At 40.8% G+C, this 72,089-nt stretch overlaps 4 protein-coding genes, 1 long non-coding RNA gene and 2 pseudogenes across 5 annotated transcripts; 1 reads left to right on the top strand and 6 right to left on the bottom strand.

The window, feature by feature from the left end:
- Nucleotides 1-17,780: 17,780 nt before the first annotated feature.
- On the bottom strand, nt 17,781-17,960 carry LOC133849686 (5.8S ribosomal RNA; annotated as a pseudogene).
- A 3,717-nt stretch (nt 17,961-21,677) lies between these two features.
- On the bottom strand, nt 21,678-22,619 carry LOC133849683 (uncharacterized). Its single transcript, XM_062285803.1, has 3 exons — nt 22,550-22,619; nt 21,882-22,480; nt 21,678-21,818 (listed from the first exon to the last, which is right to left on the bottom strand). The coding sequence occupies exons 1-3, from the start codon at nt 22,617-22,619 to the stop codon at nt 21,678-21,680; spliced, it is 810 nt and encodes a 269-aa protein (XP_062141787.1).
- Nucleotides 22,620-22,930: 311 nt separating this feature from the next.
- Nucleotides 22,931-23,833, bottom strand: LOC133849682 (uncharacterized). Its single transcript, XM_062285802.1, has one exon. The coding sequence runs from the start codon at nt 23,831-23,833 to the stop codon at nt 22,931-22,933; it is 903 nt and encodes a 300-aa protein (XP_062141786.1).
- Nucleotides 23,834-31,681: 7,848 nt separating this feature from the next.
- LOC133849680 (uncharacterized) lies at nt 31,682-35,896 on the bottom strand. Its single transcript, XM_062285801.1, has 5 exons — nt 35,393-35,896; nt 33,365-35,055; nt 33,070-33,223; nt 32,263-32,946; nt 31,682-32,179 (listed from the first exon to the last, which is right to left on the bottom strand). The coding sequence occupies exons 1-5, from the start codon at nt 35,894-35,896 to the stop codon at nt 31,682-31,684; spliced, it is 3,531 nt and encodes a 1,176-aa protein (XP_062141785.1).
- Nucleotides 35,897-38,237: 2,341 nt separating this feature from the next.
- On the bottom strand, nt 38,238-68,774 carry LOC133849677 (uncharacterized). The gene is made up of 2 exons (XR_009895422.1): nt 68,725-68,774; nt 38,238-38,341 (listed from the first exon to the last, which is right to left on the bottom strand). It is a non-coding gene; the product is annotated as an uncharacterized LOC133849677 (long non-coding RNA).
- LOC133849675 (uncharacterized) lies at nt 40,959-48,666 on the top strand. Its single transcript, XM_062285797.1, has 4 exons — nt 40,959-41,198; nt 41,822-41,952; nt 42,017-43,195; nt 48,483-48,666. The coding sequence occupies exons 1-4, from the start codon at nt 40,959-40,961 to the stop codon at nt 48,664-48,666; spliced, it is 1,734 nt and encodes a 577-aa protein (XP_062141781.1).
- On the bottom strand, nt 64,174-64,352 carry LOC133849688 (5.8S ribosomal RNA; annotated as a pseudogene).
- Nucleotides 68,775-72,089: the final 3,315 nt, after the last annotated feature.

Genomic DNA, 72,089 nt, shown 5'->3' with positions numbered 1-72,089 from the left:
AACCTCCCTGCATTGAGAAAGGCGGCATATCCCAGGATGATCAAGAGGAGCACGAGACTGCAAGCCTACAAAGCCTGGCTAACGGAAAATGTCAGCCCAGTGCGAGATCTTACCACCACAGAGCAAGTGGACAACGCCATCAACACATGCTTCCCCCAGAACCCCAATTTCTCCCAGACTACCAACGAGGGTCCTACACCTCTGGTCTCTAGAGATTGCCTCGCTAGTAGCTGAGAAGAGACGGTTGCGACGAGTCTGGTTCCTATCCAGAAATCCAAGAGACAAAAGGGTATTTAACAGAGCCACAAAGCAGTTTAAGGATAAGCTCCTAAAGCTCAGGCAGAGCTCGTTCGAGGAGTTCCTGGCCAATGTTGACCCTGGAGACCCACAGCACAACTTTTGGCAGGTCACTCGTCATATAAAACGACCTACAAAGAGAGTTGCTCTAGTCCAGCGTGCTAGTGGCCTGGTGCCGCACAGAGCAAGATCGAGCTGAAGCTTTTGCGGAGCACCTCAGCGAAGCCTTCAAGCCGATAATAAGATGCACCGACCTCATTTTACTAAGGTCTACCACCTAATGTATCTTTATGTTGCACTAATTTAATAATACAACATTAAAACTTCATTATTTTTAACTTTTTTAATCATATTGCCTTCTAAATGATTATATTCATATATTATTTATATATTATATGACTTATGCCGGCAAGACTCACTTCATATACATAGTCGTATATATTTCACTTGTGAAATATTTGTCATATGACATGCCTGCTCGACATCACCACCCCTATATAGGTTTTGTGACACGTTTTCTACAACCAGCTCATTTTACTAAGGTCTACCACCTAATGTATCTTTATGTGGCACTAATTTAATAATACAACAGAAAAACTTCATTATTTTATTATCAATAATTTGTATTAAATACAAGTACAATCGTAAATTGTTTAACATTGTTTAAAATGCATTGATTAAAATTTTTGTCAAAGTTGAAATCATATCTCAGTTCAATAAAAAAATTCACCAAGTCCAAAAAAATGTTTTCTCAAGTTCAACTCGAATTCTTATCTCATTATATTAATAAACTGTATCAAATGCTATTAAAAAAGTTTTTCATTCAATTTTCACATGTTATAATTTTTTGTCAATGTTGAACTCATATCTCGGTAGAACCTCATATCATATAGCTGGTTCAATAAAAAATTCACCAAGTCCAAAAAAATGTTTTCTCAAGTTTAACTCGAATTTCACACTTTATTATATTAATAAAGTGTATAAAATGCTATTAAAAATGTTTTTCATTCAATTTTCACATGTTGAAATTTTTTGTCAATGTTGAACTCATATCTCTGTTCAATAAAAAATTCACCAAGTCCAAAAAAAATTTTTCTCAAGTTAAATTCAAAATCTTGTCTCATTATATTAATTAACTGTATAAAATGCTATTTGAAAAGTTTTTCATTCAATTTTCACATGTTGAAATTTTTTGTCAAAGTTGAACTCATATCTCATGTCTTAATTTGCGCAACTAATATGATGCCGTCCTTTTGGCTACCAAATAAATATATATAACTAACGCATACTAAATAAATGCATATTTAAAATACACAAGTATATTTTGTACATATTAATATATTATTTATTTATATATACATATAATATATTCATATATTATATAAATTTTCTTCTTATATGCGTAATTGTATAAAATAATTAATAATAATTATGCATACAATTTTGCATATTTATATATATAAACATATATACGTTTCCATATATACATCATACATATAATATTTTTTTATATATGCCTTAAACATATATATTTTATCGAATCGTCAAGCAAATGATAAGCTTCAGTGGATCGCAGTATGGCAGCTGCTCAACCACTTACAACACCTTGCCTGTTATAAAAGTCGTTTACAATTGATTCAAGGCTTTGTCATTGTATTAAATAATGTTTTAATATATAACTAGCGCGGCACCAGGTGATCGAAGATCCTCTCAATTTACTATGTTATATGTAACATTGGCATCACATCCATCGTCGTCTATTAAATGAATAATAAACTTTTAATGGTTTAGAAGTCATACAATGCAAATTGCCCCTTATTTATCATTGCAGTCCAGCACTGATTCGACCTTAAAGGCGTTCAGGCATAATCCAACGGACGTAGCGTCCTACCACTGTTCGCTCGAACAAGTATTGTGCCATTGGTCCGTACCGAATGCTGACGCAACAACGTTTTGTCATTAGTAGGGTAAAACTAACCTGTCTCACGACGGTCTAAACCCAGCTCACGTTCCCTTGCATGGGTGAACAATCCAACGCTTGGTGAATTTTGCTTCACAATGATAGGAAGAGCCGACATCAAAGGATCAAAAAGCGACGTTGCTATGAACGCTTGGCCGCCACAAGCCAGTTATCCCTATGGTAACTTTTCTGACACCTCTTGTTAAAAACTCTTTAAACCAAAAGGATCGATAGGCCGAGCTTTTGCTGTCCCTGTGTGTACTGAACACCGAGATCAAGTCAGCATTTGCCTTTTTGCTCTATGTGTGGTTTCTGTCCGCACTGAGCTGGCCTTGGGACACCTCTGTTATTATTTGAGAGATGTACCGCCCCAGTCAAACTCCCTACCTGGCAATGTCCTTGAATTGGATCATACCTGAGTAATTGGAGTTATACCAAATTTTTAATTTAAGAATACATAAATGCACTCTCTCATTAATGAATTTGTTTGCGATTATATAACAAGCTAGTGATACTTTGATCAAGAAGCTTGCATCAAAACCCAATACCATAAGATATAATAAATATATCCGTATAATGGCTAGAAAATGATACACGTTCCATTTAATCAAGTAAGTAGGGAAACAATAAGAGTAGTGGTATTTCATTGTCGATACTAAACCGAAATTTAATATCTCCCACTTATTCTACACCTCTTATGTCTCCTTACACTGCCAGATTAGAGTCAAGGTCAAAAGGGTCTTCTTTCCCGCTAATTATTCCAAGCCCGTTCCCTTGGCTGTGGTTTCGCTAGATAGTAGATAGGGACATGGAATTAGTAGATTAACGTGAGCACCTGCCATGTTGGCTCTATCTCACGGTGCGCAGCACAGAGGACTCAATTTAAGCGTCGATCAGCGCCCCCGCGAAGCAATTCACGGGTACACATTGAAGAGCCAACTGTTTGGGTTGGCTCAACCTCCTGTGTGGGGAGCGAGGCCCATATAAAACCTCTTCCGATCTATGGTATCACGGCAACCGGATGTATTACGCAACTCCACGTCGAGCACTCCACTCTATCCGCATTTGGATGGTAAACCACAGACACCACGATACTCCCGAAAGGGCCGCAACCAAATACCAGGACGGACATATGTCCGCGGGCACCTGGATCCCGTGGTACCAGAAAAACCTCCAGTCAGGTTTCGTACCACAAAGGTACTACCAATTTTAACTCCAAACAGTTACGGGTTGGTGGCCCAGGTGGAAACATCAAGCATACAACATACATACGCTCCGATTCATTGCAACCCCACATTCATACATCTCGATTCACGCCTGCCTACCTAGCATTCCCATTCCCCTCACCTATACACACGCATACACTATTCACACAATCATTCATTCCTGCCTCCAGGAACGCTCATCCGCCGTCTCGCAAATACAATGCGGGCAAACTCATTCAATTTACCTACACTAGTACTAGTGGAGAGTGATTGACTTACGTCAAACCCACCACCAGTCTGCCTAATCCCTAGCTTATCCATCACACGTATGTATATCGCTATACAGTGGACATTCACACAACACATGCATGCCAGTCTTCGCTGCCAAACCGCAGCGGCACTTCGGACTATCGCACAGGCTTTTCAAATGCAAGAATGCATTGAGGGAAGCATGGCCAGCCAACAGGAATCCGAGACTCAGATTAAATCTGAAGTCTGGACGGTCTGCAGCAAAATTGACATCACGAATAAATTCGCGAGTCACCCGCCCATTCACACTTACATCCCATCTGACCTGCCAGTCAGACAGAACACACTCTTTCAACAGCTTCTTACACCTATCCACTGCTAAGCTATTTACGTCCCTTTTAAATAACCACTCATTCTGCAGCAATGGCAGCCGCCTCTTAATCTTGAACATCAAGGCTCTACGCCTGACTTCCAAGTCAAGAGGGGCTGCACCAAGCAATACCTGCAAAGCTTTCGCAGAAACAGTGCGGCACACAGGCAAACAACCTAAAAGAATCATACGCTGGCAAGCCAGCATTTTCTTTCTGCCCACCACAGTCTTTGCTGCCTCATACCACACAGACGACCCATATGCTGCACATGCAAGAAATAGGCCGCTGTATATGGTACGTACAGCTCGTCTGCTGAGGCCCCAATCACTCCGCAAAATGCGAGGCACTTGTCCAACCACACTAAACAACCGCGCCCTGAGACCGGTGAGATGAGGCATAAAGCACATCCTCTCACCGAAAGTAATGCCAAGGTATCGAACCTCAGTCACAAACTTTAAGCTAACGTCATTTAGTCTGACAACTGGAGGCTGACTGGCAGACAATTTACCCTTGAGTAACATTGCCACCGTCTTATCAGCCAAACCGACGCCGACACTGTCGCCCCAATCGCAAACAATGCGCAAGCACTCCCTAGCACCTGCCTCAATCTCGGAGCGCGATTGCCCCTCAATCAATATGAGCAGATCATTCGCATACGCACAACACTTGCAGCGCAATTCGAGTTGCCGCAATAAGGAGTCAATCATTAGGTTCCATATAAATGGACCACAGATGGATCCTTGCGGACAGCCACGAACCACATCCACAGTGAAACTCTCACATTTCCCTATTGCTTTCGCACGCCTGCCAGAAAAGTAGCTCTTCCATAGAGCCACCTCTCGGCAGCCACACTCGCTCAATTTTCTCAACACACTTGCCCAGCTAAGGTGGTCAAATGCACCCCTAAAATCAACAAAATGCCTAAGACGTATCTGCAGTTGCTGGACCCCACTGAGTCCTTGACATAGTGCCATACATCCTCCGTACATCTACCTCTAGTGAAGCCATATTGTCTATCAGACATCTGGTCTTCAACTAACTCGAGCAGCCTTTCTACCATGCCTCTTTCTAGCACTTTTCCAAGCACAGGAAGGAGACTGATGCCCCGATAAGATCGAGTATTGCTCCTGATCTTATCTGGCGACTTCAAGAGCACTACCATCTTTGCACATTTCCATTTACTGGGAAAGTATCCCTCATTCACACACCTTTCATACAATGCATACATATACTCTGGAATCGAATTCCAAACACATTTACACATTTCCCCAGTGAAACCATCCATGGCGAGCGAATTTCTCGACTTTAACCTCTTAAAAGCCGCCCCCAATTCAGCTTCCCCGAGCGGTTCAACTAGTTGCTCCACATGTAGTGGAACCTCCTGTCTCTCCTCTCGCGGGAAGAACACATTCAACAAAGCATTCATACAATCCTTCCATGCCGTTAGCTGAAGGCCTCCGACACGACGCCAGGGATCATGCTTATTGCGATTCACAATTCACGCCATTCCGCCTCTTTCACACGTACAAGCATTTCCTTGTACTCATTCATACACCTACCATACTCGCCTTAGCTGAGCAGCGGCATTGGATATTCTCGCTCTTTGGAAACGTTTCCGCAGAGTTCGAAGTATCCTAAGCTTAGCACTCAACTCACTCGTCCACCACTTAACACGCTTAAGATTCACCTTGCGGTGTCTCCGAAGCATGCTATCATTCACCCTCGTCATCCGTCTATTCACACACATGAGCTGCTCGTCTGCACTCATAGCACTGAAGGTGCTAAGCGGAACTTGCGTTGCCGCCTCACATATAAACAGCCCATATTGGGCCCAATTCACACCACAAGTGCTCCACGAATTACCCCCAACACTTTCATTCGTTGTGGGAGTATATGCAAACACAATCTCGATTGGATTGTGATCACTTATACCTACCCCACCTAAAACACTCCTCTCAAAATGAAACACACGCATCGCTGCTTCATTCACAAGGGTGACGTCAATGTCAATTTTCCCGTTCGGACCATCAAAGGTATACCACATGCTGGGTTGATTAACGACCCGAACATCTTGGGACACGGCCCACTCGGCTAGCGTTTCACACCGACTGTGGTTCTGATACCCAGACGAGTGTCTCGGCATCTTACTGAACCATACGGGGGACGACGCATTCGCATCAATACCAAGGATGATCGGATCGCTACTCGCCAGTAGTAGTACCTCATCCATGTACGCGATATACGGCTCGAGGGGTTCCCCGAACGCGCAATACACACTCACAACTAAAACCCTGCCAAAATTGCCATTAAGGCACACACACACCCCAGTCGGTAGAACACATCAGAGTGCATTCAATTCCAACATCATTCACCACCACCGCAGCCTTGGACCTGCTGTCAGTGAACACGCTCATGTGCGCGGGTATGCCACGTACGCAACCATCAGTTGCATACGGCTCCTGCAGCAGGGCCACTACACTGCCTCTCACACATCATATGGCCCACATCGCACATAACTGCATATGACCGCTGGCAGTTCAACTGAAGGACTTTGCTAGCCATATTAATGTCTAGCACAATCGCACTATATATCGGGCTTGCCAGAGACATCATAAGATGATCCGAAGGCTGCTCTTTAAATGCGCAATTCCGGCAGCTTAGTGCATTGGTGCACTTAGCCACCCGATGGCCCATTTGACCACAGCGCCGACAGACATCGTGCTTGGCTCTGCAGTCCGCTACCTTATGGTCAAAGCCCAGGCAACGGAAGCAGCTCAAAACCGGGTCGAAGTTCCTCAAGCGGAAAGAAAACCACTTTGCATTGTTTTGCATGGCCATGCCATCGCCCTCTAACACAACATTGACCGATGCTGACCCACCAGTCACCATACGGACGCCCTTCTTGAAGGCCTCAAGAGACATACTGTCCTTGAGGTTCATCTCGTAATGATCACTCATGAGTAATCTGCGAGTGAACGTTCGTCACCACAATTTTAGGCCCCAGTTTAACATTCACACTCACTTCAAGCCCCACCTCTTTGAATTACGCGTTTCCTGCGATCACTTTCAGCTCTGCAAAGGATGGAGTGCGAATAATAGCACCACCATCCCGAAGAGGACGAACCTTGTGCACCCGTACACCCAGGGTTGGCCCTACCTCCTTCACCACCTGATCAACCACTTCTTTTGAGGTCTTCGCAGTCTTGCTGCGGACAACGAAGGACCATGTCTCTACTGGCTTGGGTTTCGGAGTCTCCGGGGTAGACGGCGTTGCCGACTTTGGACCGCCTTTGGGAACTGGTGCACGCAGCGGAGCACCCCCACTAACCGGCGCTGGCGCTCGGAAAGGGTCATTAGAGTGGCCGCTACTCGAATGAGTGTGAGCCTCCTCCAACCGTCCTCGGAGACGCTCATTTTTCGCCATCTGCGAAAACAGCAGCGTCTCCATTTCCACTAGGTAGTCAACTACACTAACCAGCGCATTGCCTTGCATTCCGCAATCAGCAAATACGAGCGTGAGCACGTCCTTCCTGATCGCCTTCATTTTGTCTACTGGGCTTCCCTTGCGCATCTTTGGTCCTGGCTTGCTCAATGGAGCAACCAACGCCTCTGCTGCCTTTTCAGCCGCCCTAAACTCTTCAAGCATACTCCCCAATAAGCACATCGGGGTCGAATCTGCCGACACCAGATTCTCCTCAGCCACGCTAAGCACGTTAGTAGCGGCGCTGACACGTTAGTAGCGGCGCTTACACCACCACTAGCGGCTCCTAGACACTCTTTACCTAACCCAGCATCATCTAAAGAAGCAGCCTTCTTCAGCTTCTTCGAGGAAGACTGAGTACAATGTGCCAAAGTCAATCTGCCCAGCCCACTTGGCGACCTTACAGTCGCCGCGACATTTTGATCTGCTGCTGAGCAGTCTGGGAAACAACTTTCTAATTGGGGGCGATTTCAACGCAAAGCACCGATGGTGGGGATGCCGAGTCAGCAACCCTGAAGGAAGCGCACTACTTAGGTGCATCCAGCACAGAAGCATCGTACGCCACACCACAGGAGAGCCCACTTACTGGCCAACAGATCCAACCAAACTTCCCGACACCCTGGACATGGCCCTCTCTAAAGGATTTGATAGTGCCAAAGTCTTGTGCTCTTCTAACGCGGACCTTTTCTCCGACCATAGCGCAGTGGAACTGCGGTTGAACCTCCCTGCATTGAGAAAGGCTGCACATCCCAGGATGATCAAGAGGAGCACGAGACTGCAAGCCTACAAAGCCTGGCTAACGGAAAATGTCAGCCCAGTGCGAGATCTTACCACCACAGAGCAAGTGGACAACGCCATCAACACATGCTTCCCCCAGAACCCCAATTTCTCCCAGACTACCAACGAGGGTCCTACACCTCTGGTCTCTAGAGATTGCCTCGCTAGTAGCTGAGAAGAGACGGTTGCGACGAGTCTGGTTCCTATCCAGAAATCCAAGAGACAAAAGGGTATTTAACAGAGCCACAAAGCAGCTTAAGGATAAGCTCCTAAAGCTCAGGCAGAGCTCGTTCGAGGAGTTCCTGGCCAATGTTGACCCTGGAGACCCACAGCACAACTTTTGGCAGGTCACTCGTCATATAAAACGACCTACCAAGAGAGTTGCTCTAGTCCAGCGTGCTAGTGGCCTGGTGCCGCACAGAGCAAGATCGAGCTGAAGCTTTTGCGGAGCACCTCAGCGAAGCCTTCAAGCCGATAATAAGATGCACCGACCTCATTTTACTAAGGTCTACCACCTAATGTATCTTTATGTTGCACTAATTTAATAATACAACATTAAAACTTCATTATTTTTAACTTTTTTAATCATATTGCCTTCTAAATGATTATATTCATATATTATTTATATATGACTTATGCCGGCAAGACTCACTTCATATACATAGTCGTATATATTTCACATGCCTCTATATTTCACAAGGTCTACCACCTAATGTATCTTTATGTGGCACTAATTTAATAATACAACAGAAAAACTTCATTATTTTATTATCAATAATTTGTATTAAATACAAGTACAATCGTAAATTGTTTAACATTGTTTAAAATGCATTGATTAAAATTTTTGTCAAAGTTGAAATCATATCTCAGTTCAATAAAAAATTCACCAAGTCCAAAAAAATGTTTTCTCAAGTTCAACTCGAATTCTTATCTCATTATATTAATAAACTGTATCAAATGCTATTAAAAAAGTTTTTCATTCAATTTTCACATGTTAAAATTTTTTGTCAATGTTGAACTCATATCTCGGTAGAACCTCATATCATATAAAAAACTTTCACCAAGTCCAAAAAAAATTTTTTGTCAATTTTCTCAAGTTAAATTCAAAATCTTGTCTCATTATATTAATAAACTGTATAAAATGCTATTTGAAAAGTTTTTCATTCAATTTTCACATGTTGAAATTTTTTGTCAAAGTTGAACTCATATCTCATGTCTTAATTTGCGCAACTAATATGATGCCGTCCTTTTGGCTACCAAATAAATATATATAACTAACGCATACTAAATAAATGCATATTTAAAATACACAAGTATATTTTGTACATATTAATATATTATTTATTTATATATACATATAATATATTCATATATTATATAAATTTTCTTCTTATATGCGTAATTGTATAACATAATTAATAATAATTATGCATACAATTTTGCATATTTATATATATAAACATATATACGTTTCCATATATACATCATACATATAATATTTTTTATATATGCCTTAAACATATATATTTTATCGAATCGTCAAGCAAATGATAAGCTTCAGTGGATCGCAGTATGGCAGCTGCTCAACCACTTACAACACCTTGCCTGTTATAAAAGTCGTTTACAATTGATTCAAGGCTTTGTCATTGTATTAAATAATGTTTTAATATATAACTAGCGCGGCACCAGGTGATCGAAGATCCTCTCAATTTACTATGTTATATGTAACATTGGCATCACATCCATCGTCGTCTATTAAATGAATAATAAACTTTTAATGGTTTAGAAGTCATACAATGCAAATTGCCCCTTATTTATCATTGCAGTCCAGCACTGATTCGACCTTAAAGGCGTTCAGGCATAATCCAACGGACGTAGCGTCCTACCACTGTTCGCTCGAACAAGTATTGTGCCATTGGTCCGTACCTGCGGTTCCTCTCATACTACACAGGAATGCTGACGCAACAACGTTTTGTCATTAGTAGGGTAAAACTAACCTGTCTCACGACGGTCTAAACCCAGCTCACGTTCCCTTGCATGGGTGAACAATCCAACGCTTGGTGAATTTTGCTTCACAATGATAGGAAGAGCCGACATCAAAGGATCAAAAAGCGACGTTGCTATGAACGCTTGGCCGCCACAAGCCAGTTATCCCTATGGTAACTTTTCTGACACCTCTTGTTAAAAACTCTTTAAACCAAAAGGATCGATAGGCCGAGCTTTTGCTGTCCCTGTGTGTACTGAACACCGAGATCAAGTCAGCATTTGCCTTTTTGCTCTATGTGTGGTTTCTGTCCGCACTGAGCTGGCCTTGGGACACCTCCGTTATTATTTGAGAGATGTACCGCCCCAGTCAAACTCCCTACCTGGCAATGTCCTTGAATTGGATCATACCTGAGTAATTGGAGTTATACCAAATTTTTAATTTAAGAATACATAAATGCACTCTCTCATTAATGAATTTGTTTGCGATTATATAACAAGCTAGTGATACTTTGATCAAGAAGCTTGCATCAAAACCCAATACCATAAGATATAATAAATATATCCGTATAATGGCTAGGAAATGATACACGTTCCATTTAATCAAGTAAGTAGGGAAACAATAAGAGTAGTGGTATTTCATTGTCGATACTAAACCGAAATTTAATATCTCCCACTTATTCTACACCTCTTATGTCTCCTTACACTGCCAGATTAGAGTCAAGGTCAAAAGGGTCTTCTTTCCCCGCTAATTATTCCAAGCCCGTTCCCCTTGGCTGTGGTTTCGCTAGATAGTAGATAGGGACATGGAATTAGTAGATTAACGTGAGCACCTGCCATGTTGGCTCTATCTCACGGTGCCCAGCACAGAGGACTCAATTTAAGCGTCGATCAGCGCCCCCGCGAAGCAGTTCACAGGTACACATTGAAGAGCCAACTGTTTGGATAAGCTCAACCTCCTGTGTGGGGAGCGAGGCCCATATAAAACCTCTTCCGATCTATGGTATTATGGCAACCGGTTGTATTACGCAACTCCACGTCGAGCACTCCACTCTATCCGCATTTGGATGGTAAACCACAGCCACCACGATACTCCCCGAAGGGCCGCAACCAAATACCAGGACGGACATATGTCCGCGAGCACCTGGTTCCCGTGGTACCGGAAAAACCTCCGGTCAGGTTTCGTACCACAAAGGTACTACCAATTTTAACTCCAAACAGTTACGGGTTGGTGGCCCAGGTGGAAACATCAAGCATACAACATACATACGCTCCGATTCATTGCAACCCCACATTCATACATCTCGATTCACGCCTGCCTACCTAGCATTCCCATTCCCCTCACCTATACACACGCACGCATACACTATTCACACAATCATTCATTCCTGCCTCCAGGAACGCTCATCCGCCGTCTCGCAAATACAATGCGGGCAAACTCATTCAATTTACCTACACTAGTACTAGTGGAGAGTGATTGACTTACGTCAAACCCACCACCAGTCTGCCTAATCCCTAGCTTATCCATCACACGTATATCGCTATACAGTGGACATTCACACAACACATGCATGGCAGTCTTCGCTGCCAAACCGCAGCGGCACTCCGGACTATCGCACAGGCTTTTCAAATGCAAGAATGCATTGAGGGAAGCATGGCCAGTCAACAGGAATCCGAGACTCAGATTAAATCTGAAGTCTGGACGGTCTGCAGCAAAATTGACATCACGAATAAATTCGCGAGTCACCCGCCCATTCACACTTACATCCCATCTGACCTGCCAGTCAGACAGAACACACTCTTTCAACAGCTTCTTACACCTATCCACTGCTAAGCTATTTACGTCCCTTTTAAATAACCACTCATTCTGCAGCAATGGCAGCCGCCTCTTAATCTTGAACATCAAGGCTCTACGCCTGACTTCCAAGTCAAGAGGGGCTGCACCAAGCAATACCTGCAAAGCTTTCGCAGAAACAGTGCGGCACACAGGCAAACAACCTAAAAGAATCATACGCTGGCAAGCCAGCATTTTCTTTCTGCCCACCACAGTCTTTGCTGCCTCATACCACACAGACGACCCATATGCTGCACATGCAAGAAATAGGCCGCTGTATATGGTACGTACAGCTCGTCTGCTGAGGCCCCAATCACTCCGCAAAATGCGAGGCACTTGTCCAACCACACTAAACAACCGCGCCCTGAGACCGGTGAGATGAGGCATAAAGCACATCCTCTCACCGAAAGTAATGCCAAGGTATCGAACCTCAGTCACAAACTTTAAGCTAACGTCATTTAGTCTGACAACTGGAGGCTGACTGGCAGACAATTTACCCTTGAGTAACATTGCCACCGTCTTATCAGCCAAACCGACGCCGACACTGTCGCCCCAATCGCAAACAATGCGCAAGCACTCCCTAGCACCTGCCTCAATCTCGGAGCGCGATTGCCCCTCAATCAATATGAGCAGATCATTCGCATACGCACAACACTTGCAGCGCAATTCGAGTTGCCGCAATAAGGAGTCAATCATTAGGTTCCATATAAATGGACCACAGATGGATCCTTGCGGACAGCCACGAACCACATCCACAGTGAAACTCTCACATTTCCCTATTGCTTTCGCACGCCTGCCAGAAAAGTAGCTCTTCCATAGAGCCACCTCTCGGCAGCCACACTCGCTCAATTTTCTCAACACACTTGCCCAGCTAAGGTGGTCAAATGCACCCCTAAAATCAACAAAAATGCCTAAGACGTATCTGCAGTTGCTGGACCCCACTGAGTCCTTGACATAGTGCCATACATCCTCCGTACATCTACCTCTAGTGAAGCCATATTGTCTATCAGACATCTGGTCTTCAACTAACTCGAGCAGCCTTTCTACCATGCCTCTTTCTAGCACTTTTCCAAGCACAGGAAGGAGACTGATGCCCCGATAAGATCGAGTATTGCTCCTGATCTTATCTGGCGACTTCAAGAGCACTACCATCTTTGCACATTTCCATTTACTGGGAAAGTATCCCCTCATTCACACACCTTTCATACAATGCATACATATACTCTGGAATCGAATTCCAAACACATTTACACATTTCCCCAGTGAAACCATCCATGGCGAGCGAATTTCTCGACTTTAACCTCTTAAAAGCCGCCCCCAATTCAGCTTCCCCGAGCGGTTCAACTAGTTGCTCCACATGTAGTGGAACCTCCTGTCTCTCCTCTCGCGGGAATAACACATTCAACAAAGCATTCATACAATCCTTCCATGCCGTTAGCTGAAGGCCTCCGACACGACGCCAGGGATCATGCTTATTGCGATTCACAATTCACGCCATTCCGCCTCTTTCACACGTACAAGCATTTCCTTGTACTCATTCATACACCTACCATACTCTCGCCTTAGCTGAGCAGCGGCATTGGATATTCTCGCTCTTTGGAAACGTTTCCGCAGAGTTCGAAGTATCCTAAGCTTAGCACTCAACTCACTCGTCCACCACTTAACACGCTTAAGATTCACCTTGCGGTGTCTCCGAAGCATGCTATCATTCACCCTCGTCATCCGTCTATTCACACACATGACCTGCTCGTCTGCACTCATAGCACTGAAGGTGCTAAGCGGAACTTGCGTTGCCGCCTCACATATAAACAGCCCATATTGGGCCCAATTCACACCACAAGTGCTCCACGAATTACCCCCAACACTTTCATTCGTTGTGGGAGTATATGCAAACACAATCTCGATTGGATTGTGATCACTTATACCTACCCCACCTAAAACACTCCTCTCAAAATGAAACACACGCATCGCTGCTTCATTCACAAGGGTGACGTCAATGTCAATTTTCCCGTTCGGACCATCAAAGGTATACCACATGCTGGGTTGATTAACGACCCGAACATCTTGGGACACGGCCCACTCGGCTAGCGTTTCACACCGACTGTGGTTCTGATACCCAGACGAGTGTCTCGGCATCTTACTGAACCATACGGGGGACGACGCATTCGCATCAATACCAAGGATGATCGGATCGCTACTCGCCAGTAGTAGTACCTCATCCATGTACGCGATATACGGCTCGAGGGGTTCCCCGAACGCGCAATACACACTCACAACTAAAACCCTGCCAAAATTGCCATTAAGGCACACACACACCCCCCAGTCGGTAGAACACATCAGAGTGCATTCAATTCCAACATCATTCACCACCACCGCAGCCTTGGACCTGCTGTCAGTGAACACGCTCATGTGCGCGGGTATGCCACGTACGCAACCATCAGTTGCATACGGCTCCTGCAGCAGGGCCACTACACTGCCTCTCTCACACATCATATGGCCCACATCGCACATAACTGCATATGACCGCTGGCAGTTCAACTGAAGGACTTTGCTAGCCATATTAATGTCTAGCACAATCGCACTATATATCGGGCTTGCCAGAGACATCATAAGATGATCCGAAGGCTGCTCTTTAAATGCGCAATTCCGGCAGCTTAGTGCATTGGTGCACTTAGCCACCCGATGGCCCATTTGACCACAGCGCCGACAGACATCGTGCTTGGCCCTGCAGTCCGCTACCTTATGGTCAAAGCCCAGGCAACGGAAGCAGCTCAAAACCGGGTCGAAGTTCCTCAAGCGGAAAGAAAACCACTTTGCATTGTTTTGCATGGCCATGCCATCGCCCTCTAACACAACATTGACCGATGCTGACCCACCAGTCACCATACGGACGCCCTTCTTGAAGGCCTCAAGAGACATACTGTCCTTGAGGTTCATCTCGTAATGATCACTCATGAACTCGTCAGGAGTAATCTGCGAGTGAACGTTCGTCACCACAATTTTAGGCCCCAGTTTAACATTCACACTCACTTCAAGCCCCACCTCTTTGAATTACGCGTTTCCTGCGATCACTTTCAGCTCTGCAAAGGATGGAGTGCGAATAATAGCACCACCATCCCGAAGAGGATGAACCTTGTGCACCCGTACACCCAGGGTTGGCCCTACCTCCTTCACCACCTGATCAACCACTTCTTTTGAGGTCTTCGCAGTCTTGCTGCGGACCACGAAGGACCATGTCTCTACTGGCTTGGGTTTCGGAGTCTCCGGGGTAGACGGCGTTGCCGACTTTGGACCGCCTTTGGGAACTGGTGCACGCAGCGGAGCACCCCCACTAACCGGCGCTGGCGCTCGGAAAGGGTCATTAGAGTGGCCGCTACTCGAATGAGTGTGAGCCTCCTCCAACCGTCCTCGGAGACGCTCATCTGCGAAAACAGCAGCGTCTCCATTTCCACTAGGTAGTCAACTACACTAACCAGCGCATTGCCTTGCATTCCGCAATCAGCAAATACGAGCGTGAGCACGTCCTTCCTGATCGCCTTCATTTTGTCTACTGGGCTTCCCTTGCGCATCTTTGGTCCTGGCTTGCTCAATGGAGCAACCAACGCCTCTGCTGCCTTTTCAGCCGCCCTAAACTCTTCAAGCATACTCCCCAATAAGCACATCGGGGTCGAATCTGCCGACACCAGATTCTCCTCAGCCACGCTAAGCACGTTAGTAGCGGCGCTTACACCACCACTAGCGGCTCCTAGACACTCTTTACCTAACCCAGCATCATCTAAAGAAGCAGCCTTCTTCAGCTTCTTCGCTGACGCCGATCCCCCCTTCCGCTTAACCTTCCCGTCAGCCACCGAAGGGAGGTCATCCATCGACGCACCACTCCCCCCAGCTCCAACGGCCAGCTTGCACGCTGGCATCCAAGACTTTTGTGCAAGTCTTAAAAAACACACAACTGTACTCACCAGAAAGTAGGTCACACGAAATTAATCTGCTTTAAGAGCGCTTAAAACAAGCACACGCACGCACACACTCGCAACGACGCGCGACGATTTTCCCACGCTACTCACACGCACACAGCGAACGAGAAGCACAAAGCGCACACACGAAAATTTACCGCTACTCGAAAGACAACAAATAACTGTTATCGCAAAAACACTACGAAATGCAGGCACCCCTCAGCACGTCTGTTCAGCTCAACAGTTGAAACCAGACTGAGTAGATAGGGACAGTAGGAATCTCGTTAATCCATTCATGCGCGTCACTAATTAGATGACGAGGCATTTGGCTATTTTTTTCTTCCGCAGTTTTCCATTAAGAAGAGCGCATCAGCAATAGCAAGAACAATACAAAAAGCCGACGGCAGTTCTTGCATCTCAACAAAAATACATACAAACATACAAATGTATATAGTACATACTATGTACATACATACAATCGTGCCGGTCCACTCATAATTTTTTACCAAGTGTATCGGATACACTTACCCATAATCACCGGCACCGGCTTTACCCGAGTGCATAGAATCACCGATCGCAAATTGACGAATATGCCTCGGCACTTGCACAATAAGTGTCGGGCCTTTCTTGATACTCATACTCATGAGTATAAGCCTTTCGATACACTTATGCTCATGAGTATAAGCCTCATGAGTATGTGTATTTTTGGCTACTCACACTTATGAGTGCAAGTATATCGAAAAGGCACATGAGTAACCGGTGCACCGGTTGAGTGTGTGTACCCGTGCCGTTCTCTGATATGCACACTATCGTTATAATATTGATTAAATATTACAATTCTAATGATGAATTTTCCATAACAGATATTCAGGTTCATCGGGCTTAACCTCTAAGCAGTTTCACGTACTATTTAACTCTCTATTCAGAGTTCTTTTCAACTTTCCCTCACGGTACTTGTTTACTATCGGTCTCATGGTTATATTTAGTTTTAGATGGAGTTTACCACCCACTTAGTGCTGCACTATCAAGCAACACGACTCTTTGGAAACATCATCTAATAATTATTAACGTTATACGGGCCTGGCACCCTCTATGGGTAAATATCCTCATTTAAGAAGGACTTAAATCGTTAATTTCTCATACTAGAATATTGACGTTCCATACACTGCATCTCACATTTGCCATATAGAAAAAGTGACTTAGTGCTGAACTGATTTCTTTTCGCTCGCCGCTACTAAGAAAATCCTTGTTAGTTTCTTTTCCTCCCCTAATTAATATGCTTAAATTCAGGTATTAGTCCCATATGAGTTGAGGTTGTTTAATTACACTTGTAGACAATTCTCTGCCTATTTTGAAATATACTATCTTTTTTTGTAGGTCCATAATATTCACAAAATTATTCTCTATACCATATTCATTAATAAGAGGCAATTCTAGTTTATAAAATAATATATTTTATGCTAGACATTCCTCAGTATTATTTGAAATGAATAAAGAACATATAATTCTTCAAATTTCTCATGCAACAGAGTTTTAGTATATTCTTTTATTAATTCATATTATGAATATCTTAAGCGACAACTTTTTAGATTCACACTTATATTATCCAACAATATACAATGTGCTTAAAATTCCGAAAAATTTTAAACAACTTATTTAGCATAGTCTTACAACCCTCAACCATATGTAATCCAAGCAGCACTAAAAAAATTAATTAAAGTACATAACAGCATGGACTGCGATATGCGTTCAAAATGTCGATGTTCATGTGTCCTGCAGTTCACACGATGACGCACAGTTTGCTGCGTTCTTCATCGACCCATGAGCCGAGTGATCCACCGCTTAGAGTGATATAATTTTTTTTTTATTTCATTACGTCAATAATATTTTTATTGAAAGAAATTAAAAATACACCAAATATACCTAAAAAAATGTCTTAGTTTTACATAATCGATAATAATAAGATATATAAGGTGTTGCGAACCAATGTATGCGCACAATACATTTTACAACGCATGTATATTATGGTACATATACACGCAGTTTTTTTATTTTATCCAAAACACATAAAACACTCTTAATACAGTATATAATAATAATACATAACAAACGGTTTTTAGCTAATTTAAATTATTATATGTTGCATAATTGTATCTCATATGATTTAATAAAATATTTATATTTATTAGTTACTTAATTTATTAAATATTGCAATTCCCTAAAAGAGAAAAACAAATTTAATTTATTAACGGTTAGATGCATTAAAACAATAATGATCCTTCCGCAGGCTCACCTACGGAAACCTTGTTACGACTCTTACTTCCTCTAAATAATCAAGTTCGGTCAACTTTTGCGAAACAACCGCAACACACAAGGGGTGACAGTGATCACGTCCGGAGACCTCACTAAATAATTCAATCGGTAGTAGCGACGGGCGGTGTGCACAAAGGGCAGGGACGTAATCAATGCGAGTTAATGACTCACACTTACTGGGAATTCCAAGTTCATGTCAACAGTTTCAGTTCACAATCCCAAGCATGAAAGTGGTTCAGCGGTTTACCCGGACCTCTCGGTCTAGGAAATACACGTTGATACTTTCATTGTAGCGCGCGTGCAGCCCAGGACATCTAAGGGCATCACAGACCTATTATTGCTCAATCTCATTATTGCTAGACGCAATTTGTCCATTTAAGAAGCTAGTGTCCTTATAATGGGACAAATCAACAGGTACGGCTCCACTTATATAAACACATTCAAACACAATAAACATTTTACTGCCACCATGAATGAAGGCTATATAAGCTTCAACACCATAATCCTGAAGATATCTATTTAATATATTTGAGTCTCGTTCGTTATCGGAATTAACCAGACAGGCCATGCACCACCACCCATAGATTCGAGAAAGAGCTATCAATCTGTCTTACACACTTATGTTCGGACCTGGTAAGTTTTCCCGTGTTGAGTCAAATTAAGCCGCAGGCTCCACTCCTGGTGGTGCCCTTCCATCAATTCTTTTAAGTTTCAGCTTTGCAACCATACTTCCCCCCGGAGCCCAAAAGCTTTGGTTTCCCGGGAAGCGACTGAAAGAGCCATAAAAGTAGCTAGACCCAATTGCTAGCTGGCATCGTTTATGGTTAGAACTAGGACGGTATCTGATCGCCTTCGAACCTCCAACTTTCGTTCTTGATTAATGAAAACATCTTTGGCAAATGCTTTCGCTTAAGTTAGTCTTACGACGGTCCAAGAATTTCACCTCTCGCGTCGTAATACTAATGCCCCCCAAACTGCTTCTATTAATCATTACCTCTTGATCTGAAAACCAATGAAAGCAGAACAGAGGTCTTATTTCATTATCCCATGCACAGAATATTCAGGCATTTAAAGCCTGCTTTAAGCACTCTCTTCCCTTGCGCATCTTTGGTCCTGGCTTGCTCAATGGAGCAACCAACGCCTCTGCTGCCTTTTCAGCCGCCCTAAACTCTTCAAGCATACTCCCCAATGAGCACATCGGGGTCGAATCTGCCGACACCAGATTCTCCTCAGCCACGCTAAGCACGTTAGTAGCGGCGCTGACACCACCACTAGCGGCTCCCGGATACTCTTTACCTAACCCAGCATCATCTAAAGAAGCTAAAGAAGCTGCCTTCTTCAGCTTCTTCGCTGACGCCGATCCCCCCTTCCGCTTAACCTTCCCGTCAGCCATCGACGCACCACTCCCCCCAGCTCCAACGGCCGGCTTGCACGCTGGCATCCAAGACTTTTGTGCAAGTCTTAAAAACACACAACTGTACTCACCAGAAAGTAGGTCACACGAAATTAATCTGCTTTAAGAGCGCTTAAAACAAGCACACGCACGTACACACTCGCAACGACGCGCGACGATTTTCCCACGCTACTCACACGCACACAGCGAACGAGAAGCACAAAGCGCACACACGAAAATTTACCGCTACTCGAAAGACAACAAATAACTGTTATCGCAAAAACACTACGAAATGCAGGCACCCCTCAGCACATCTGTTCAGCTTAACAGTTGAAACCAGACTGAGTAGATAGGGACAGTAGGAATCTCGTTAATCCATTCATGCGCGTCACTAATTAGATGACGAGGCATTTGGCTATTTTTTTTTTTTTTCCGCAGTTTTCCCTTAAGAGGGTCAAGTTCAAGTTTTTTAATTATGACAAAATATAAATTTTAGTTACTTTTTTTTACTTGAAAATTTTCGGCTTTCGCCTTGAACTTAGGACCGACTAACTCGTGATCAACCACTGTGCACACGAAACCCTTCTCCACTTCAGTCCTCCAAGGTCTCATTCGATTATTTGCTACTACCACCAAGATCTGTACCAGAGAACGGCTTCGGGTGAATGACAAAAATTCATACGCGCTCAACAACCGAATAATCACACTGTTCGGATCAGCCGATCAAACTTGCATGCGCTCACATTTTCGTTGTAGATTTTAAATCCACTCGGGTGCGAGCGATTTTTTGTTTCACTCCAAATTATTCGGCTCGTGTTCAGCATAATGATTTCGGGCGCTACTCATTCGGTTCAACAATCAATTTTTTGAACAAGAATAGCAATCAACTCACAAAAATCAACTCGTATGATTTTACTCATGCGCGCAGCAAACGGTACTTTTCTGCACAGATGAAATGTGCGAAGACAAAAAAAACAAGCAACAACAACAAGCTTCAAGAAGCTCGCATAGAAATTGTTATTGTACATGCATTCGTAATGCTCACTTCGTGTCGTCTTGTCGCTAATCGTTTACTCATAAACGATCAACTCGAATTGATCCGAATGATGCTTTCGTCAACACATACTCATTTTTTTGATCGGAATGATGCGTACGGCAAAATAAATTGAAATTCACTCATCACTGTTTTTTATTCAGTGAGTTGAGTTGAATGAGAAATTTTGAGCCGAAAACTCAAGATGATCGGAATGATGTGTACAGCAAAATGAGTTGATTTTTACTCATCGCTGTGTTTTGTTCAGTGAGTTGAGTTGATTGGAAAAGTACGCGTATGGTTAAAATCAAGAAAATAGTGATTTTTGCAGTTCTCTGATCTGTACCAATGACGGCTCCATGCAGGCTTACGCCAAACACTTCTAAGCACACCATTGTACCTTCCTACTCACTAAAGTTTCAAAATTTTTATTACAAGTAATATAAATCATCTACTTTAGCGGTGTGTAGGGGGGGCGACGATGGATGAAATAACAACACTTTCACTTTTAATTAATATAAACTTGTAACTTTGTAGTGATTTTTATTTTCACTTGAAAATATACATGTGGTGTGCGTAGAAGAAAATTTTGAACAGTAGAATAAGGCGGAGTAGGAAAAAGCACTAAAAAGGGCAGGGTGACCATCTTCAGAGGAAACCAAGAACAGTGTGTCTGTGCGTATGACATGGTCACACGCACAGTATACTAGCTTTGTCGCTATCGATAACACTCGATCGCGACCACACTGTCAGCTGGCCTGAGTGGTCACACCTGCAGTCATCTGGCATCAACATCCTCCCCCCCTTGCAATGAGTTGCAAAACGGTATCATTGACCAAATGGACCGGACAGATTCCAACCCAAGGTGGAATTCTGGGCCATTGGCAAACCGTTGGTGGTCGGCAGGAGGCCAGGTAGGATGATGTGAGGATACACATCAGTGCCGAGCACCAGGGACACCATCGATGGCTGGAACCAGCGTTCGCCGGCGAGCGTGATGCTGCGGAATTGCTCCAAGTTCTCGCCATCGACGGGTCGGAGGGGGGGGGTGCGGCTGCAGAGTTGCGAGTCCACCTGCAGCAGCACCTTTCGACGGAACTCGGATGTCCGTGAGCGGATGATCGCCGTGCAGACGCCTTCCGTACCAACGCGGGTGACGGATAGCCGGTAGGCTGTTGCCAAAGATGCGCTGATACGGCTGGTCGCCGCGCACGGGTCGATCAGCGCTCGCATCTCAAAGGTCTTGCATCCGGTGTCGATCAGGATGTTGGCCGTCGGAAGTATGCTCACAGCCTTGTCCTGCAGCAAGGATGCGAGCGACGTCGGAAAGGCCTCCTCGGACGTCGGCGAGGCCGGTCGATGGGGTGACGGCGAGCGGGAGCGTGACTGTGGCGAGCGTGGCCGTGGCGAGCGCGGCCTTGGCGAGCGTGGCCTTGTTGGGGTTCGGGACCGGGTGGAGACCGGTTGGTCATCGCCTCGTCGCTGACGGTTGGGGTGAGCGCTGCGTGCCTCCTTGAAGTGTAGCAGTGTGTGGTGGTCCCCCCGACACACTCTGCACCTTCCCGCGCTGCGGCAGGATTGCCCGGAGTGTTGGTGGGCCAGACAGTTAGAGCAGTACTTGTTGATGAGTACTGCTCTCTACCGTTTCTCCGCTGTCAGCCTCAGGAATCGCTGACATTTCCGGAGTGGGTGGATCCCACGGCACACGCGACACCGGAACGAATTGGTGCCAGCGGGCTGGTTCTGGTGGGTGGATGTGTGTGACGGCATACTACATGAAATGAAAAAAAAGAAACAAACGATTATTGTAGTAGCCTCTTTGCAGTGTCAATGACACACGGAACAGGACAGCATAGGACGACGAGTAAGAGTACAGGATAGGATGTTATTCGTCCTTCAGTCCTTCTGACGTGGAGGGGTCAGTCTTGCTGTCCATCGGGAGTAGGATAAGTTTGGCAACGGGTCTTCGGATGGTACCCCGCGCCGTGAGCACATCTACCACTCGGACCTTGGCGTCGGTGCCTGGACACGTCGTCAGCACCCGTCCTAGGCGCCACTCGTTAGAGGGAGGTTGTCTTCCTTTATGACGACCATGTCACCGATCCGAAGGTTCCGGGTAGGGATTGCCATTTCGTCCGTTTGTGCAGCTCCTTCAGGTACTCATCTTTCCAACGGAAACAAAATTGTTGGTGAAGAGCCTTCAGTCGCTGCCATCGGTTGAGGATGGAGGTGGCCGGTTGATTAATTGGTGGTTCCAACACCGAAATAAGAGGGCCACCTATGAGGAAATGGCCAGGAGTGAGCGCTAGTAAATCCGACGGATCCTCGGACATAGGGGAAATCGGCCTCGAATTCAGGCAGGCTTCGATCTTAGCGAGAAGAGTGGACAACTCTTCGAACGTATATTTCGAGGTGGATGTCGCCTTGTAAAAGAGTGCCTTAAAACTCTTTACGCCGGCTTCCCATAATCTACCCATATGCGGGGCGCCCGGCGGGTTGAAGTGCCAGGATAGGCTCTTGTGGGCGTGTTGTGCGATAATGCACTCCCTCGTCGCTTCCAAGAAGTCGTTGGAGATCACCTTGTCAGCTCCAACGAAGGTTTTCCCGTTGTCCGAGTACATTTGGTGTGGACACCCGCGCCGTGCGATGAAACGGGAGAATGCGGCCAGGAATTTCTCCGTCGTGAGATCCGATGTTGCCTCCAAGTGGATCGCCTTCGTGCTGAAGCACACGAAGACGCAGACATATCCTTTGGTGATGAGGCAGGCTCGGCCAGTGTAGTTCTTTATTTCGAATGGGCCGGCGAAGTCGACTCCAGTGTGCGTGAACGGTCTCGAGTAGGACGCCCTTTCCTTGGGCAAGTCCCCCATCATTTGGGTCTGCAATCTCTTCTTGTAGATGACGCAAACCTTGCAGGAGTTGATGGTGGATTTAACGAGGACCTTCAACTTTGGAATCCAGAATCTGGAACGGATCAGCCGCATGACGACTTGGTTACCCCCATGTAAGGATATACGATGGGTGAAACGAACCAGTAGTCGTGCAAAGGACGAGGAATACGAGAGGATGATTGGATGACTCTCATCGTAACGCAGCGAGTGGGACGCCCTCAGACGCCCACAGGCCCGTAGAATCCCTTGCCATCGAGGAAAGGGTTCAAATTTCGGATTGAACTTGAGGAAGGAACCGGCTGCTTGGACTGCAGACATTGGTATTCCTGTTGGAAAGTGTGTCGTTGAGCCATGACGATTAGCCGCTCTTGGATCCGTGACAGCTCATCCGCCTGGACCACGGTAGAGCTTGGAACTGCCAACTTCCGACTCTTATCGATGAATCGGAGAACATAGGCAGACGTGCGCAGTGCCCTGCCAAACTCAGAGAACTTGCTCAGGAAGTCGGGAGTCGGAGGTAACTTAGCGACGTTGCACTTAATCCGCTGCTCCAGCAGAGTCTCCGGAATGGGACTTGGAGATGTTGGCCATTGCTCCGACGGGAGATGAAGCCACTCTGGTCCATGCCACCACAAAGGATTACGAATCAATTCTTGTGGCAGGACACCACGGCTTGCAAGATCTGCCGGATTGTGCTCGGATCGCACATGCGACCAGTTCTTGGCGTCGCTGGCTTGGACAATCTTGGCCACACGATTGGCCACAAAGGTTGTCCATCGGCAGGGTGGCTTGTTCAACCAGGCGAGAACAACACAACCGCGGCCAAATCGGAAAAAATTAGCGAACTCTTTTAAACTGTATAGATACTTACACATACTTATACATAAAAGGATATATATATATATATATACTGTGCCAAGTATACACACAGTAGAAAAGATGGCTGAGAAAAAATGCCGGTCGAACGCTTATGTACTTATATATATGCTGTGTCACATATATATAAGCTACAAGGAAAAAAATATGGTGCGAACACGACACTTGCACAAATGTATGAGGAAAAAAAAAAGTGTATTACTTATCTTGTCAACCAATTGCTTGCTGGGGTCGAGCGATATCCAATCCGGCTCGAAGGACCAAAATGTGTAGGGTTGCGACGATGGATGAAATAACAACACTTTCACTTTTAATTAATATAAATTTGTAACTTTGTAGTGCGTTTTATTTTCACTTGAAAATATACATGTGGTGTGCGTAGAAGAAAATTTTGAACAGTAGAATAAGGCGGAATAGGAAAAAGCACTAAAAAGGGCAGGGTGACCATCTTCAGAGGAAACCAAGAACAGTGTGTCTGTGCGTATGACACGGTCACACGCGCAGTATACTAGCATTGTCGCTATCGATAACACTCGATCGCGACCATACTGTCAGCTGGCCTGAGTAGTCACACCTGCAGTCATCTGGCATCAACAAGCGGTAATGTATAGGTATACAACTTAAGCGCCATCCATTTTAAGGGCTAGTTGCTTCGGCAGGTGAGTTGTTACACACTCCTTAGCGGATTTCGACTTCCATGATCACCGTCCTGCTGTTTTAAGCAACCAACGCCTTTCATGGTTTCTGAATGAATTGTTAATTTGGGCACCACAACATTCCGTTTGGTTCATCCCACAGCGCCAGTTCTGCTTACCAAAAGTGACCCACTGGGCACATTATATCATAACCTTAAACTTCAACCTCATATCATATGGCTGCAGTTCAATAAAAAATTCACCAAGTCCAAAAAAATTTTTTCTCAAGTTAAATTCAAAATCTTATCTCATTATATTAATAAACTGTATAAAATGCTATTTAAAAAGTTTTTCATTCAATTTTCACATGTTGAAATTTTTTGTCAATGTTGAACTCATATCTCGGTAGAACCTCATATCATATGGCTGCAGTTCAAAAAAAAATTCACCAAGTCCAAAAAAATTTTTTCTCAAGTTAAATTCAAAATCTTATCTCATTATATTAATAAACTGTATAACATGCTATTTATAAAGTTTTTCATTCAATTTTCACATGTTGAAATTTTTTGTCAATGTTGAACTCATATCTCGGTAGAACCTCATATCATATGGCTGCAGTTCAATAAAAATTCACCAAGTCCAAAAAATTTTTCTCAAGTTAAATTCAAAATCTTATCTCATTATATTAATAAACTGTATAAAATGCTATTTGAAAAGTTTTTTCTTCAATTTTCATATGTTGAAATTTTTTGTCATATTTCGCTAGAACCTCATATCATATGGCTGCAGTTCAATAAAAAATTCACCAAGTCCAAAAAAATTTTTTCTCAAGTTAAATTCAAAATCTTATCTCATTATATTAATAAACTGTATAAAATGCTATTTAAAAGTTTTTCATTAAATTTTCACATGTTGAAATTTTTTGTCAATGTTGAACTCATATCTCTGTAGAACCTCATATCATATGGCTGCAGTTCAAAAAAAAAATTCACCAAGTCCAAAAAAATTTTTTCTCAAGTTAAATTCAAAATCTTATCTCATTATATTAATAAACTGTATAACATGCTATTTAAAAAGTTTTTCATTCAATTTTCACATGTTGAAATTTTTTGTCAATGTTGAACTCATATCTCGGTAGAACCTCATATCATATGGCTGCAGTTCAATAAAAATTCATCAAGTCCAAAAAATTTTTCTCAAGTTAAATTCAAAATCTTATCTCATTATATTAATAAACTGTATAACATGCTATTTAAAAAGTTTTTTATTCTATTTTGACATGTTGAAATTTTTTGTCAATGTTGAACTCATATCTCGGTAGAACCTCATATCATTTGGCTGCAGTTCAATAAAAAATTCACCAAGTCCAAAAAATTTTTTCTCAAGTTAAATTCAAAATCTTATCTCATTATATTAATAAACTGTATAAAATGCTATTTGAAAAGTTTTTTCTTCAATTTTCATATGTTGAAATTTTTTGTCATATTTCGCTAGAACCTCATATCATATGGCTGCAGTTCAATAAAAAATTCACCAAGTCCAAAAAAATTTTTTCTCAAGTTAAATTCAAAATCTTATCTCATTATATTAATAAACTGTATAAAATGCTATTTAAAAAGTTTTTCATTCAATTTTCACATGTTGAAATTTTTTGTCAATGTTGAACTCATATCTCGGTAGAACCTCATATCATATGGCTGCAGTTCAATAAAAAATTCACCAAGTCCAAAAAAATTTTTTCTCAAGTTAAATTCAAAATCTTATCTCATTATATTAATAAACTGTATAACATGCTATTTAAAAAGTTTTTTATTCTATTTTGACATGTTGAAATTTTTTGTCAATGTTGAACTCATATCTCGGTAGAACCTCATATCATTTGGCTGCAGTTCAATAAAAAATTCACCAAGTCCAAAAAAATTTTTTCTCAAGTTAAATTCAAAATCATATCTCATTATATTAATAAACAGTATAAAATGCTATTTAAAAAGTTTTTCATTCAATTTTCATATGTTGAAATTTTTTGTCAAAATTGAACTTATAAGTTTTTCATGTCTTAAGTTGCGCCACCAATATGATGCCGTCCTTTTGCTACCAAATAAATATGTATAACTAACACATACTAAATAAATGCATATTTAAAATATGCAAGTATTTTGTACACATAGATATACTATGCATATTCTTAATTTTCGCCACTAATATGATGGCGTCCTTTTGCTACCAAATAAATATATATTACCAACGCATAATAAATAAATGCATATTTAAAATACGCAAGTATTTTGTAAACAAATTTTCGCCACTAATATGATGGCGTCCTTTTGGCTACCAAATAAATATATATTACCAACGCATAATAAATAAATGCATATTTAAAATATGCAAGTATTTTGTAAACAAATTTTCGCCACTAATATGATGGCGTCCTTTTGGCTACCAAATAAATATATATTACCAACGCATAATAAATAAATGCATATTTAAAATATGCAAGTATTTTGTACACATAGATATACTATGCATATTCTTAATTTTCGCCACTAATATGATGGCGTCATTTTGCTACCAAATAAATATATATTACCAACGCATAATAAATAAATGCATATTTAAAATACGCAAGTATTTTGTAAACAAATTTTCGCCACTAATATGATGGCGTCCTTTTGGCTACCAAATAAATATATATTACCAACGCATAATAAATAAATGCATATTTAAAATATGCAAGTATTTTGTAAACAAATTTTCGCCACTAATATGATGGCGTCCTTTTGGCTACCAAATAAATATATATTACCAACGCATAATAAATAAATGCATATTTAAAATATGCAAGTATTTTGTACACATAGATATACTATGCATATTTTTAATCTTCGCCACTAATATGATGGCGTCCTTTTGGCTACCAAATAAATATATATAATTAACGCATACTAAATAAATGCATATTTAAAATATACAAGTATATTTTGTACACATTGATATATTATTTATTTATATATATAATATATTCATATATTATATAAATATTCTTCTTATATGCGTAATTGTATAACATAATTATGCATACAATTTTGCATATTTATATATATAAACATATATACGTTTCCATATATACATCATACATATAATATTTTTTATATATGCCTTAAACATATATATTTTATCGAATCGTCAAGCAAAGGATAAGCTTCAGTGGATCGCAGTATGGCAGCTGCTCAACCACTTACAACACCTTGCCTGTTATAAAAGTCGTTTACAATTGATTCAAGGCTTTGTCATTGTATTAAATAATGTTTTAATATATAACTAGCGCGGCACCAGGTGATCGAAGATCCTCCCAATTTACTATGTTATATGTAACATTGGCATCACATCCATCGTCGTCTATTAAATGAATAATAAACTTTTAATGGTTTAGAAGCCATACAATGCAAATTGCCCTTATTTATCATTGCAGTCCAGCACGGATACGACCTTAGAGGCGTTCAGGCATAATCCAACGGACGTAGCGTCATACCACTGTTCGCTCGAACAAGTATTGTGCCATTGGTCCGTACCTGCGGTTCCTCTCGTACTACGCAGGAATGCTGTCGCAACAACGTTTTGTCATTAGTAGGGTAAAACTAACCTGTCTCACGACGGTCTAAACCCAGCTCACGTTCCCTTGCATGGGTGAACAATCCAACGCTTGGTGAATTTTGCTTCACAATGATAGGAAGAGCCGACATCGAAGGATCAAAAGCGACGTCGCTATGAACGCTTGGCCGCCACAAGCCAGTTATCCCTATGGTAACTTTTCTGACACCTCTTGTTAAAAACTCTTTAAACCAAAAGGATCGATAGGCCGAGCTTTTGCTGTCCCTGTGTGTACTGAACACCGAGATCAAGTCAGCATTTGCCCTTTTGCTCTATGTGTGGTTTCTGTCCGCACTGAGCTGGCCTTGGGACACCTCCGTTATTATTTGAGAGATGTACCGCCCCAGTCAAACTCCCTACCTGGCAATGTCCTTGAATTGGATCATACCTGAGTAATTGGAGTTATACCAAATTTTTAATTTGAGAATACATAAATGCACTCTCTCATTAATGAATTTGTTTGCGATTATATAACAAGCAAAATAAATTGAAATTCACTCATCACTGTTTTTTATTCAGTGAGTTGAGTTGAATGAGAAATTTTGAGCCGAAAACTCAAGATGATCGGAATGATGTGTACAGCAAAATGAGTTGATTTTTACTCATCGCTGTGTTTTGTTCAGTGAGTTGAGTTGATTGGAAAAGTACGCGTATGGATAAAATCAAGAAAATAGTGATTTTTGCAGTTCTCTGATCTGTACCAATGACGGCTCCATGCAGGCTTACGCCAAACACTTCTAAGCACACCATTGTACCTTCCTACTCACTAAAGTTTCAAAATTTTTATTACAAGTAATATAAATCATCTACTTTAGCGGTGTGTAGGGGGGCGACGATGGATGAAATAACAACACTTTCACTTTTAATTAATATAAACTTGTAACTTTGTAGTGCGTTTTATTTTCACTTGAAAATATACATGTGGTGTGCGTAGAAGAAAATTTTGAACAGTAGAATAAGGCGGAGTAGGAAAAGCACTAAAAGGGCAGGGTGACCATCTTCAGAGGAAACCAAGAACAGTGTGTCTGTGCGTATGACATGGTCACACGCACAGTATACTAGCTTTGTCGCTATCGATAACACTCGATCGCGACCACACTGTCAGCTGGCCTGAGTGGTCACACCTGCAGTCATCTGGCATCAACATCCTCCCCCCCTTGCAATGAGTTGCAAAACGGTATCATTGACCAAATGGACCGGACAGATTCCAACAAGGTGGAATTCTGGGCCATTGGCAAACCGTTTGTGGTCGGCAGGAGGCCAGGTAGGATGATGTGAGGATACACATCAGTGCCGAGCACCAGGGACACCATCGATGGCTGGAACCAGCGTTCGCCGGCGAGCGTGATGCTGCGGAATTGCTCCAAGTTCTCGCCATCGACGGGTCGGAGGGGGGTGCGGCTGCAGAGTTGCGAGTCCACCTGCAGCAGCACCTTCGACGGAACTCGGATGTCCGTGAGCGGATGATCGCCGTGCAGACGCCTTCCGTACCAACGCGGGTGACGGATAGCCGGTAGGCTGTTGCCAAAGATGCGCTGATACGGGTGGTCGCCGCGCACGGGTCGATCAGCGCTCGCATCTCAAAGGTCTTGCATCCGGTGTCGATCAGGATGTTGGCCGTCGGAAGTATGCTCACAGCCTTGTCCTGCAGCAAGGATGCGAGCGACGTCGGAAAGGCCTCCTCGGACGTCGGCGAGGCCGGTCGATGGGGTGACGGCGAGCGGGAGCGTGACTGTGGCCGTGGCGAGCGCGGCCTTGGCGAGCGTGGCCTTGTTGGGGTTCGGGACCGGGTGGAGACCGGTTGGTCATCGCCTCGTCGCTGACGGTTGGGGTGAGCGCTGCGTGCCTCCTTGAAGTGTAGGAGTGTGTGGTGGTCCCCGACACACTCTGCACCTTCCGCGCTGCGGCAGGATTGCCCGGAGTGTTGGTGGGCCAGACAGTTAGAGCAGTACTTGTTGATGAGTACTGCTCTCTACCGTTTCTCCGCTGTCAGCCTCAGGAATCGCTGACGTTTCCGGAGTGGGTGGATCCCACGGCACACGCGACACCGGAACGAATTGGTGCCAGCGGGCTGGTTCTGGTGGGTGGATGTGTGTGACGGCATACTACATGAAATGAAAAAAAAGAAACAAACGATTATTGTAGTAGCCTCTTTGCAGTGTCAATGACACACGGAACAGGACAGCATAGGACGACGAGTAAGAGTACAGGATAGGATGTTATTCGTCCTTCAGTCCTTCTGACGTGGAGGGGTCAGTCTTGCTGTCCATCGGGAGTAGGATAAGTTTGGCAACGGGTCTTCGGATGGTACCCCGCGCCGTGAGCACATCTACCACTCGGACCTTGGCGTCGGTGCCTGGACACGTCGTCAGCACCCGTCCTAGGCGCCACTCGTTAGAGGGGAGGTTGTCTTCCTTTATGACGACCATGTCACCGATCCGAAGGTTCCGGGTAGGGGATTGCCATTTCGTCCGTTTGTGCAGCTCCTTCAGGTACTCATCTTCCAACGGAAACAAAATTGTTGGTGAAGAGCCTTCAGTCGCTGCCATCGGTTGAGGATGGAGGTGGCCGGTTGATTAATTGGTGGTTCCAACTCCGAAATAAGAGGGCCACCTATGAGGAAATGGCCAGGAGTGAGCGCTAGTAAATCCGCGGATCCTCGGACATAGGGAAATCGGCCTCGAGTTCAGGCAGGCTTCGATCTTAGCGAGAAGAGTGGACAACTCTTCGAACGTATATTTCGAGGTGGATGTCGCCTTGTAAAAGAGTGCCTTAAAACTCTTTACGCCGGCATCCCATAATCTACCCATATGCGGGCGCCCGGCGGGTTGAAGTGCCAGGATAGGCTCTTGTGGGCGTGTTGTGCGATAATGCACTCCCTCGTCGCTTCCAAGAAGTCGTTGGAGATCACCTTGTCAGCTCCAACGAAGGTTTTCCCGTTGTCCGAGTACATTTGGTGTGGACACCCGCGCCGTGCGATGAAACGGGAGAATGCGGCCAGGAATTTCTCCGTCGTGAGATCCGATGTTGCCTCCAAGTGGATCGCCTTCGTGCTGAAGCACACGAAGACGCAGACATATCCTTTGGTGATGAGGCAGGCTCGGCCAGTGTAGTTCTTTATTTCGAATGGGCCGGCGAAGTCGACTCCAGTGTGCGTGAACGGTCTCGAGTAGGACGCCCTTTCCTTGGGCAAGTTCCCCATCATTTGGGTCTGCAATCTCTTCTTGTAGATGACGCAAACCTTGCAGGAGTTGATGGTGGATTTAACGAGGACCTTCAACTTTGGAATCCAGAATCTGGAACGGATCAGCCGCATGACGACTTGGTTACCCCATGTAAGGATATACGATGGGTGAAACGAACCAGTAGTCGTGCAAAGGACGAGGAATACGAGAGGATGATTGGATGACTCTCATCGTAACGCAGCGAGTGGGACGCCCTCAGACGCCCACAGGCCCGTAGAATCCCCTTGCCATCGAGGAAAGGGTTCAAATTTCGGATTGAACTTGAGGAAGGAACCGGCTGCTTGGACTGCAGACATTGGTATTCCTGTTGGAAAGTGTGTCGTTGAGCCATGACGATTAGCCGCTCTTGGATCCGTGACAGCTCATCCGCCTGGACCACGGTAGAGCTTGGAACTGCCAACTTCCGACTCTTATCGATGAATCGGAGAACATAGGCAGACGTGCGCAGTGCCCTGCCAAACTCAGAGAACTTGCTCAGGAAGTCGGGAGTCGGAGGTAACTTAGCGACGTTGCACTTAATCCGCTGCTCCAGCAGAGTCTCCGGAATGGGACTTGGAGATGTTGGCCATTGCTCCGACGGGAGATGAAGCCACTCTGGTCCATGCCACCACAAAGGATTACGAATCAATTCTTGTGGCAGGACACCACGGCTTGCAAGATCTGCCGGATTGTGCTCGGATCGCACATGCGACCAGTTCTTGGCGTCGCTGGCTTGGACAATCTTGGCCACACGATTGGCCACAAAGGTTGTCCATCGGCAGGGTGGCTTGTTCAACCAGGCGAGAACAATTGTTGAGTCGGTCTAAAAGAAAGTCTGGAAACTTTCTGCTGGCAGATTCAGGAGGAGGGCTGCAGATAGCTCAGCCAACAGGACGGCGCCACAAAGCTCCAGACGTGGCACTGAGAGAGACTTGACAGGAGCCACCTTTGTCTTCGCAGTAAGGAGATGCGTGGAAACCTTGTTCGCCGTCTCCACACGGACATAGATCGCTGCTCCGTACGCCCTTTCTGATGCATCACAGAATCCGTGGTACTGGAGCTTCACTCGTGTCTGGAATTGACCCATCTTGAATCCGGATCTTTCCCAGAGCAGGATAGCTCTGGAGGTACTCCTTCCATTGGAGTGAAAGATCCGTGGGTAGATGCTCGTCCCATTCGAGCGTTCTCAGCCAGATCTCCTGCATGAAGATCTTGGCTCGGATAACGAAAGGGCCAGCCACCCGGCTGGGTCGAAAAGCTTAGCGATTTGCGAGAGCACTTCCCTCTTCGTGTAGGAGTCCTGATGGGAAACTTCGGGTGGCATGAAGAAGAACTCGTCATCGTGAGCTTGCCACCTGATGCCCAGAGTTTTCGCCGTACTGGAGTCTTCGAGTTCAAGGAAATCTTCTCGAAGTAGATGGTCCTTTGGAATGTCCTTCAGCACGCTCTTATGGTTCGACGTCCACTTCCTCAGCGGGAAGCCAGCGCTGTCCAGGGCTGCACACACTTCCGCAATGGTCCGGATGGCCTCTTCTCTTGTGTGTGTCCCCGCTAGGACGTCGTCCACGTACATGTTGTTGGAAATGACTCGGCTTGCGAGAGGATACTCCAAGCGTATGTCATCAGCAAGTTGCTGGAGGACTCGTAGAGCCAGGAAAGGCGCACAGTTGACACCGAATGTCACTGTGTTCAACTCAAAGTCACGGATCTCACCGTCCGACGTGCGGAACAGAATTCGTTGGAACGGTGTGTGCTTTGAGTCCATGAGGATTTGGCGATACATCTTCGTTATGTCCGCATTGAACACATATCGATAGTATCGCCATCTGAGGATCTGTAACGTGAGATCCGATTGGAGAATGGGCCCTGAATGAAGGATATCATTCAGACTCTTGCCATTCGAGGATGGACAAGATGCGTTGAAAACGACCCGCACCTTCGTTGTGGTGCTATCTGGTTTGAAAACGGCGTGGTGAGGCAGGTAGAAATTAGGAGTCGTGACAATCGCCTGAGGCGATATGGGTGTCATATGACCCAAGTCCACGTACTCCTGGAGAACGGCATTGTACTGTTCCTTTAGAGAATCGTTTCTTGACAAACGATTCTCGTTCTTGAGAAATTGAGCCAGCGCTATAGATCTGGAATGACCCAGTTCAATGCCATCGGGCTTCCGGAATGGAAGAGTCACCCGATATCTACCACATTTGCTACGAGAAGTAGTCTTAACGAAGTTTTCTTCGCAAACGAAGTCTGACTCCTTTATCAGCTTCGCTGGAATATCCTCCACCTCCCAAAATTTGGAAAGTAGGCTGTCGAGCTGTTCGTCTGCTTGGAGGGCGACTCTTGTCGAAAACGCAGAAACAGTTGTCGACATACTCTGGGAGATTGGGCCGGTAAGAATCCAGCCAAACACGGTTTCCTGCCCAAGGAGTGAGCCACAATTGTTTGGCCGGGAGCCGCTCAAGATGACCGACGGAAGGATATCCGCGCCAATTAGTATATCGATCTGAGCGCTCTTGTAGAAGTGTGGATCTGCCAGCTCTATCGCTGGTAGATCCTTTAGGAAAGTTCGCGGCATATCGAAGGAGGGCAGTTTGCCTGCCAACTGTGGAATTACGAATGCCGAAGTCTCGATATGGAGCCTCGGCTTCGTCGGAGAACCAATGCTGAAGTGACATAACTTCTGCGATTGGGCCGCAACTGCGTGATTTAGCCCGGATACCTGGGCTCGCACGGACTGGAAAGGCAACTTAATGCGTCGGAACAAACGCTCAGAAATGAAGGTCGCTTCGGACCCGGAATCAATTAGCGCACGTGCGGTATATGTAGTGCCCAAGTGGCAAACATTGATGACCGCCGAGCCGAGAAGGACATTCTGAGCATTATTGGCAAAGAAATTCTGCACATTGGTTGCCGTTGGATTTGGAGTGGACTGTATATTGGAAGAAGAAGAAGAGGCACCATTGTGGGCACTGTCACCCCGATGGAGAAGAGTGTTGTGCCGCCCTTTGCATGTAAAGCAATTGTGCGCACTCGTACACTCTCGGAGTTGGTGACCTCTTGCGAAACAGTTTAGACAGAGACTTTTCTGTTTGATGTATGCCATTCTCTCATTGACCGACATTTGCAAAAAACGCGGACACACCCGGACAGGGTGATTCTCCTTTTAGCACAAGTCACACGATTTGCCTTTCGGAGTGACTCGGGCCTCAAAGGAGTTGACCCGCTTGGAATTCTGCGGTTGGGATGGTCCAGCAGTCGCTACAGACGGAAATGTCTGAATGCTCAAGAGCGGTCAAGCAACGTTGGATCGTGCTCTGCAGCTCCTTGATTGCTGCTCCCGACTCTTGGGTAACCGTGGACAGGTTGAACAGGATTTTCAACTGGCTTGTTATTAACAAGCGCTTGTTTTCAAATCGTTCGCAAAGAGCACCCCAAGCTGACGCGAAACCGTCGTTTGTCAGCGGAAATTTGGCTACGATTTCGTTGGCCTCATCTGCGGTCTTCGAATTCAGATGGAAAAGTTTCTCAACCGGAGTCAACCTTGGATTGTTGACATAGATGGCCGTGAAAAGGTCACGGAAAGTCGGCCACCGCAAGTAATCCCCACGGAACACTTCGGTGTCGACTGGAGGAAGCCGGCAGCCACTGGAGTATACAGGAGGAACGGATGCTTCACTCCTGCTGGGCCCGGAAACCTGGCTAATTTGCCCCTTAACACGGGCGAGACACCGCTCGTACACTGCATAGCAGTGATCGTATTTTGCCTCCATCGCCTGTGTGCCTTCACTGTCGCCGTCTTGATGCAGTGCATCAGCGCATGTGGAATAAGCGGCTTCGACATTGTCCCAGAGGACTTGCGGCCGGTCACGACGGATTTCGTACGTGTGTACATTGTCATCTTCGGCTGCAGGCCCTCTGACCCGACTCTCGAAGTGCGCCAGTCTGTCAGAGACGGCGACGAAGTTGCTGAGAGCCATTGCACGGGTTTTGCTAAATTTAGCTTGGACGGAACGGGTAGTTGCCTGACTACGTAGAGCAGTCGAAGATGTACGCAACAGCGGAGTCTTTGCAGAAGCAGACGGCGACGGACGATCGACCTTTACTCGGAGTTGAGCGGCAGGTGTGGCGGATTTGGACCCCGAAGGAGCGGGCGAAGCGGACGACAGGCGACGAGATGTGGTCGGAAGCTTTAACGAGTGTTTTGAGTCCTTTTCGCTCTTTTGGCTCTTGGACATACTATGCTTCGGCAGTCACTTTAGAGTCTTTTCTCAACAAAGACTCACGGTAAAGAGGACAGCCGAAAGCAAGCACAAATGGAAAAGAACTTCGGCTGTCACAGGATAGTGAGCAAAGCCGACACAAGAAAACAGACGAGGAACAAAATCGCTGTTGGGAAAAACAAAAATGTTTAAGTAAAACACAAACAGCAGCGTGAATCTTTATTTCTCGGTGTGATTGCTGCTGTTTATATACGTATACGGAAATGGATAATATATGTGTACGTGTAATAATGGATTGGTATATAAAATATATATAGAGGGAGCATACACGGAATGTATATGTAACGTGTACGGAAGTGCACGTGTATGTATTTGATAATATATATATATTATATGCACCAATGGACTTGAATATATTGTAGAGTATCAATATATGAGGAACATATACGGAGTGTATACGTATGTGAAACAGTATACGTATCTGTATGTGCTAATATATATATATTATATGAGTAATACTGGACTTGAGTATATAACTTAGTATGTATGGACCATATACGGAGTGTATATGTGTGTAAGTGTCGTGTATGGAAATGTACGTGTATATATGTGTATTGTGTGTCGATGTATATATGTCGTATGTATATGTATGTGTATATATATATATATATATATATATATATGTATGGAGTGTAGCGGATCTACGCGCGTTTGATATCAGAAGAACAACTCTCTTGTTATTTTGAATATAACAACATGAAGAGAGATTGCATACACAGGAGTGTGCAAAGAAAGTAGCAAAGTACACACAACCGCGGCCAAATCGGAAAATATTAGCGAACTCTTTTAAACTGTATAGATACTTACACATACATATACATAAAAGGATATATATATATATATATATACTGTGCCAAGTATACACACAGTAGAAAAGATGGCTGAGAAAAAATGCCGGTCGAACGCTTATGTACTTATATATATGCTGTGTCACATATATATAAGTTACAAGGAAAAAAATATGGCGCAAACACGACACTTGCACAAATGTATGAGGGAAAAAAAAAGTGTATTACTTATCTTGTCAACCAATTGCTTGCTGGGGTCGAGCGATATCCAATCCGGCTCGAAGGACCAAAATGTGTAGGGGGGCGACGATGGATGAAATAACAACACTTTCACTTTTAATTAATATAAACTTGTAACTTTGTAGTGCGTTTTATTTTCACTTGAAAATATACATGTGGTGTGCGTAGAAGAAAATTTTGAACAGTAGAATAAGGCGGAATAGGAAAAGCACTAAAAGGGCAGGGTGACCATCTTCAGAGGAAACCAAGAACAGTGTGTCTGTGCGTATGACACGGTCACACGCGCAGTATACTAGCTTTGTCGCTATCGATAACACTCGATCGCGACCACACTGTCAGCTGGCCTGAGTGGTCACACCTGCAGTCATCTGGCATCAACAAGCGGTAATGTATAGGTATACAACTTAAGCGCCATCCATTTTAAGGGCTAGTTGCTTCGGTAGGTGAGTTGTTACACACTCCTTAGCGGATTTCGACTTCCATGATCACCGTCCTGCTGTTTTAAGCAACCAACGCCTTTCATGGTTTCTGAATGAATTGTTAATTTGGGCACCACAACATTCCGTTTGGTTCATCCCACAGCGCCAGTTCTGCTTACCAAAAGTGGCCCACTGGGCACATTATATCATAACCTTAAACTTCATATCAAGAAAGTTAAGGCTCTTACCCATTTGAAGTTTGAGAATAGGTTAAGATCGTTTCGACCCTAAGGCCTCTAATCATTCGCTTTACCAGATAAGAGTATTTTATACAACAGTTAAATGCACCAGCTATCCTGAGGGAAACTTCGGAAGGAACCAGCTACTAGATGGTTCGATTGGTCTTTCGCCCCTATACTCAATTCTGACAATCGATTTGCACGTCAGAACTGTTTCGGTCTTCCATCAGGGTTTCCCCTGACGTCAACCTGATCAAGTTCACCATCTTTCGGGTCACAGCATATATGCTCAAGGTACGTTCCAGTTAAAGGCATAAATAATATAAATATTATTATACATAACTATATAGAACACCCCGGGATTGCGTTAATTAACTATAAATAGTTAAAAAACTAATCCCAATAATAGTCAAGTTAATTACGCTATTAGGTTTATATCCCAATAACTTGCACATATGTTAGACTCCTTGGTCCGTGTTTCAAGACGGGTCCCGAAGGTATCCTGAATCTTTCGCATTGTTAATCATACAAGTGCTTATAATAAACATAAAAATCAATGATAATCATGCCATTATATAATTCCGCACTGTACTCATATAATCTATCAGCACTTTATCTATTTTTGAAATTTATGTTATGTTAATTTAAATAAACTCTTATCAAAATTGTTTGATAAATTCCATACATGCTAATAAATTACAATGTCCTTATATGGTTTTCCATATGCACCAGACATCGTCAAGGGTGGCAAATTTCGACACTCAACTCACACCCATAAATTTCTGAGTGCCGGTGCTACTTAGCACTCGCAAACCGAGTAAGAGATACACACTTACTCAAAATCATGCGAGTGCTGCGAGTATGAGTCATTGTCATACTCAGGCCTTTGTTGCTCTTGCCTATTCGGCACCCGATCATTTTAGGCACTCGGCTTGTACACACTTGTGTCTTGCCGGTGGTTGTTCTTCGTGCACCCGATCATTTTAGGCACTCGGCTTGTACACACTTGTGTCTTGCCGGTGGTTGTTCTCCGTGCAACCGATCATTTTGCACTCATGACGAAATGGCTTGGCTGTCTTATGAGTATCTGTTCAAATTCTGAAAACACCCAAGTGTCTTGCTCAGATACCCAAGTGTTTTGCTCAGACACCCAAGTGTTTTGCTCAGACACTCGAGTAATTGATCAAACACTTGGGTGTTTTTCCCCCACCCCTATTGATGCTTGTGTGTCGCGGCTCGCGGTTAGATTTTATGACTTTTGCTTTGTGAATGATTTTTGCGTGTTTTTACTTTTACAAATGATCAAAGAAAATATCAGATGGTTTTTCCTGAAATTTATGGAAATTGTACAAATATGCAAAATACCCTTTTGCAATTATATAAGCATTTACAATAGTGTTATAAACAGGTAATCAAATGTCTGATTTTCCGGTTATTAATGAATGTAAAAAACCCAAAAACTCATACTTAAAACAGGTAAATTACACTTAATAAAACTGATTAGTTGGATGTTTACTTGTTTTTGTTCCTTTCCAACATCTACAAATTCTTTAACATTTAATTTTTATTAATTATATAAGTAGTAGTTGAATTAACCCGTTTCTATACATAGCACATTTCTATACAAGGAAGTACATGTCATTAATGTCAATTTAGGGGTAATAAAGATGCAATTTAATTAGGGTAACCTATTGAAAATGTCAAGTGTGAGGTAATAAAGATGCAATTTAATTAGGGTTAGCTGTGGAAATGACAAGTGTGGGGTAATAAAGATGCAATTTAATTAGGGTTAGCTGTGGAAATGACAAGTGTGGGATTTGTGTGACGAATCGTACGCGAGCCGAGACGGGGCGATGAAAGGATCGGGATCGGGGTCGGGGTCGGGGGCGTTTCGTCAGACAAATCCTTCGGAGTCGGGGTCGGGGTCGAGATCGCTTGTCCCGAGACGCCCTCGGGGTCGGAGTCGAGATCGCTTGTCCCGACACGCCCTCGAGGTCGGGGTCGCAATCGGTCTCGCACTCGGGGTCGCAAACGAAAACGATTCGTAGATCGAGGACGAAAACGTGCAACGAACATGTGCTACGATACGCTCTCGAGGTCGAGACGAGACGGTGAGGGATCGTGGTCGGTGTCGCACTCGAAAACGATTTGTAGATCGAAGACGCCTTGCACGCTAGCTAGCATCGCTAGCTGTAAAACGATCGTAGGCGCCACGCTATCTATAAAACGAACGAAGGTGTGGCGCCCACTTGTCTCGTCATTTCGAATGTATTCGAAATCGGAGCGGAGGAAGGACGATGTGATGAACGTTAAAAAGGATGGGAACGTGATGTAATTCAGACGAGAGTACAACACCATTTCCAAGACACTTGAACATAAATTAGAAAATCTAAAAGAAAAGCCGAATATTATAAGCAAGATGCAATGAGGGTACCACACCATGAACACCCATAGATATTCGTCCACTATTCAATTTTCCTCGGTTTTCATCCAAAAACCTAAAATCCTTAAAATCACTTCTAGTTTGTGACTCGAAGATACACATCGGCTCCGCGATTCTCCAAAGTTAACAATATTTAAAAATTGTTTAGTGAATAATTGTGTAGTGAAAAATTGTTTAAACATTCAGTATTAACAATAAAACCCTCGTCGAAAACAAAATATAATTGTGCAGTGAAAATTGTTAATAACTTTCAAAATCAAGTTTGTTTAAACAAATTGTAAAATTCGAAAATTATTATTAAACAACATTGTAAAAATCAATTTTACAATACACAATCAAATACTTTAAAAACAATACTTCAAATAAAATAAACTTTATTTCATTCAACCATCAAATAAAAAAGAAACAAACAAAAACATCAACATGAATCCCGAGAATATCAACAACTTCAACAACTTCAACTACACCACCAACACCATCAATGGGGAGTATTGCTATTCCTGCCAGCATTACCTACCTGCAGGTATGCAATGGCATTTCCACGCTAGCACTGATATACATAAATACAACTCTATCCGTCCGGTGGATGGAAGAATCAAGCAGATTGTGAATGGGTACAAGGGACGTATTCTCCAATACATGTTTGAGAATGAGGGAGCGGATGTAAGGATGCCTATTGAATTCCTAAATGAGGCTGGATTAGCACTGATCCCACACTTGGAATACGTGATGACTACCCACCTATCATCTAAATGCAATTTTGAGTTGTTTGCTGAGTACATGCTAATAAAAGAGTATGATATTCAACAAGAAATAAAATCGTTCCAGAGCACAATGTCTCAGGTTACGACTGGATCCGACTTCACCCGCTTCTTTGAATCGCATAAAAATGTGATAGACGCAAAAATGAGTGAGTTTCAGGAAAAGGATAGTGGATGGACCTTGACACGAATTATTAGGCTGGAGCTTAATGTTTATAAATGTGATCCGACAAAAGGATCTAATCATTTTGAGCTTCCGCTTAAATTAAAAAATAGAAAGGCAGATGTTAATGTACATAACAAAGATGCGTTCTGTTTTAAGTGGGCAATTATATCAGCTCTCAAACCAATAAGTAGATCATACCATTGTAATAGTTATGGTGTTGAGATTACGTCCCCAATAATTGAGGTGAATAACATAAAGATTGACTTCAATGGATTATCATTCCCGATGGAAATTCGAAAATAAAAGAGTTCACTCAACGAAACCCTCACATAAGTTTAAATGTTTTCGGGTATGATGAGGAATCTGATAAAATAATTGGACCACTTTACTGCGATGGAGTGGAAATGAGAATCCACATTAATTTATTATTCGTCGACGGACCAACGGCGGGTATTCATGGACACTATGTATGGATTAAAAATATTTCATCGTAAGTACATTCATTAAATTTGAAAATATCACAATCACCTTACAATTTCAATTTTCATTCACAGTCTACTTGCCAAACAACTGGGTAAACATCGAGTTAAGCGTTGGTTCTGTAATCAATGCTTACAATACTCAACGAGTGAGGAGAGGGCGGCTCAACATACATTGAGATGTAGTCGGGTGGTTACCGAGGGACCAAGGAAGGATCAGAAGATTAGCTTTAAAAACCATCATCGTCAGTTGGAGGTTCCGTTCGTCGTGTATGCAGACTTTGAATGTATATTGGAACCAGTATCATTAGATGTAAGTGTAAACACGAAAATTATTAATAAGCATGTGCCAGTAGCATTTGCATACTACATAAAGTGTGCATTTGACTCTGGCTTAGATAAGTTTGTTTCGAAGACAGGAGGTGATGTCGCTCGCACTTTCATTAAAAATTTAACGTCAGATTTGTCCGATTTGTATGAGAACCACATGAAAATAGTGGTTCCAATGCACATGACTCATAATGAGTTAGATAATTTTAGGAAAGCGACCATTTGCCACATATGTAAGGGTATTTTAAATAATGATAGAGTGAAAGATCATTGTCATTTTACAGGTAGATATAGAGGTGCAGCCCATAATTCCTGTAATCTTAATTACAAGACGGGTGATTTTATCCCCGTATTCTTTCACAATTTCTCCAAATACGATTCTCATTTGTTTGTTAAAGAACTTGGAGAAATTGAGGGGGAAATAAAAGTTATTCCTTTGAATAAGGAATTGTATATTTCAATTTCTAAATATCTCCCTCTAAGGAAAAATACGCTAGAAATCAGGTTTTTGGATACTATCAGATTCATGCCCTCTAGTCTAGACACACTCGCGGGGAATTTGAGTGAGGAGAATTTCAATGTGCTGAAATCACAGTACAAAAACAAGTCCGATTTTGAACTACTTCGCAGGAAAGGAGTTTTCCCATATGAATATTTAGATTCTGTTGAAAAACTAGATGAAACTTCTCTCCCACCAAGATCCAAGTTCTATAGTAATTTAACAGAGTCAGAATGTTCAGAAGAGGATTACGCTCATGCCATCCAAGTATGGTATCATTTTAATTGTCGTTCATTGAAGGAATACTTAGAATTGTATTTGAAAACTGATGTTTTATTGTTAACAGACGTTTTCCAAAATTTTAGGGCAATTTGTTCTTCAATTTACAATCTTGACCCAGCCCATTATTATACTACACCAGGATTGTCTTGGGATGCAATTTTAAAAACCACAGAGATTGAACTCGAGTTACTCACTGATATTGATATGATTACATATTTTAAGAGTGGAATTCGGGGTGGGTTGGTGCAATGTAGTCATAGACATACAAAAGCAAACCACAAATACTTAAAAATTTTGATCCTACTAAAGAATCGGAATTTTTAATGTATGTGGATGCAAACAATTTGTATGGATGAGCTATGTCTGAACCACTACCTTACGGTGAGTTCAAATGGTTAGACACGAATCAGATTAAGAGTTTTAATCTAGAAAATATTCATGAAAATAGTGAGTATGGATATATTCTAGAGGTTGATCTAGATTACCCTTACTCACTTCATGATGAACATAATGATCTACCATTCTGTCCGGATAACAAGCTACCATCAAGCAGTTGTAAAACTCCCAAGTTAATAGCCGATCTCGCTGAAAAGAAGAATTATATCATATACTATAAGACTTTAAAACAGTGTATGAGACATGGCTTGGAATTAAAAAAAATTCACTCCATCCTTCAATTTAGGCAGAAAGCCTGGCTCAAGAAATATATTGATATAAACACTGAGCATAGGACCAGAGCCAAAAATAATTTTGAAAAAGATTTTTTAAATTATTGAACAATGCTGTTTATGGAAAACCATGGAAAACAGTGAAAAAGGGTGGATGTACGGATAATAACGGAGTGGGACTATCCAGTTGAAAATAGGAAGTTAGGACGACCCAAATTATGTGCCAGGGATTTAATATCAAAATCTAATTTTCATAGTGCATCAAGGTTCAGTGAAAGTATGTATGCTATTCAAATGAAGAGGTTACACAACATTTGTGATAAACCAATTTATTTAGGATTTGTAGTGTTGGAGATGTCAAAATACAAAATGTATGACTTCCATTATGACTATATGAAACCTAAGTTTGGGAAAGCACTCAAATTAAATTATATGGATACGGATTCATTTATTTACAGCATAAAAACAAATGATTTTTATGCAGATATTCGGGATGATGTGGAGTTAAAGTTTGACACGTCCGAATATCCAGATGAATTGGCCGAGTTGTATAAGTTTAAGAAATGTAATAAGAAACGATTAGGTTTCTTTAAGGATGAGTTGCATGGTAAACCAATGACTGAGTTTGTTGGTTTACGCTCAAAAATGTATGCGTACACTTATGAAAATTTCGATAACTCTGGTGAAATATGCGTCAAAAAAAATAAGGGGGTAAAGGCATGTTGTTTGATGGGTATTTCATTATCAAATTATTCAAATACTTTGTATACAGGAAAGCAAGAACGTTCTAGTATGCAGTTGTTTAGGTCTAGAGGGCATGAAATCACTACAGTCGAAGTAACAAAAACTACATTAGATAGTCAGGATGATAAACGAATAATAGAAGAAGATAAGATTTCAACTATAGCAAGAGCACATTATTTAGTAATACCCTTTGAAATTGAGAGTTCCATATCAATTTTAGAAGCGGAGTCAAGAGTTTGGCGCAGCCAAATGTTTGCACTACAGAACTCACACAGTAACCAAACTAGTGTGAACAAAATAAATAATCTTAAAAGAAAGTTGGATAATAATGAAAGTGCGATCAACATTTACGAAGGACAATTAATATTTCATTTCTTGTTAATGGATAGAATGAAAAAAAGAAAACTAGATGATTAGATTAATAAACAATACTTTATTGAAAATTGAAATGTATAAATTAAAAAATAAAAAATGTTTAAAATTAAGTGTACATATTAGTAAATTAATAAAAATAAAAAATTATAAATAACTTGAAGATAAAATAAAAAGAAAAAATACAAAACACAAAATTGTTTTCAATCTTATTATATTACAAAATTTCATTCTTATGAATCCAGCTGTCTTCGGTTTTGGGGAAACCCAACCAGCGCACTAGAGCTCTATTGCCTTTCTTTTTTAACACTTTTTCAACCAGATAAGTGTTAGGAAAACTTGTTTTTTTCAGTTCCTCTTTGTAGAAACCACCTTGAATTGGATTCCCATTGAAGTCTTGTAGTAAGTAAATTAATAAATCCGTTGATTTATTCTTTTAAAAAAAATGACCGTTTTATTCGGGAATCAAAAATTAGACTAAAACTTATGACAATGATAATGAATAATTAAGACTACTGCTGCCGTTGCTGGTGTCGCTGCTGCCGCTGCTGCCGTTGTCGCTGTCGCCGCTGCCGCTGCTGCAGTTGTCGCTTGCAGCTTTGGGTGTCCAATAGCCCAATTGTCGGTCCCACGCTGGCGGTTGTTGCGCAAGGTGCCGGTCGTTGGTCCCACGACGAATGCTGGAAAGCGCTGACCAAGCGCACGTGGCGGATGTATTGCACGCGCTGTAGTCGTGCTGGAGTATTGACCAAATGCATTTTCGGTGGTTATGCAATTGGTCTGTCTGCGAATGTGCAGTTCGTAATGTCTGTTCTTAACTCCTCCCCCTTTAGACGCGGACGTCCTCGGTCGCAATGAAGAATCTTTTCTGGGTTCCACTGTTTGGAAGTTCTTCTTCCCGTGTTTCTGCGTTATTTTGGGATTTCTTTGATGTCTTCTGCTTCCAGGCCCATGCGGCTATTGTTGCCAATATTATCATTAGAATACCGGAGAATGACAAGCTAATAGTTGTTGATTTGAAATTAGCTGCTTTTAGAATTTCTAATCTCCTAGTGTTGTTGATGTTTATTTCCTTTAGCATTTGTAGCGAAAGTACTTCTTCAATCTTCGATTTTTTGGCCATCATCTGGAAAAGTGGGGGGGTAGCTTCTGCAAATTTTGATTCTCTCGCTTCATACTCGTCTTCGCCAATTTTTACTGTGGAGTTCTGGAACTGTATCAAAAAAGTTCCTTCCAGCTCCATTTCTTCGTGGTCGACCTCGACATTTCCCTTGAAGTCGTTAAGTAGAATAGTGCCAGTCACTATTTCTTGGTGATTTGGGATGTGCTGGCTGTTGATGGATTTGCAGCGTGGCCTCCGATTTCGTAGGAGTGGTGTTATGCAGGAGTCGTTGCTTAGATTTAGGATATTATTTCTATTACAAATTGTCTTATCACTATGGGTTTCGCATTCTTGTATTTGGGCATATATTGTTTTATTGCAAATAATTATACTTTCATATTTGATTTCGTTTATGATTTTATCTTTTTTAACAGCTTTGAGTATCATGGAAGCGCAAGGTTCTCGGCTGATTAGAGGTACATTTATCATATAGAGCATATTCTTGCCGTTTGTTGCAATCTTTATTTTGGCAAATTCTAATAACTCTTCTATGTTAATGAACATTCCTTCTTCGTTATCTAAAATTTCTTCTATTCTGTTTACCTCGGCTTCTGATAATATTACGGAATTTACAGTGTTTGTTTTAGCCCAGCTTATTGCATTAATTAAGTTATTTAGATCGTTTTTGAAAAGTTGGAGTCGGTATTTTAATATGGATACAAATTTATCTTGAACATTTTTGTCCTCTATTGTCGTTTTAATTATTGAATTTGTAATGCTGCTCAACTCGTTTACTCTAGTGCTTAGTGCTTTATTAATGACAACTTGTCTATTATTATTTTCTAATTGATCGTTAATTTTTGCTGTTAGGATTTCGTGATCGCTTCTGTCCGGCGTGCCGGCAAGCCATTTCCATACCGTTCCTAAGGCATCTATAGATCTAGTTGCTCTTTTGGATGGTCTAAGCTTACGTAAATCACCCTTGATTATTTTCAGTTCGTATTCCAGGAATGGGTGCAGTTGATGAGAAATGCTAATATTACTTAATGATTCTTCTAAGTTCAACGCAACCTTCTCATACTCTTCCATGTTAAGAACATGAATGACTCTAAATACGCCATCCTGTATTGATGCAATTCCCGTTTTGATTGGGATTAATTGTGAATGCGAATAGTCTAGTATAGTTGCCAGGCCGTGGCATAATGGCAAAAAAATCCTGTAAATGAAATTATGTTTTAATATTATTTTTATGGACAATTTTCCCTGACTGTGTTTTTACTGTTGTGTTTTGGTCTGAAAGAACTATTTCTTTGCGATACTTTGGAGTCAGTTTGGATCCTAATCTTTTATCTACTTTTATATAAATTGTTTCCCCTTCCTTGTATTTTCTTATCGGATTTCTTTTTTGGTTGTGGTATGTGAGGTCTTCATTTTGCTTTTTATTGATATCTTTAATAACTTGTTCCCTAGCTGTTTTTATTTCTTGAGGGTCTGATAGAAATTGATTACCGAAAAATATGTCTATAGGTTTTTTCTTTGTCGTAGAATGAATTGATTGGTTGTATTCTTGAACTGCTCTAAAAATTAGGTCTTCAAAACTAACTTGTGCTTCGTCCCTTTTGAAGCATCGCATGATCTCTGTCATCGTTGAATGAAATCTTTCAATTTGACCATTGCTTGTCGAGGCGTATGGTGGTGTCGTATAGACTTGCGCTTTTAGCTGATCTTTCAGCAAGAACTTGATTGAAGCTGAATTTAATGCCTTTTCGTTATCCATAATAATTGACTTTGGCATGCCAAATGCAATCATTATTTCGCGCAGAGGAGCTTTCAAATCTTCTGCTGCTTTTGACTTTACTATCTTTATCTGTGCATATTTGGAAAATTTGTCTATTGCCGTTAATACTATTTTCTTCTGGGTCGTGTAAAGGTCTATATGAACAATCTGTCCTGGGTAGGTTGGTATTGGGGTTGGTTGGATTTCGCCATGTTGGGGGTGTCTGTCGTATTTGGCTAATTTGCATGTTTCGCACAGTTTAGCGACAATGCTGACTTTCTTTGTTAGGCCGGGAAAAAAATATTTACTTAGGATCTGAATTTTGTTTTCTATTGGGTTTCTATGAGCGCGGAGATGTTCTTTTGAAATAATTTCGGTTTGTTCCGACTCGAGTGTTACGTCTCTAACTTGAGTTTGCGTGTATCTAATTTTGTAACTGCTGAAGTGAATTGGGTAGATGTTCTGAATTTTTCCCATTATGCGTTCTGAAGTGAATAAACCGTTTACTAGTTTAGGGTCAAGTCGTTCTTTTAATATTTGTATAAGGTCCTTCTCTGTGTAATCGCTTCTTCTGACTGTATGTCTGTGATATTGTGGGAAAGGTATTTCGAAATCGTAGGATTCAGTTTCTGAGGTCAAGATCAAGAGTTGATTCTTGAATACGTTAACTGGAACTCCTATGACTGGTATAAGGTTATGAGAGGAACTCTCATCGCTATGTATTGTAGCTGTTGTACTATTGATTTGTGTGATTGGAGGATTTCTAGAAAGAGCATCTGCAACAACGTTAGAGGTTCCTGGCTTATATCGGAGCTCATGGTTGTACTCTTCAAGGTAGCTTTTCCACCTTTTGAGTTTACCGTTGTGGTTTTTGTTGCTCAGCGCGAAGGTGAGTGGCTGGTGATCAGTATGAATAATAACTTTGGAAGTACCGTAAAGGTACATGCGTAGACTTTGGAGAGCCCACACTATTGCTAACATCTCTTTTTCATTTGTGGCATAGTTCTCTTCCGTTTTGGATAGTGTACGTGAAATAAAAGTTATTGGTCTGCCATTCTGTTCTAATACTGCGCCTATGGCGTAGTTTGAGGCATCAGTTGTGAGTTGAAACTCTTTTTTGAAGTCGGGATATGCAAGTATTACATCTTGCGAAGCTAATGTATTCTTGATTTTTTCGAAAGCCTCTTGGCAGCTGTGATCGAATGTTATATTGACTTTATTCGATACATTTTTTGTAAGACGACCATTTTCTCCCCTGAGTAGGGTTGTGAGTGGTTTCGCTAATTTAGCGTAATCACGAATAAAACGTCTATAGTAACTTGAAAGTCCTAAGAAGGATCGTAAGTCCTTTAGGGTTTTAGGTTTAGGGAAGTTTTGGATAGCTTTGACCTTATTGCTATTGGTTTTAACGCCATTAGCCGAAATAGTAAAGCTTAGAAAGTCGACTTCGGTTTTGAAAAACTCGCATTTGTCGATTTGTACTTTCATGTTGGCTTCTGATAAGGTTGAGAATACTTTCTCGAGGTCCTGAGTGTGTTCACTTTCCGATTGACTAAAGATTATTATGTCGTCGATGTAGACGTAACAACGAATTCCTACATGATCACGTAAAATATCGTCGAGAGCCCTTTGGAATATGGATGGAGAATTTTTTAGACCGAACGGTAGTCTAGTGAATTCGAACTTTCCGCCATTTACTGAAAAAGCTGTTTTTTCTATGTCTCTACTTTTGAGTGGAATCTGATGAAAGCCGCTTTTCAAATCAAGTACTGAAAAATACTTGTTTTGACCTAATTGCGCTATGATTTCCCCGATCTCTGGAATTGGATATCGATCGGATATAGTTACTGCGTTTAGCTTCCTATAATCTATTACAATACGATATTTCCTTTCGCCAGATGCATCAGTTTTTTTTGGGACTACCCATACTGGTGCATTATAGGGCGAACGTGAGGGTCTTATTATGCCGTCACTTAATAATTGGTTTACCTGTTTTTCGACTTCTGACCTTAGGGAAGCTGGATATGGATAATGTTTACTATAAACTGGGGTATCTGAGTTTGTCCTAATTTCTCCTTCTACAGCTGTTGTGTATGTTAGTTTTTCATCTGGCTCTGAGAATAGATCTGTATGGTTTTTTATTATACTATCTATGAGTCGTTTCTGACCTATGGACATGTGATCTGCTCTAACTTTGATATTGTTTACGGCTTGGGTTGCTAATTGTTTTATGTTAATTCTGTAGTTTTTATTGATGATTAGGATATCGTTCTTGACGTCGATTACTGCGTTAAGCTGTCTGAGGGTGTCATTACCTAAAATTCCGTGAAAGGTTTTCAAAGTGGGAAGCAAATAAAATTTAATAGGGATATCTTTGCAGTTGAACAGGCCAAGGTGAGTATGGTGGGTGATCTTAGTCTGACCACCGACTGAATTGGCAAAAAAAGTCTTTTGATTAACTTTGGGATTTGGAACTAGATTGGATTGAATGTAATTCTGATTTGAGCCTGTGTCTATTAGAAACTTGAAGGTTTTGCCGTCCCCCGTGGTGCAATTGAAATATGGCAACGAGGAACTGTTCAACCTAAAAAATGGATATCAGAGTTGTCTATTATTTCTGAGTTGTAGTTCTGGTCTGCCTCGTAAACTTCTTCGTGGAAGTCTGCTGCTCCCTCTCGTTCATAATTCTCGTAATAATCTTGTTCTGACATTTCCGCGGGATATGCAGATTCGGAAGCTTCGTTTTCTGCTACTGGATCTAATTCACCTGTAGTGACGTGGAATTGTCTCTGAAATTTATTTGGGGGTCCTGACTGCATAGGCACTGGTGGGCGTTTGCCTGCTAACTCGTTAGAATGAGGTCTATTCATATAGTCGATTCTTCTCGATCGAATGGAGTGGTCTATGTCCATTGGTGTTGGTTTAGGTTCCGGTTTCGGAGCAGATGGACGAGGAGGTGAAACTTGGTATTGTCCATTTGACGAGAATTGCTGTTGATAGGGTCTGTAAGTCATTGTCTGAGGTTGCCTATGGTATTGAGGTGCAACGGGATGTGTCTGATTATTAATCGTTGGTCTATTGTTTGGTGAATAATAAAATTTGGGGTCGAAATTCTTCCATTGGTTTGGGTTTGCATTGTGGAATGGTCTTACTATGTGGGGTCTTGGAATTATTTGTCTGGGTGGCAAGGGTGGAGGTTGTTGTCTACCTTTTGGTACAAAGAGGTTTCTATTTTCTTGGTTTTCTAACAGGTTGCACAGATGGAGTGCATGGCTTAAATCCCTTGGTTCTTTTATTCCTAGGTGCCGTGGTAAATCACCATTCAAACCTCTTATGAAGATGTCTAAGGCTTTTCCGCGATAGTTATCTGTCAAGGCTTTTATGGTTTCGGCTGATTCTTCCTGTGCTCCTATTTGATTTAGGATTAGGGATAGTTGGTAGTAAATTGCTTGATAGAATTCGTTGATAGACATGCGTCCTCGGGTTAGAGAGAACATTTGGTACTCGAGAGTTTTTAAGTCTCGTTTGTCGGCATAATGTGCCGTAAGACACTTTGAGATAGCTTTCCAATTCATGGGAGTGTTATACGACTCCAAAACTGTTTCAGCTTCGCCAACCACTTTAGTCCGGATAGAGAGAGTTACTAGATAGTAGGTGTACGTCTGCTCTTGTCCTTCAAAAATGTTTATGATTCTGTCAACGTTCTTTTTCCAAGAATTGAACGATGTTCTGTCCCCTGAGAACTCTTTAATTAATCGGCAAACGTCCGGGACTTTTACTTGGTCTTGTCCTGGTGTAGGCCTCACAAAAAGGTATGTCGCTGAAGTGTTCATGTCCGTGGGCTGTAGTTTCTTGAGGAAGTACCTCCCTAATTAAGCCTCGTATGACATCTCTTAATTCGGGGCTAGTTACTGGTGTACTAGTGGCAGATGGTCTGTTTCTCGCTTGAGAGCCACTGGCTAAATCAAGATTGGACATTGCGTTTGCTAAATTGTCTGGCATGATGTTCTTAACACGATTTATCACTGACGAGATACGGGTATACAACTCGGACTGTTTTTATGGAACACCGGAATTTTAAACGGAAAACTTCAGGAATTTAGAGCGAATTTGATAACTAATCAGCAAAAATATTTTGAGTTTATAATTGTTCACTTTGTTCTTTAGACTTTCTTAGAGTAAAAGAATTGGATTTCAAAATAATAGAATGCGATATTCAAGAGATGTAGAGGGTATAAAAAATGTAATAGATAATAAATGCAAAAAATTTTTTTTAAAATGATAAAAATAAGATGTAAAATGTAAAAGGAATGAAATTATATTTTAATTTTAATGTTAAGGTTTTCTTTATTGTTTTAAAACCAGTAGCTGGTTTCTTCCTTTTATCTTAGAGGGTCCCTTGGGAGTCGTAAGATTGGAATTTGGTTATACTGTCTTTGCAGTGCTTTTCTTTTCGTTATAGTTTTACTTTTGGTTATAACTCTTTATTTGATCTTTGTTGGATCGCTAGGTTTTTATTTTGCTGTTTAACTTAAACTTTTCCTTTTTGTTTCGAATTTAACTTTATTTTAAATTGGTTTTTCTTTCTTTTAATTTTATTTGTCACTTAATTTAAATTTTTTAAATTTCCTTTTTTCTTTGTTAATAATTTCTTCTTTTTAAAAAATTTTCTTTTCTTCGTTTAGAATTTAACTTTACTTTGAATTTGTTTTTCTATACTTTGATTTTATTTGTCACTTAATTTCAGTTTTATTCTTTTTCGAATTTCTTTTCTTTCTTGATTAGTAATTTTTTCTTTAGAAACTTTTCTTAATTGCTATGCTTACAAATATAGATACATCCGGCGAATCTTTCCCGCGACGGTCGTTCAGATAACTCCTGTTCCTCCTGTTGCGGTGCGGCGTAGCGGCGTTGCAGCAGGCTACTAGGGATCCTAGTGACACTTTGGTTTTCGCGGTGGCCTGCGAACTGGTACAACAGGCTTGTCGGCGGTTAAATTGTTCTGACCAAGCTAGTCCACTTATTTCAATCGCGAAGAACTGTTATTGGATTCTTTAGGTCGCACTCGCGCTGTGGCTCTTTGAGGCACTTTTGGCGTTGTACTCGATGTGGCTGCTTGAGGCACTTGTAGGTACGCGACACGATTGTTTTTCTTTAGGACTTAAGCTTGGTCCCTGCTCGGGCGCCAATTAATAAATCCGTTGATTTATTCTTTTAAAAAAAATGACCGTTTTATTCGGGAATCAAAAATTAGACTAAAACTTATGACAATGATAATGAATAATTAAGACTACTGCTGCCGTTGCTGGTGTCGCTGCTGCCGCTGCTGCCGTTGTCGCTGTCGCCGCTGCCGCTGCTGCAGTTGTCGCTTGCAGCTTTGGGTGTCCAATAGCCCAATTGTCGGTCCCACGCTGGCGGTTGTTGCGCAAGGTGCCGGTCGTTGGTCCCACGACGAATGCTGGAAAGCGCTGACCAAGCGCACGTGGCGGATGTATTGCACGCGCTGTAGTCGTGCTGGAGTATTGACCAAATGCATTTTCGGTGGTTATGCAATTGGTCTGTCTGCGAATGTGCAGTTCGTAATGTCTGTTCTTAACTAGTATGTTGTTGGGTAAGTATTCTGTACTTTGTTTATTTTAAAAATTTCAGTTGTCCAATTAGGAGTATAGCCTTTTTCAAATACGTGTTTGTACTTGCTGATGCGTACATAATCACCCATTTTCAATTTGCTTCCCGCAAACATTTTAATGTTATTGTAGACAGTTTTCAAAATATGTTTCTCATTTTTAGTATTTACATTAACGGGTGGCATTCGTATAGTTCTATGATGTCTATTGTTGTAAACGGAAATTAGTGATTTGAATATATCAACCCACTTGTATGTCCCATTGAAACTAAATTCACGCCACATTAGGTCTTTTAATGATCTATTAAATCGTTCAACAATTGAGGCCTTTAGACTACTAAATGTTGAATAGTGGTTGATTCCATATCGTTTCATTAATATCTTAAATTGGGTGTTAAAGAACTCTTTTCCATCGTCTGTTTGAAGATTTTGGGGAATCCTCTCCCTGATTGAAATATTTTCTCCATGGCCTCAGCAACGTCTTTTGCATTTTAGATTTTATTGCTTCCCCCATCCAAATTTTGAGAATGTGTCTATCACTGTTAGCATGTAGCGATACCCATTGTTTGAGTGTGCATACTTCCCCATTTCAACCAAGTCAGCTTGCCATAATTCGTTTATCCCTTTTGTTATGACTCTACGTCTAAGAAAATGCTTACGTGAAGAAGCATGTATTTCATTAATTATTCCCCGTCTAGACATATTTATTACTTTCGAATATGAGAGCGTACAATTTTATCAAGAATATCTGATGTAGTTTTCTCAGTCTCGATTATTCGCTGTTCAACTGTAGACAATTTATCGGATAATAATCTCTCATTCCTTTCTTGATGACTTGAAATCATTGATGTTAGAAAATTTCTCAGATCATCTACAACTTGGTCAACATATTCTTTTATCGCCAAGTCGGCATTCTCAATTGGTAAGCGACCATTTTTTAAACGTCTTCCTTGTATATTGTAACTTCCATCATTATCAATGTAGAGTCCTGGTATTTTCTCACGTCGTTTTAAATGAATAGAGATCTGCTTATCATTTACATAACGTCCAAACTTGTCAACAGACATGATGATTATAAGTTCATTTCAATGTTATCAATCAATTATATATGAATTTAGTGTATAATTTGAGCCTCTCTCAATTCTTCAATTATTGATGTAATTTCATTAGTATGATTCGTATTTCCAGCTGTTTGAGAGGCAATTAAGAGTTGTAATCGTTCAACCAACTCATTTGGATCGTCCCAATATACATAATTGGGTTTATTCGTCGCGAGTGACATGAAACCAGTCCCAGAAACAATAGATTTTGAGAATTTAGGTGTAGACTCGGTAGTACGTGATTTTGTTAAGAGTGGTTTAATAATTTTTGTATATTTCTTTGCCCTTGTTCCTCTGATCTGTCCATCGGTGCACATTAGTTATCAATAAAATTTCATTATATATTTCTAGATCATTTGAATTATAATTTTGAGGTAGGCGGTGGAATATTAATGAATATAATCCGCTTGTAAGACGCCAGTTTTTCCCATCATCCAATTCAATTTTTTTGTGAGTCACATTAATATGTGAATTCCCCAACATTAATTGTCCACTTGCATTTTTGTATGGACCATATGTCTTATCCAAAAGATCTTCCCGTGCCAGTTCACTGATATTCAAAATTTTTGAGTTGTCTTCATGTTGGATTGATTGACTCGTTATCGAAGGCGTTGAATGTATAGCTGTTTCATTTGATAACACGTTCGATGAATGAGAGGGCTCTTGACTCATTAACGGCAATGATGAATGGAGTGAGTCTTGAACCGGTAATGGAAGCGAAGTGTGGGGGGATATTTGCTTCATAAACTTAGATGATGAATAAGGAGAACCTTCTCTCGCTAACGATTTCGAGGTATGAGGTAAGCCTTCAAACGATGTGTCTTCTATAGCTGGTTGAGAATAGAATTGATCATCATCATTATCATCATCATCATCATCATCTTGAGCATTAACACTATCCATCCCCAAATCCAATGCCTTCTCAATATCATATTTAGGTTTTGAGAATTGACTCTTAGCACTGTGAAATGTGAGTTTCCTTTTCTTGTTAGGTGGTGTGTTTCTCTCTCGGTCGATTGGAGAGTAGTTTTGCATAGTTTTTTTTCCACTCTCAACATTATTGAACTCTGATGGTATCAATGTCTGAAATTTTTTGTTATCATTCACAAGTTCATGTAGTGGTTCAGTTATAGATTTAAATGTTTCCTCCAGACCAATACTGTTCTGACTTTTGAGTTGTTTAAGATCAGAAAATTTTTTTTTAGAGCATTTCGGCTTTTAGTTAATTGAGTTAAAACTTTTTGATTCATTTTCTTTCAAATTTATCTCATTCAACTGTTAGTGGGTTAATGATTATTTCAGTCTTGTGGTCTTTAGTGTACTGTGATCTATTTTACGAAACATAACCATATATAACCAATAAACAGATACATTAGCATGTTTTTATGAAGAGAGTTGGTTGTACAGATCAGATACCTGGTTGTACAGATCAGGTACCTGGTTGTACAGATCAGGTACCTGGTTGTACATATCAGGTACCTGGTTGTATCAAACAGCTAGCTGTTCTTCTAAACAGACCTGGTTGTACAGATCAGGTATCCGGTTCTGATAACAGACCTGTTTCTGTTAACAGATCTGTTTCAATTTCCCATATCCCCATTTAAAATTATGAAATTAAATTTTCAATTACATTTATTCACGCAATGTAAAAAGAAGAACAGTGGTTGAAAAAGAAAGCTGAAAATTCCCCAATTTCCCATTCCCTAATGAAAATTTCGATTTTATATTTCATTAACATTTATTTGTAATAAGTATCAGAACTAATAAAGCTGGAAAAGTAAGCTGAAAAAGAAGGCTGAAATTCCCCAAATTTACCACTCCCCATTTAAAATAATTTTGTTATTTTATTTTGATAATATAATTTATTGTTTTGCATATATTTTATTACATTTTCAATTTGAATAGAATTTTTCCATCATCCTGTTTTGTTATGGTATAATTACCAGTATTTAATTCTTTAATGTATACAGGCTCAACTTCATCATAACATTTCGGGAGATAAATTAAATAGTTTTCCAATGTTAATTTTAGTGAATTGGTATTAAATTTACTAGGAACCTTCGACGCTTCATATATCCTGAATTCCGTATTCCTTGGAAGAGCGCGGAAAGGGAGCTTCTCTTTCTTCTTGATTGCATTCAAATATTTCAGTGTTGATTCAATCTCCATGTCATTGGCGAGGAATTGAATGTCCTCAGCAAGAGGAGTAACAAGAGGAAGATTAACTTCGGTGAAGTTAATCTCCTCTCCGTTGCTAACCTCAAACGATGGATTCATCCTGATTATTTGGTGTCTGTGTGTGTTTCTGTGTCTAGTACTGCTGTTGCTGCTGATACTGCAGTTGTCGTTGTTGTTGATGCTGCTGTTGGTGAGGATGTTGATGATGGTGATGATATTGTTGTTGTTGCTGGTGCTGCTGGTGTTGTTGAGTGATGAGTGGTAATGACTGAATGATATTTTCCTTCGAGAGGCTACCTGATTTTATACTTCTCACTTTCCCCTTCCACTGTTGTTTTCAAAGGTTTTCATTACCTAAGGACGTTTTCCTTTGATTGGTTGACTTTCTAGCTGTTACTAGCTGTAGGACTTCTCAAGTGCTAGAGAAGGACAACCATCCCACTGATAAGTGTCTCCCTACTCTTCAACCGACATACACCACATTAAAAATTCTAAACACAAATGTCCACAGTTTACAGTCCCAAAATTTTGAAAACGCTCATAATTGTACTTAATGTTTTTTCCTAAATATCTGACTACTTCTAATGGTGGTTGTAAATTCCCAAAACTATCGAAATAATAAGAATCTGATCCTCTCTTGTAATATGCTACCCAATGCGTTCCATTCGATATTGAGTCTGCTAAATTTATTACTCCACACTCGAAATGATGTGGAAATTTGGGTAATTGATCCTTCATATAAACACCTCGAAAATGAGGAATCTTTCTAAAGGCAAACTTCATTATATCAAAGTTTGATAATGCTCTCTTGGGTAGCTTACCTATTAGTTTTTTTGAATGCGTTTTTGAGTTTGATTATTTCTAGCAAATGATATACCATATCCATTTTTGTATGGTTGTAAATACAAGCCAGCTCCCAATGCAACCGTTTCCATTTTTTTATTATGCCTCTTGTTTTCCTCTAGATGTTGTTTAGCCATCTTTGCATTGTTAATAGATTTTACTATTGCTGCACTACCTGACGCCAAACTACCCACAGCACTCAGAGCTGTTAAAATTGGGACAAGTGGCAAGAACCCACCTATCTTGGGTACATTTATAATACGTGGAATAACAACATTTTTCCTACATCCCATCGAGTTCGATACTGCTTTACGTGCAACTTTTATTGCACTCAAGATATCAAGCGGTTTATTCTTTTTCAATTCCTTTGTAGCCTTTTTGATTATTGTAGTCAATGATGTTTTCACTCTTTTCTTTCTCTCCTGATTTGATCCCATTCCAAATTTTTTCTTCGTCTTCATCATGTTTGTTACAAAGTATGCTGCTGCTCTCTCTCCAATACTACTGTCTAACGCTTTTACACGATTCCAATTAAAACTGAGTCAGCTTTATGACGTTCACTCAACTCTTTACTGTTTGAATATGCAATATCATGCTCTCTACACGCTTCATCCAAACCATTAATTCCACGATCACCACGTGCTAATCGTTTCTCTAACTTTGTTAAATTATAAAAACGTTTGGTCATTTTATAGCAACCTCAATCAACAAACGTTTCCCATTGAATGAAGTACTTCTCTCACTAACATGCGTTTTTTAAGACATAAGAAAAGCATACTAGTACGAAACATTGAGGGTGGTGGACATGGAGAGAATAATCAACAACCTCGACATAGTGTTTTGCTACCCAATACAATTAGAGCATTAAATTGTTGGACCATCAAATTGTGGAAAAACCAATGTGATGCTTAGTCTTATAGAGAGTCCCAATGGTCTCAAATTTGAAAATATTTATGTATTTTCAAAGAGTTTATACCAACCCAAATATGAATATTTGGAAAAACTTATCAAACCAATTCAAGGAATGGGATATTTTACATTCTCTGGAAACGATGCAGTGTTATCACCGCACGAAGCTAAAAATAATTCCATTATGATATTCGATGATGTGGCATGTGAAAAGCAGGATAATATCCGAAACTATTTTTGTATGGGAAGACATAAGAATATTGATTCATTCTATTTATGTCAAACATACACACATATACCGAAGCATTTAATACGTGACAATGCTAATTTTATTATAATGTTTAAACAAGATGATTTGAACATGCGTCATATATATCGAGATCACGTAAACAGTGACATGGACTATGAATCATTTATGGAAATTTCACGAAAATGCTGGGAGGAGAAATTTGGATTTCTACTAATCTCTAAAGATGATGATATGAAAAATGGGCGATACAGAAAAGGCTTTGATCAATTTATTATACTTTAATAATATGAATATAAAACTAATGATATGATGATTAAACAACAGTCCAAACTCAGACTTCAAAATGTCTACATCACTAACATTTGCATTAAATGGAAACACATCAGTTATAACCGAAAATTTTTTCTCACAAATTGAATTAAATAGAAATTATGAGTGTGCTCTCATTGACTTTCACACATACAATTCTATACCAAACGTAGATAAAGGAACAATCTATTTCATATTGGAAATAAATGTATAGAAATACCTGTTGGATCGTATGAACTCGAAGAGATTGCAACATATATTATTGATGTCCTAAAGGGGTATGGTTCTTATGATGAGTTAAAAATAGAAACCAACAATAATACGCTGAAAGTTCAAGTTACCACTAAAAAAGAAACAGTATATTTTAATCGTGAACGAAGTATTGGAAAGCTATTTGGATTTGGTACACGTATTCTAAAACCGCACAATACTGAAATTTATGCCTCAGATAATCCTGTGAATATTTTAAAAGTAAATACAATTAGATTGAATGCAACATTATCAGTGGGTCATATGTAGGTAATAGACCAAATCATGTGCTTCATGAATTTGGAATCAATGTTCCTCCGGGATATAAAATGAGTATTACACCACGAAACTTGATTTATTTACCTATCAACACTAGAGAAATAAGCACGCTCGAAGTACGGATAACTGATCAGGAGGGGGAATTAATCAATTTTCGAGGGGAAACTATATCAATTCGTCTTCATTTACGAGCAACAGAATGATTATTTATAATAAAAGGTCGTTACATCACCTCACAACTCCCATTACTAAATGTAAAGGTGAAGTGAAAACACCATCATCATTATCATCTCGAGCACCATCATATCCACGACCTGCGGTATCATTAAAAAATAAACTGATTTTAAAATCACTTGGATTTAATATTCAGTAAAATTACTACCTTCATTTCAAATGAATGAAATTTTTTTTGTGCAAGATAAACCTCACAATAATGAGAGTATCACGAAAAAAGAATATCACACTTATTACCCATATCAGCAGAACTTCAAAACAAATGATGAAGTTCGTATTACAATACAAAACCAAGATTTGTATGTATTGCCGTCTGAAAGTTTCCTCCACTTTGAAGGGACACTTAGTAAAATTACTAACCAAAATTCAGGCACAAGTACAACAAATGATGTTGCCGGCTTGCTTAAAAATAATTGCATGGCCTATTTTTTTGGATGAAATAAGATATGAATTGAACGGATGCGAACTGGATAGAACACGGTTTACTGGAATCACATCTACTCTGAAAAACTTTCTTTCCATTGGTCGACAGGAGTCTCTATGTTATCGTAATGCCGGGTGGAGTGGAGGAGAGAGTATATCTTCCGGAGGTCATTTCAGCTTCTCAATACCACTAAAAATGCTAATGGGATTCGCTGAAGATCATAAAAAAGTTATATTAAATTGTAAACATGAACTCATTCTCTTGCTAGCTAAAAATATGAATGATATGTTTGAAAAACGGTCGGAGGTGTTGAACATAAAATTGCTATACAGAACATTAGTTGGAGAGTACCCCACATTGTTCCAAGCGATACTACTAAAATTAAAATGTTCAATGTAGTCAAAAGTGGTGCTACACTTCCACTTTCATTCCGCAGCTGGGATTGTTATATAAATCCCTCGTTGGTACAGGGACTCATCATGTATGGAACGTTAAGCTAGCTGCAAATAGAGAACGTCCACGGTTTGCAGTCATTGCGTTTACATTAAATGGTCATATAATTACAAACAATTTGAGAAATGCAAAAGTGTATTTAAATTCTGAAGTCTATCCATATGAAGATTTAAATGTAAAATTCAATGAAAATCGGTTTGCTGCCTTGTATGATATGTACGTGAAATTCCAAGAGAGTTACTACAACCGTGAGCCTCGTCCGCTTTTAACACCACTAGACTTCAAGTCAAAGGCTCCTATTGTTGTTGTTGATCTTTCATATCAAAACGAGTCGGTCAAATCAGGGCCAATTGATGTTAAAATTTCAACTGAATTGAGAGTACCAAGTGAGTTGAATACAAAGGTATATTGGCTTCTCATTCACGATCGTCTAGTTGAATATACCCCACTGACGGGATTAGTTCAACGTATCGTATAATTTTTTCTCAAAATATTTCTTCATTCACCTTTTGGAAATCATTACGAGTAGACGTCAACGGATCGAAAGAAATTTAAAATGATGTTGATTGAAAACAAGACCAACTCCACAACTCATATTTCGATACAACAACTTATAACTGAAATAAATAATTTTATGAAAATGTTTAAGGATAAAATTTTTCCTGATCACATGGAATATTTATCAGAATCATTGAAATATTTTAATAATAGAATATGTGATGGACCATTGGTTTCTAATGTTCATGGTCAACATTTCACATCCTGCTGTTGGGCTCATAACGATGTGGAGGATGGAGTCGATACATGTGCCTGTCATTTCTATACTGTTCGCTCACAAAAATCAAAAAATTATAAAATGTATGTTAGTTTAGAGAATCGATTTTAAACAATGTATTTGGAAATAAAATTATGTTACATACAGAACATGCAAAGAAGAATACTATATCTTTACGGAAATGGAATTTTTACAGCACTATTCGGTTTTTCTTTCAGATTTTCTATTTTATCTTCAAGTGTCTTGGAAATGGTGTTGTACTCTCGTCTGAATTACATCACATGCGTCACGTGCAAGACGCCTTCGATCGTTTTTTCAGGTAGCGTTGGGTTTCCGAATATATTTCATCACGTTTCGTAACGTTGATTCGTGTTAGACGTTCACGTATTCGATCGCCTTGGATGTGGCGTTGCGTCACGTTTCCGTCCATTCGTTTCGTAACGTTTCGATCTAGTATGATGCGTTGCCCCACGACCTACGTTTTCGATGTGGGTGTTCGCGCGTTCATACGCTACGTTCGTTAAAGAGCGTATCACGTTTTCGTAGGACGACTTCGTCTCACGTTTTCGTGTACGAACTACGAATCGACTACGACCCCGACCCCCTCACCGTCTCGTCTCGGGACACACGACCTCGAGAGCGTATCGTAGCACGTGTTCGTTGCACGTTTTCGTCCTCGATCTACGAATCGTTTTCGATTGCGACCCCGACCGCGATCCCTCACCGTCTCGTCTCGATCTCGAGAGCGTATCGTAGCACGTGTTCGTCATACGTTTTCGCCCTCGATCTACGAATCGTTTTCGATTGCGACACCGACCACGATCCCTCACCGTCTCGTCTCGACCTCGAGAGCGTATCGTAGCACGTGTTCGTCATACGTTTTCGCCCTCGATCTACGAATCGTTTTCGATTGCGACACCGACCACGATCCTCACCGTCTCGTCTCGACCTCGAGAGCGTATCGTAGCACATGTTCGTTGCACGTTTTCGTCCTCGATCTACGAATCGTTTTCGTTTGCGACCCCGAGTGCGAGACCGATTGCGACCCCGACCTCGAGGGCGTCTCGGGACAAGCGATCTCGACCCCGACCCCGACTCCGAAGGATTTGTCTGACGAAACGCCCCCGACCCCGATCCCGATCCTTTCATCGCCCCGTCTCGGCTCGCGTACGATTCGTCACACAAATCCCACACTTGTCATTTCCACAGCTAACCCTAATTAAATTGCATCTTTATTACCCCACACTTGTCATTTCCACAGCTAACCCTAATTAAATTGCATCTTTATTACCTCACACTTGACATTTTCAATAGGTTACCCTAATTAAATTGCATCTTTATTACCCCTAAATTGACATTAATGACATGTACTTCCTTGTATAGAAATGTGCTATGTATAGAAACGGGTTAATTCAACTACTATAAGTCATCAAATAAATACACTAGACAAAGCCAAAAAAATAGTTTGCGAATTTAAATTTTCGAGAAATAAAATGAGTGCAAGAAGAGCGCATCAGCAATAGCAAGAACAATACAAAAAGCCGACGGCAGTTTTTGCATCTCAACAAACATACATACAAACATACAAATGTATGTAGTACATACTATGTACATACATACAATCGTGCCGGTCCACTCATAATTTTTTACCAAGTGTATCGGATACACTTACCCATAACCACCGGCACCGGCTTTACCCGAGTGCATAGAATCACCGATCGCAAATTGACGAATATGCCTCGGCACTTGCACAATAAGTGTCGGGCCTTTCTTGATACTCATACTCATACTCATACTCATGAGTATAAGCCTTTCGATACACTTATGCTCATGAGTATAAGCCTCATGAGTATGTGTATTTTTGGCTACTCACACTTATGAGTGCAAGTATGTATATCGAAAAGGCACATGAGTAACCGGTGCACCGGTTGAGTGTGTGTACCCGTGCCGTTCTCTGATATGCACACTATCGTTATAATATTGATTAAATATTACAATTCTAATGATGAATTTTCCATAACGGATATTCAGGTTCATCGGGCTTAACCTCTAAGCAGTTTCACGTACTATTTAACTCTCTATTCAGAGTTCTTTTCAACTTTCCCTCACGGTACTTGTTTACTATCGGTCTCATGGTTATATTTAGTTTTAGATGGAGTTTACCACCCACTTAGTGCTGCACTATCAAGTAACACGACTCTTTGGAAACATCATCTAATAATCATTAACGTTATACGGGCCTGGCACCCTCTATGGGTAAATATCCTCATTTAAGAAGGACTTAAATCGTTAATTTCTCATACTATAATATTGACGTTCCATACACTGCATCTCACATTTGCCATATAGAAAAAGTGACTTAGTGCTGAACTGATTTCTTTTCGCTCGCCGCTACTAAGAAAATCCTTGTTAGTTTCTTTTCCTCCCCTAATTAATATGCTTAAATTCAGGTGGTAGTCCCATATGAGTTGAGGTTGTTTAATTACACTTATAGACAATTCTCTGCCTATTTTGAAATATACTATCTTTTTTGTAGGTCCATAATATTCACAAAATTATTCTCTATACCATATTCGTTAATAAGAGGCAATTCTAGTTTATAAAATAATATATTTTATGCTAGACATTCCTCAGTATTATTTGAAATGAATAAAGAACATATAATTCTTCAAATTTCTCATGCAACAGAGTTTTAGTATATTCATTTATTAATTCATATTATGAATATCTTAACCGACAACTTTTTAGATTTACACTTATATTATCCAACAATATACAATGTGCTTAAAATTCCGAAAAATTTTAAACAACTTATTTAGCATAGTCTTACAACCCTCAACCATATGTAGTCCAAGCAGCACTAAAAAATTAATTAAAGTACATAACAGCATGGACTGCGATATGCGTTCAAAATGTCGATGTTCATGTGTCCTGCAGTTCACACGATGACGCACAGTTTGCTGCGTTCTTCATCAACCCATGAGCCGAGTGATCCACCGCTTAGAGTGATACAATTTTTTTTTTATTTCATTACGTCAATAATATTTTTATTGAAAGAAATTAAAAATACACCAAATATACCTAAATAAATGTTGCGAAATGTCTTAGTTTTACATATCGATAATAATAAGATATATGACAAGTATATTTTAGCTAAATTTATTTATTATGATCAACATATGTAAAGCGTTAACCTGCAAACAGGTACAACATTGTTTTTCTTTAGGTGTTGCGAACCAATGCATGCGCACAATACATTTTGCAACGCATGTATATTATGGTACATATACACGCAGTTTTTTATTTTATCCAAAACACATAAAACACTCTTAATACAGTATATAATAATAATAATACATAACAAAAGGTTTTTAGCTAATTTAAATTATTATATGTTGCATAATTGTATCTCATATGATTGAATAAAATATTTATATTTATTAGTTACTTAATTTATTAAATATTGCAATTCCCTAAAAGAGAAAAACAAATTTAATTTATTAACGGTTAGATGCATTAAAACAATAATGATCTTTTCGCAGGTTCACCTACGGAAACCTTGTTACGACTCTTACTTCCTCTAAATAATCAAGTTCGGTCAACTTTTGCGAAACAACCGCAACACACAAGGGGTCACAGTGATCACGTCCGGAGACCTCACTAAATAATTCAATCGGTAGTAGCGACGGGCGGTGTGCACAAAGGGCAGGGACGTAATCAATGCGAGTTAATGACTCACACTTACTGGGAATTCCAAGTTCATGTCAACAGTTTCAGTTCACAATCCCAAGCATGAAAGTGGTTCAGCGGTTTACCCGGACCTCTCGGTCTAGGAAATACACGTTGATACTTTCATTGTAGCGCGCGTGCAGCCCAGGACATCTAAGGGCATCACAGACCTATTATTGCTCAATCTCATTATTGCTAGACGCAATTTGTCCATTTAAGAAGCTAGTGTCCTTATAATGGGACAAATCAACAGGTACGGCTCCACTTATATAAACACATTCAAACACAATAAACATTTTACTGCCACCATGAATGAAGGCTATATAAGCTTCAACACCATAATCCTGAAGATATCTATTTAATATATTTGAGTCTCGTTCGTTATCGGAATTAACCAGACAAATCACTCCACGAACTAAGATCTTCGGACCTGGTAAGTTTTCCCGTGTTGAGTCAAATTAAGCCGCAGGCTCCACTCCTGGTGGTGCCCTTCCATCAATTCTTTTAAGTTTCAGCTTTGCAACCATACTTCCCCCGGAGCCCAAAAGCTTTGGTTTCCCGGGAAGCGACTGAAAGAGCCATAAAAGTAGCTACACCCAATTGCTAGCTGGCATCGTTTATGGTTAGAACTAGGGCGGTATCTGATCGCCTTCGAACCTCCAACTTTCGTTCTTGATTAATGAAAACATCTTTGGCAAATGCTTTCGCTTAAGTTAGTCTTACGACGGTTCAAAAATTTCACCTCTCGCGTCGTAATACTAATGCCCCAAACTGCTTCTATTAATCATTACCTCTTGATCTGAAAACCAATGAAAGCAGAACAGAGGTCTTATTTCATTATCCCATGCACAGAATATTCAGGCATTTAAAGCCTGCTTTAAGCACTCTCTTCCCTTGCGCATCTTTGGTCCTGGCTTGCTCAATGGAGCAACCAACGCCTCTGCTGCCTTTTCAGCCGCCGTAAACTCTTCAAGCATACTCCCCAATGAGCACATCGGGGTCGAATCTGCCGACACCAGATTCTCCTCAGCCACGCTAAGCACGTTAGTAACGGCGCTGACACCACCACTAGCGGCTCCCAGATACTCCTTACCTAACCCAGCATCATCTAAAGAAGCTAAAGAAGCTGCCTTCTTCAGCTTCTTCGCTGACGCCGATCCCCCCTTCCGCTTAACCTTCCCGTCAGCCACCGAAGGGAGGTCGTCCATCGACGCACCACTCCCCCCAGCTCCAACGGCCGGCTTGCACGCTGGCATCCAAGACTTTTGTGCAAGTCTTAAAACACACAACTGTACTCACCAGAAAGTAGGTCACACGAAATTAATCTGTTTTAAGAGCGCTTAAACAAGCACACGCACGTACACACTCGCAACGACACGCGACGATTTTCCCACGCTACTCACACGCACACAGCGAACGAGAAGCATAAAGCGCACACGCGAAAATTTACCGCTACTCGAAAGACAACAAATAACTGTTATCGCAAAAATACTACGAAATGCAGGCACCCTCAGCATATCTGTTCGGCTTAACAGTTGAAACCAGACTGAGTAGATAGGGACAGTAGGAATCTCGTTAATCCATTCATGCGCGTCACTAATTAGATGACGAGGAATTTGGCTATTTTTTTTTCCGCAGTTTTCCTTAAGAGGGTCATAGTTACTCCCGCTGTTGACCCGTGCTTACTTGAATTTCTTCACTTTGGCATTCAGAGCACTGGGCAGAAATCACATTGTGTCAACACCCGCTAGGTCCATCACAATGCTTTGCTTTAATTAGACAGTCGGATTCCCCAAGTCCGTGCCAGTTCTGAATTGATTGTTAATTGATAATCGTTATAATTTAAAAGAACTAACTAGTTGCCCAACTAGTATTCTTAAAAATTTTACCAAGAAAGTTCCACAATTGGCTACGTAACTAAACTATACGGCGAACAAGAAACTACCATAAATTATAGAAACTCTATTTACCCAGAACGAGCACATAAACCATGTTATTGCTTCTTTATGGTCGTTCCTGTTGCCAGGATGAACACGAGGCCCATATTTAATAACAAACGGATACTCAACAGGTTACGGAATTAGAACCGTATTCCCTTTCGTTCAAAATTATTCAAGTTTTTTAATTATGACAAAATATAAATTTTAGTTACTTTTTTTTACGTGAAAATTTTCTGCTTTCGCCTTGAACTTAGGACCGACTAACTCGTGATCAACCACTGTGCACACGAAACCCTTCTCCACTTCAGTCCTCCAAGGTCTCATTCGATTATTTGCTACTACCACCAAGATCTGTACCAGAGAACGGCTTCGGGTGAATGACAAAAATTCATACGCGCTCAACAACCGAATAATCACACTGTTCGGATCAGCCGATCAAACTTGCATGCGCTCACATTTTCGTTGTAGATTTTAAATCCACTCGGGTGCGAGCGATTTTTTGTTTCACTCCAAATTATTCGGCTCGTGTTCAGCATAATGATTTCGGGCGCTACTCATTCGGTTCAACAATCAATTTTTTGAACAAGAATAGCAATCAACTCACAAAAATCAACTCGTATGATTTTACTCATGCGCGCAGCAAACGGTACTTTTTCTGCACAGATGAAATGTGCGAAGACAAAAAAAACAAGCAACAACAACAAGCTTCAAGAAGCTCGCATAGAAATTGTTATTGTACATGCATTCGTAATGCTCACTTCGTGTCGTCTTGTCGCTAATCGTTTACTCATAAACGATCAACTCGAATTGATCCGAATGATGCTTTCGTCAACACATACTCATTTTTTTGATCGGAATGATGCGTACGGCAAAATAAATTGAAATTCACTCATCACTGTTTTTTATTCAGTGAGTTGAGTTGAATGAGAAATCTTGAGCCGAAAACTCAATATGATCGGAATGATGTGTACAGCAAAATGAGTTGATTTTTACTCATCGCTGTGTTTTGTTCAGTGAGTTGAGTTGATTGGAAAAGTACGCGTATGGTTAAAATCAAGAAAATAGTGATTTTTGCAGTTCTCTGATCTGTACCAATGACGGCTCCATGCAGGCTTACGCCAAACACTTCTAAGCACACCATTGTACCTTCCTACTCACTAAAGTTTCAAAATTTATATTACAAGTAATATAAATCATCTACTTTAGCGGTAATGTATAGGTATACAACTTAAGCGCCATCCATTTTAAGGGCTAGTTGCTTCGGCAGGTGAGTTGTTACACACTCCTTAGCGGATTTCGACTTCCATGATCACCGTCCTGCTGTTTAAAGCAACCAACGCCTTTCATGGTTTCCGAATGAGTTGTTAATTTGGACACCGCAACATTCCGTTTGGTTGATTCCACAGCGCCAGTTCTGCTTACCAAAAGTGGCCCACTGGGCACATTATATCATAACCTTAAACTTCATATCAAGAAAGTTAAGGTTCTTACCCATTTAAAGTTTGAGAATAGGTTAAGATCGTTTCGACCCTAAGGCCTCTAATTATTCGCTTTACCAGATAAGAGTATTTTATACAACAGTTAAATGCACCAGCTATCCTGAGGGAAACTTCGGAAGGAACCAGCTACTAGATGGTTCGATTGGTCTTTCGCCCTATACTCAATTCTGACAATCGATTTGCACGTCAGAACTGTTTCCCCTGACTTCAACCTGATCAAGTATAGTTCACCATCTTTCGGGTCACAGCATATATGCTCAAGGTATGTTCCAGTTAGAGGCATAAATATTATAAATATTATTATACATAACTATATAGAACACCCGGGATTGCGTTAATTAACTATAAATAGTTAAAAAACTAATCCCAATAATAGTCAAGTTAATTACGCTATTAGGTTTATATCCCAATAACTTGCACATATGTTAGACTCCTTGGTCCGTGTTTCAAGACGGGTCCCGAAGGTATCCTGAATCTTTCGCATTGTTAATCATACAAGTGCTTATAATAAACATAAAAATCAATGATAATCATGCCATTATATAATTCCGAAAAATTAACGCACTGTACTCATATAATCTATCAGCACTTTATCTATTTTTGAAATTTATGTTATGTTAATTTAAATAAACTCTTATCAAAATTGTTTGATAAATTCCATACATGCTAATAAATTACAATGTCCTTATATGGTTTTCCATATGCACCAGACATCGTCAAGGGTGGCAAATTTCGACACTCAACTCACACCCATAAATTTCTGAGTGCCGGTGCTACTTAGCACTCGCAAACCGAGTAAGAGATACACACTTACTCAAAATCATGCGAGTGCTGCGAGTATGAGTCATTGTCATACTCAGGCCTTACTTGCTCTTGCCTATTCGGCACCCGATCATTTTAGGCACCCGATCATTTAGGCACTCGGCTTGTATGTTACACACTTGTGTCTTGCCGGTGGTTGTTCTCCGTGCAACCGATCATTTTTGCACTCATGACGAAATGGCTTGTGTCTTATGAGTATCTGTTCAAATTCTGAAAAACACCCAAGTGTCTTGCTCAGATACCCAAGTGTTTTGCTCAGACACCCAAGTGTTTTGCTCAGACACTCGAGTATTTGATCAAACACTTGGGTGTTTTTCCCCCACCCCTATTGATGCTTGTGTGTCGCGGCTCGCGGTTAGATTTTATGACTTTTGCTTTGTGAATGATTTTTGCGTGTTTTACTTTTACAAATGATCAAAGAAAATATCAGATGGTTTTTCCTGAAATTTATGGAAATTGTACAAATATGCAAAATACGCTTTTGCAATTATATAAGCATTTACAATAGTGTTATAAACAGGTAATCAAATGCCTGATTTTCCGGTTATTAATGAATGTAAAAAACCCAAAAACTCATAAAACAGGTAAATTACACTTAATAAAACTGATTAGGTGGATGTTTACTTGTTTTTGTTCCTTTCCAACATCTACAAATTCTTTAACATTTAATTTTTATTAATTATATAAGTCATCAAATAAATACACTAGACAAAGCCAAAAAAATAGTTTCGAATTTAAATTTTCGAGAAATAAAATGAGTGCAAGAAGAGCGCATCAGCAATAGCAAGAACAATACAAAAAGCCGACGGCAGTTTTTGCATCTCAACAAACATACATACAAACATACAAATGTATGTAGTACATACTATGTACATACATACAATCGTGCCGGTCCACTCATAATTTTTTACCAAGTGTATCGGATACAATTACCCATAACCACCGGCACCGGCTTTACCCGAGTGCATAGAATCACCGATCGCAAATTGACGAATATGCCTCGGCACTTGCACAATAAGTGTCGGGCCTTTCTTGATACTCATACTCATACTCATACTCATGAGTATAAGCCTCACAATAATGAGAGTATCACGAAAAAAAGAATATCACACTTATTACCCATATCAGCAGAACTTCAAAACAAATGATGAAGTTCGTATTACAATACAAAACCAAGATTTGTATGTATTGCCGACTGAAAGTTTCCTCCACTTTGAAGGGACACTTAGTAAAATTACTAACCAAAATTCAGGCACAAGTACAACAAATGATGTTGCCGGCTTGCTTAAAAATAATTGCATGGCCTATTTTTTGGATGAAATAAGATATGAATTGAACGGATGCGAACTGGATAGAACACGGTTTACTGGAATCACATCTACTCTGAAAAACTTTCTTTCCATTGGTCGACAGGAGTCTCTATGTTATCGTAATGCCGGGTGGAGTGGAGGAGAGAGTATATCTTCCGGAGGTCATTTCAGCTTCTCAATACCACTAAAAATGCTAATGGGATTCGCTGAAGATCATAAAAAAAGTTATATTAAATTGTAAACATGAACTCATTCTCTTGCTAGCTAAAAATATGAATGATATGTTTGAAAAAACGGTCGGAGGTGTTGAACATAAAATTGCTATACAGAACATTAGTTGGAGAGTACCCCACATTGTTCCAAGCGATACTACTAAAATTAAAATGTTCAATGTAGTCAAAAGTGGTGCTACACTTCCACTTTCATTCCGCAGCTGGGATTGTTATATAAATCCTCGTTGGTACAGGGGACTCATCATGTATGGAACGTTAAGCTAGCTGCAAATAGAGAACGTCCACGGTTTGCAGTCATTGCGTTTACATTAAATGGTCATATAATTACAAACAATTTGAGAAATGCAAAAGTGTATTTAAATTCTGAAGTCTATCCATATGAAGATTTAAATGTAAAATTCAATGAAAATCGGTTTGCTGCCTTGTATGATATGTACGTGAAATTCCAAGAGAGTTACTACAACCGTGAGCCTCGTCCGCTTTTAACACCACTAGACTTCAAGTCAAAGGCTCCTATTGTTGTTGTTGATCTTTCATATCAAAACGAGTCGGTCAAATCAGGGCCAATTGATGTTAAAATTTCAACTGAATTGAGAGTACCAAGTGAGTTGAATACAAAGGTATATTGGCTTCTCATTCACGATCGTCTAGTTGAATATACCCCACTGACGGGATTAGTTCAACGTATCGTATAATTTTTTCTCAAAATATTTCTTCATTCACCTTTTGGAAATCATTACGAGTAGACGTCAACGGATCGAAAGAAATTTAAAATGATGTTGATTGAAAACAAGACCAACTCCACAACTCATATTTCGATACAACAACTTATAACTGAAATAAATAATTTTATGAAAATGTTTAAGGATAAAATTTTTCCTGATCACATGGAATATTTATCAGAATCATTGAAATATTTTAATAATAGAATATGTGATGGACCATTGGTTTCTAATGTTCATGGTCAACATTTCACATCCTGCTGTTGGGCTCATAACGATGTGGAGGATGGAGTCGATACATGTGCCTGTCATTTCTATACTGTTCGCTCACAAAAATCAAAAAAAATTATAAAAATGTATGTTAGTTTAGAGAATCGATTTTAAACAATGTATTTGGAAATAAAATTATGTTACATACAGAACATGCAAAGAAGAATACTATATCTTTACGGGAAATGGAATTTTTACAGCACTATTCGGTTTTTCTTTC

This window comes from Drosophila sulfurigaster, unplaced genomic scaffold (assembly GCF_023558435.1).
Source record: "Drosophila sulfurigaster albostrigata strain 15112-1811.04 unplaced genomic scaffold, ASM2355843v2 contig_182_pilon, whole genome shotgun sequence".
Classification (NCBI taxonomy): domain Eukaryota; kingdom Metazoa; phylum Arthropoda; class Insecta; order Diptera; family Drosophilidae; genus Drosophila; species Drosophila sulfurigaster.
The sequence above is the reverse complement of the archived record's forward strand: the minus strand, read 5'-3'. Positions and strand labels throughout refer to the sequence as shown.

Coding starts and splice junctions, on each gene's coding strand:
- LOC133849682 (XM_062285802.1), bottom strand. CDS start 23,833: ATGCGGCTGATCCGTTCCAGATTCTGGATTCCAAAGTTGAAGGTCCTC.
- LOC133849680 (XM_062285801.1), bottom strand. CDS start 35,896: ATGGAGGCAAAATACGATCACTGCTATGCAGTGTACGAGCGGTGTCTC. Junction 35,056..35,392: donor TTGAGCATTCAGACATTTCC/GTCTGTAGCGAC, acceptor TCCAATATACAG/TCCACTCCAAATCCAACGGC. Junction 33,224..33,364: donor AAGCTTTTCGACCCAGCCGG/GTGGCTGGCCCT, acceptor GCTCTGGGAAAG/ATCCGGATTCAAGATGGGTC.
- LOC133849675 (XM_062285797.1), top strand. CDS start 40,959: ATGAATCCCGAGAATATCAACAACTTCAACAACTTCAACTACACCACC. Junction 41,199..41,821: donor TTGAGAATGAGGGAGCGGAT/GTAAGGATGCCT, acceptor GGGTATGATGAG/GAATCTGATAAAATAATTGG. Junction 41,953..42,016: donor TGGATTAAAAATATTTCATC/GTAAGTACATTC, acceptor TTTCATTCACAG/TCTACTTGCCAAACAACTGG.
- LOC133849683 (XM_062285803.1), bottom strand. CDS start 22,619: ATGCCGTCACACACATCCACCCACCAGAACCAGCCCGCTGGCACCAAT. Junction 22,481..22,549: donor GTTCCGGTGTCGCGTGTGCC/GTGGGATCCACC, acceptor GGTAGAGAGCAG/TACTCATCAACAAGTACTGC. Junction 21,819..21,881: donor GCACCCCCCCCCTCCGACCC/GTCGATGGCGAG, acceptor CGCTGGTTCCAG/CCATCGATGGTGTCCCTGGT.